This window comes from Bactrocera dorsalis, chromosome 5, assembly GCF_023373825.1.
Source record: "Bactrocera dorsalis isolate Fly_Bdor chromosome 5, ASM2337382v1, whole genome shotgun sequence".
NCBI classification, from domain to species: Eukaryota; Metazoa; Arthropoda; class Insecta; order Diptera; family Tephritidae; genus Bactrocera; species Bactrocera dorsalis.
Window position 1 is genome coordinate 32156459 of NC_064307.1, and position 70298 is coordinate 32226756.

General features: G+C 38.4%; 15 protein-coding genes across 15 annotated transcripts; 6 read left to right on the top strand and 9 right to left on the bottom strand.

Annotated features, from left to right (window-relative positions):
• Positions 1-2286: 2286 nt before the first annotated feature.
• On the bottom strand, positions 2287-2959 carry LOC125778756 (A-kinase anchor protein 14-like). The gene is made up of 2 exons (XM_049457934.1): positions 2821-2959; positions 2287-2755 (listed from the first exon to the last, which is right to left on the bottom strand). Exons 1-2 carry the CDS (start codon positions 2830-2832, stop codon positions 2363-2365), a joined length of 405 nt encoding a protein of 134 aa, XP_049313891.1. The 5' UTR covers positions 2833-2959; the 3' UTR covers positions 2287-2362.
• A 357-nt stretch (positions 2960-3316) lies between these two features.
• LOC125778755 (A-kinase anchor protein 14-like) lies at positions 3317-4028 on the top strand. Its single transcript, XM_049457933.1, has 2 exons — positions 3317-3476; positions 3543-4028. Exons 1-2 carry the CDS (start codon positions 3465-3467, stop codon positions 3945-3947), a joined length of 417 nt encoding a protein of 138 aa, XP_049313890.1. The 5' UTR covers positions 3317-3464; the 3' UTR covers positions 3948-4028.
• An 8043-nt stretch (positions 4029-12071) lies between these two features.
• LOC125778751 (A-kinase anchor protein 14-like) lies at positions 12072-12750 on the top strand. The gene is made up of 2 exons (XM_049457928.1): positions 12072-12200; positions 12274-12750. The coding sequence occupies exons 1-2, from the start codon at positions 12102-12104 to the stop codon at positions 12643-12645; spliced, it is 471 nt and encodes a 156-aa protein (XP_049313885.1). The 5' UTR covers positions 12072-12101; the 3' UTR covers positions 12646-12750.
• Positions 12751-14530: 1780 nt separating this feature from the next.
• On the bottom strand, positions 14531-15121 carry LOC125778714 (A-kinase anchor protein 14-like). Its single transcript, XM_049457809.1, has 2 exons — positions 15110-15121; positions 14531-15048 (listed from the first exon to the last, which is right to left on the bottom strand). The coding sequence occupies exons 1-2, from the start codon at positions 15119-15121 to the stop codon at positions 14644-14646; spliced, it is 417 nt and encodes a 138-aa protein (XP_049313766.1). The 3' UTR covers positions 14531-14643.
• A 2264-nt stretch (positions 15122-17385) lies between these two features.
• LOC125778752 (A-kinase anchor protein 14-like) lies at positions 17386-18011 on the top strand. The gene is made up of 2 exons (XM_049457929.1): positions 17386-17480; positions 17540-18011. The coding sequence occupies exons 1-2, from the start codon at positions 17469-17471 to the stop codon at positions 17969-17971; spliced, it is 444 nt and encodes a 147-aa protein (XP_049313886.1). The 5' UTR covers positions 17386-17468; the 3' UTR covers positions 17972-18011.
• Positions 18012-19646: 1635 nt separating this feature from the next.
• Positions 19647-20317, bottom strand: LOC105230939 (A-kinase anchor protein 14). The gene is made up of 2 exons (XM_011211987.3): positions 20254-20317; positions 19647-20180 (listed from the first exon to the last, which is right to left on the bottom strand). The coding sequence occupies exons 1-2, from the start codon at positions 20263-20265 to the stop codon at positions 19755-19757; spliced, it is 438 nt and encodes a 145-aa protein (XP_011210289.2). The 5' UTR covers positions 20266-20317; the 3' UTR covers positions 19647-19754.
• Positions 20318-23108: 2791 nt separating this feature from the next.
• On the bottom strand, positions 23109-23706 carry LOC105230972 (A-kinase anchor protein 14-like). The gene is made up of 2 exons (XM_011212036.4): positions 23634-23706; positions 23109-23571 (listed from the first exon to the last, which is right to left on the bottom strand). The coding sequence occupies exons 1-2, from the start codon at positions 23643-23645 to the stop codon at positions 23140-23142; spliced, it is 444 nt and encodes a 147-aa protein (XP_011210338.2). The 5' UTR covers positions 23646-23706; the 3' UTR covers positions 23109-23139.
• A 2649-nt stretch (positions 23707-26355) lies between these two features.
• LOC125778749 (A-kinase anchor protein 14-like) lies at positions 26356-27096 on the bottom strand. Its single transcript, XM_049457923.1, has 2 exons — positions 26847-27096; positions 26356-26787 (listed from the first exon to the last, which is right to left on the bottom strand). Exons 1-2 carry the CDS (start codon positions 27081-27083, stop codon positions 26356-26358), a joined length of 669 nt encoding a protein of 222 aa, XP_049313880.1. The 5' UTR covers positions 27084-27096.
• Positions 27097-28132: 1036 nt separating this feature from the next.
• LOC105230983 (A-kinase anchor protein 14-like) lies at positions 28133-28771 on the top strand. The gene is made up of 2 exons (XM_049457948.1): positions 28133-28259; positions 28321-28771. The coding sequence occupies exons 1-2, from the start codon at positions 28248-28250 to the stop codon at positions 28705-28707; spliced, it is 399 nt and encodes a 132-aa protein (XP_049313905.1). The 5' UTR covers positions 28133-28247; the 3' UTR covers positions 28708-28771.
• A 2080-nt stretch (positions 28772-30851) lies between these two features.
• On the bottom strand, positions 30852-31487 carry LOC125778754 (cuticle protein LPCP-23-like). The gene is made up of 2 exons (XM_049457932.1): positions 31378-31487; positions 30852-31315 (listed from the first exon to the last, which is right to left on the bottom strand). Exons 1-2 carry the CDS (start codon positions 31387-31389, stop codon positions 30899-30901), a joined length of 429 nt encoding a protein of 142 aa, XP_049313889.1. The 5' UTR covers positions 31390-31487; the 3' UTR covers positions 30852-30898.
• A 669-nt stretch (positions 31488-32156) lies between these two features.
• LOC105230991 (A-kinase anchor protein 14-like) lies at positions 32157-32871 on the top strand. Its single transcript, XM_011212058.3, has 2 exons — positions 32157-32238; positions 32310-32871. The coding sequence occupies exons 1-2, from the start codon at positions 32227-32229 to the stop codon at positions 32769-32771; spliced, it is 474 nt and encodes a 157-aa protein (XP_011210360.2). The 5' UTR covers positions 32157-32226; the 3' UTR covers positions 32772-32871.
• A 6292-nt stretch (positions 32872-39163) lies between these two features.
• Positions 39164-40121, bottom strand: LOC105230946 (uncharacterized). Its single transcript, XM_011212001.4, has 2 exons — positions 39906-40121; positions 39164-39799 (listed from the first exon to the last, which is right to left on the bottom strand). The coding sequence occupies exons 1-2, from the start codon at positions 39912-39914 to the stop codon at positions 39512-39514; spliced, it is 297 nt and encodes a 98-aa protein (XP_011210303.1). The 5' UTR covers positions 39915-40121; the 3' UTR covers positions 39164-39511.
• A 5819-nt stretch (positions 40122-45940) lies between these two features.
• On the top strand, positions 45941-46552 carry LOC109579933 (uncharacterized; the record flags this gene model as incomplete). Its single annotated transcript, XM_029553116.2, has 1 exon — positions 45941-46552. A coding segment is annotated over one exon (570 nt), but the record flags the coding sequence as incomplete, so codon positions are not given.
• Positions 46553-48115: 1563 nt separating this feature from the next.
• LOC105230955 (retinin) lies at positions 48116-49387 on the bottom strand. The gene is made up of 2 exons (XM_011212012.4): positions 49238-49387; positions 48116-49165 (listed from the first exon to the last, which is right to left on the bottom strand). The coding sequence occupies exons 1-2, from the start codon at positions 49247-49249 to the stop codon at positions 48314-48316; spliced, it is 864 nt and encodes a 287-aa protein (XP_011210314.1). The 5' UTR covers positions 49250-49387; the 3' UTR covers positions 48116-48313.
• A 4978-nt stretch (positions 49388-54365) lies between these two features.
• On the bottom strand, positions 54366-56153 carry LOC105230963 (uncharacterized). Its single transcript, XM_011212025.4, has 2 exons — positions 56060-56153; positions 54366-55092 (listed from the first exon to the last, which is right to left on the bottom strand). The coding sequence occupies exons 1-2, from the start codon at positions 56069-56071 to the stop codon at positions 54586-54588; spliced, it is 519 nt and encodes a 172-aa protein (XP_011210327.2). The 5' UTR covers positions 56072-56153; the 3' UTR covers positions 54366-54585.
• Between the last annotated feature and the right edge of the window lie 14145 nt (positions 56154-70298).

Genomic DNA, 70298 nt, shown 5'->3' on the forward strand with positions numbered 1-70298 from the left:
ATTCCTAAAGCCTAAAAGTATGCACACCGATCTACCGATCATGTGAATTAATGGATCAGATTTCATAACACAAACGTATCAGAAGGAAAAATAAAACCAACTGTGTTTGTCAATGCTGACAGTGATTACTATGCGTTATTAATAAAAGGAAGCAAACTGATTTTAAAATATAATACATTGCCGTTTAAAATACGATGACGGGTTGATAAGTAAAGGCTCCATTTCAAGGTTTCCTACTTATTTCAAGAAAATACTGAAACTTCAAATTTAATTTGGAATGTTTATTATCATTCGAAGATGAAGGTTATGATAAATTTCAGGTGAAGTATTCGTCATATATGATGTCAATGCCTTTAGCGGACTTTAAGGGCAACTTCTAGTCCTTTGAACTGCGAATTTCCTAGGTATTCAAGTTCCAGATAGTGCTAGGCAGAGGCATTAGCCGTGTTCCAGACGGATCGGAATTTTGGCAATAATTATGGAAGTAACAATCCCCTTCCCCGAAATGTTCGAACGAATCTTTGACATATGAACTCTGTGGATGGAACATTTTAGGACGTAGCCACGGCCCACATTTGAAAGAGATAATCTTCAAAAAATAAATGCCAAAAATTTTAAATTTTAAGTTTCTGTGTTTTTCCTTTAAAATAGTAGGGAACCTCGAAAAGCATCACCATCTATATGAGGTAATTTTAAGTAATAGTATCTGGCCAAATAGTTGAAATATTAATGCAGAAACTGAAATTAATGAAAATTATAAAAATAATCTAGAATTGAAAGGCGTAATCGAATTGTATGAATAAAGCTACTGAAGATTTAGCTGTTTTGACGGGCTTGGTCCTATAAGGAGACTAATACATTCGGACAAAAGAGAATATTATTAAATAATATCTGATTATTATAACAAATTTATACTAAAGTCGCACCTTGAATATATAAAAAAGACACCTTGACTTACGTATTTATTTTTTTTAGTCAAGGATTTTGGACAAACAATACCCACCTGGCTTTAGTAGTCCAAATCATTTCATTAACCAGTCGTTTGAGTATGTTTGTTTATATTGTATCTATTCTTGTAGCCGCAATGCGCCCTTAAATGACCTTATATAGTATTATAGCCCGCCACACATTCTTGTTCCAATCACCTTCTAATGGCAAAGTGGCCAAGGCTTTCTCTTATATGCAAATCATAAATATACCACTTTAATATACAGTTTCTATGTTATTACCAACCAGAAAACACAACATTGTACTAAATCGGCCGCACCCTTTTTCTTATATCTTATTTCTAACAAATGATAGCAGCAGCCATTTAACAGTTTGATTTATGCTGGGGCAAAGATATGTATATATTTAAGTCAAAAACCAGTTACGTTGTTATGTAAGGTTAGATGGCTGAACCCTCAGCGTGGCGGAAGAATCACATTAGCTATCGACGAAGCGCCCTGAACCTACTACAAATCGGTTAAGGTATTTTAGGACAATTTTTAAATCCCCTGGATGTCGAAGTGTATAAAATCCAAGGTGTTTTTGCCTACTTCTGGTAACAGCGGGACATTCGAGAAGAAAGTGTTGAGATGTTTCTATCTCATCTTCTTCCAAGAAACTGATGCAGCTGGCATCCGGTAAGATGTTCAGTCTTATTGCATAAATATCGATGGGACAGTATCCAGTTAAAACTCCTATAAGCATTAAAAGGGGAACCCTGCTAAGACCGATGAGCTTCTTAGACCTCTTCCGATTTACCCCAGGCCAGAAGGACCTTACGACTGCACAGCTCGTGGTAATTCACCAGCCTTTGCTGATCTGGTCTGAGGCCCAACGTTACAGTAGCAAAAAACTGGAAGCCAACGTAGCTCCTACCCGTTCCCATTCTGCAGTTATAGAGACTGAGGTACCTGTCGTAGCAAGCTCATCAGCCTTACAGTTTCCTGCAATATCGCTGTGACCAGACAACCAAACAAGCATAGTCCTAAAGTATCTTGATTTTCAACGAATAAATCGATTTCTAAAATAAATGAAGTGCGACTCTCAATTTCCCACTACAAAGAAAGAAGGGAGAAAAAATATACTTTAAGCTTCCCAATAATGGTTTCGTGAGTTCAAATCAAAACTGAAGGGAAGAGAGAAGTTCTCGGATGAAATATATATGTAGAAACAATATAGAAAAGTCCGAGTATCCGTACAAAAATTTCAAAAGAGCTGTTTCTATTCCACGACAGGATCTAAGAATGTCTACTTAGAAAACATTAACTGAGCCTAAAATTTTATGAAAAATGTTTTTGTTTATATCACATGTTTTTTTTTTTTTATTTTCGTTTTCGCAAAATATTCGACAATTAGTGTAGCAGTCCAAAATGTTCTAATGATGAAGAGTGTAAGCAAGTGGAGCCGAAACAATGCTCTTGACGACAGGAGCAGAATGAACCACAGGCACGGAGTGGACGACTGGTACGCTGTGTACACTGTGTACAACAGGAGCGGCGTGAACTACTGGAGCAGCATGGACTACAGGAGCAGCGTGGACTACTGGAACGACGGGTGCGGAGTGTACGGTTGTCTTGACAGCGTGGGCAAGTACTGGACTCACGACAGCTTTGCTATGAACTTGAGTGATGCTTTGGTGCGAAACGGCTGAAGGAGCACTGTGGACCACTGAGCCTACCTTAGCCAACACTGGCTCATGAACTACATGGTGGGTCTCGATGAGTCCAGCGCTGACGGTGGCCACGGCGAATACGCAAACGAGGGCGAACTATAAAAGAGTTTAATAAGTTTTTTAAAAATATTTTATTTTTTCGTATTTAATATTCTGCTTACGTATTTGAACATTTTGGAGTTTTTGAGTTTGGCTGATTAGTTGAGCTCGGAAATAGTGATGTGTGACTGATGTTGGATGCCGTTTTGGTGTTAACTTTTATACCAAAATGTTAGGAAATGAGCTGAATGAAGAACAAGTAAATGGAGTAATGAGAAAACGTCATTAAAGCTGCTTCGGTTGGGTCGGTGTGTATGTGTATGTATTTGTTCTCAACACAATGACGCGGCGTAACAGCTGATACTGAGTTCAAAAACTCATTCATCAAAGGCGTTAACCCATTTAAGCATTAAAAATACCGCCGCTAAGCGCATGTTATCAGCTGAATGTATGTATTTCTGTTGCTGCCGCTTGTAGTGATGACTTCTCTGCGCGTGTGTGTGTGTTGAAAATATTTTGTTTTGCATTAACCAACTTCTAGTTGACGCGTAAATTCCTCTAACCAAAAGAAATACGCAAAACATAATGAAGTAATGGGCTTTAGTTGACTGAGCCTCCCTTGGCTATAAAAATTCATCAGAAAAATACATCAACTACTTTACTTATTGCCGTAACACGCACCGTATAAAAGCAGGGCAGTGATGCACAATCAGCATCAGAAGTATTTTGTAGACTTACAGACAAACAACTCCTAAAATCAACAAAAATGTTCAAGCTTGTAAGTTTATATACTTCTATATATACTTTCTAAAATTTTATTAATTTATAACTCTTTCCTGCACAGAACGCCATCCTCGCTGCTGTCTGCCTTTTCGCCGTTGCTACATCCGTCAGTGCTGGACTCCTCGAGACCCACCATGTAGTGCATGAGCCAGTGTTGGCTAAGGTCGGCTCGGTGGTCCACAGTGCTCCTTCAGCCGTTTCCCACCAAAGCATCACTCAAGTTCATAGCAAAGCTGTCGTGAGTCCAGTACTTGCCCACGCTGTCAAGACAACCGTACACTCCGCACCCGTCGTTCCAGTAGTCCATGCCGCTCCCGTAGTTCATGCCGCACCTGTAGTTCATGCCGCTCCTGTTGTACATAGCGTACACAGCGTACCAGTCGTCCACTCCGTGCCTGTGGTTCATTCTGCTCCTGTCGTCAAGAGCATTGTTTCGGCTCCACTTGCTTACACTCTCCATCATTAGAACATTTTGGACTGCTACACTAATTGTCGAATATTTTGCGAAACCGAAAATAAAATAAAGTTGTGATATAAATTTAAATTTCCTTATTTATTTTGAAACTTAAAATTACTACATATTCAAACCAACTATTGGAGACGATGGCGTTACTAGCCTTGAGCTCATTTATAGTGAGATCAGGGTTGGTCAAGGAGGACCTAGCTATCAATAGCATCGAGTCTGTTTGTGATAAGGCTGGTTTGGGTACCAGACCATAGTGGAATCACAGGAAATTGTAAAACTGATGAACTAGCAAGTAAAGACAGCCTAGAACCGCTATAAGTAGAATGGGGGCAGGTCGGAGCTCCTGTATTCTCTAAGTTTCACGGGAGCTTGACCAGGGCCACCATCAGTACAGACCCAAGATCGATCGCAAGAGATCTAGTCTAGATCAGTAAGGCTAGACTCTCCCTAGTTATGAGGGTTTTAACAGACCAGCACCCTATTGGTGTCCATGCTATAAAGCTGGGAATTTTCGCCATCTGCAGAAGCAGTATGGAAGAAGAGGAGGTGAAAACAACTCAACACTTCGTTCTTGACTGCTCTGCGTTTGGAAGGTCAATGCTTAAACACTTAACACTAGCTTAAGGGCTTACATGGGTTTCCTCGGGTAAAAAACAGCCTTATTCAACTATATAAACAATGAAATATTTTATAGGAATTTTTTATTGTTACAAACATATAGTACACTATTAACAAAGAAAATCTGAAATTTAGAATTTGGACGAAGAAAACAAAAACACAAAAATTAAAAATTTCAGTGAAAATTTCGTAACTTTTTTTTTCAAATACATAGTTGTAATTGTCAAAAAAATCTTTCGTGTAAGTGTGAAATTTCATGAAGTTCGGTTGAGTAGTTCTCGAGAAATCTTGCCAACTGACTTCAAAAAAAGTAGTTTCGAGAAAAACGCGTTTAAAGACGGCGCACTTAGCCTAGCTAGCCTCGAGCGCACAAGTTCTCAAGGCTTTATCTCCGAAACTATTCTAGAGGTGTTGTAGAATTTAGGAAGACAATCACAAAATTCGATTTTTTGAAACCCGTTAACCCATGTAATCTTTTAAACAGGATTTCTTCTTCTCTATGGCTTCTTAAAGACTACATATAGCAGTCCACGTGCGATCAGCCATCTAACTAAACCTAACCTAGCTATTGGAATTGAATTGACACATTGTAACAGCATTTCACTTGAAAAAAAGTTTTTGATTATTAAAAAAGAAAGGAACACAAAAATAAGAGTTCCATTTGGAATTCTTCCTAGCACTTTACAAAAAGAAGATAAATCAGTGTTTTAAAAAAACCAGTGCACAATTGGTTCAAATGGATCGGAAAATTTCTGTTATGGTCATAGAAGTCAATATTGATAATGGTGCTGGGACAGCCCGTCCGATGAAGATATCCTCAGTGACGTTCTAGGAAGTCGTACAGCTCCAGCTGTAAAACAAAAATTTAGTAAACAATATTTATACTTTGACATATTCAGATAAAGATGAACAGAATTTGGCCGTGAAAGATGAATTGGCAGATACTTATGAAGCATTACCTACAATCTTTTATCCTTTAACTTAAGACGAAACTTTGTAAAGAAGAGGAGTTACTTTCCGATTATTGTTTTCAACTCTCTAAATGATTTGGAAGGTTTTGTTGAGAATGAAGTATGAAAGAGTGTACTTCAAACCAAGCTTACTAATTATTGTAAATAAAGTTTGAAAAAAATTATAGTCTCCATATAACGAAGTTTCAACATAGTGAAGTGATTTTTAGGTCCCGAGCGATGTCGAGGGAAGTTCGCATATAATATGGAAAGACAGAAACAAATTCTTGATTTAATTGATTTACCCATGTCCATATACGAGTATATTAGGGGCAGTCACTCAGTAATGGAGATATCGCTATGTTCTTGTATGGAAACTTTTTGATTTATGAATGTTATTATACTCGTAGCTTCCGTGAGCCAAACATTTTTTCTTGGTTTAGTCTTGGTTTTTCGTGGTTTAGTTAGTCAACGATATATCTCCGAATTTCTTTCTGTTCAGCATTCTTTCGTTCTTTTGTGATCTAGAACCTATTGTTTAACAATTGCATAGTTTATACACCATTTTTAAAGACTGGTCTAATCACAAAACAGATAGATTCACATGTACCGCCCTCTCAAAGAAATTATACAAACTTTAAGGCCTAAGTATACCCTAGTTAAAAAATGGGGGACTTATAGGGTATAAATCGATTTCTAGTTTACCTTGTTAAACATAATGCGTTGGGGTTCAATTATGAACAGTCAATTAAATGAGCGTTTTAAGCGCGCAAGCATTGACAATGGTCGAAACGAATCAAGCGGAAGTAAATAAACGGAAATCAAAATGAAATTATTTTATTGAAGTAATCAATTTAATATTTTTCCAACAAATGACAATATGAATCTAACGAGCAAGAAAATAAACGGCTAAAGCACTCAAAAACGCCAACTAATGCTAACAAGTTTTATTTGTTTCTAAGACCGTTTAGACCTTGGGCGACTAATGCTCAGCGCAATTGAAGAACAACGAGCTAGTTGGACAAAATTCAAAAAGTTTTTAACAATTTACTTGGTACACGGTATTGTACTTTGCTTGAATACACACACACATATATTTGTGGGAGTATACTTGCGTGTGTGTGTGTAGGTATGTCTGTTGGTAACACCCTAATATGAGCCAGCAATTTTTCATGCTCCATCAAGTAATCACACGGCTGTTATTGTTATCGTATTACCTTTGTGTAAGCCCTAAGTGGTTAGCCCTTCAATACAAGCATACACAAAATATAAACAAAAAATTGAATTATTGCAATTTGTAGGCGAATTAATTCTGTGAGATCAAAACAAATTATCAATATGAAGAAACTTACGAATTTCTACAAAAATTTAATGCGTAATTCGCCTACCAGTTTGTACATATGTATGTAAAATGTATATACTCGTATTTATCAGTTCATGCATAAAATATAACTTACCCCGACTAATTAGTTTCCAACTAGTCCTCAGAAGAACTTAAAATAATGATCACAACGAGCAAACCAAAGTGCGTTCCAAAGTAAACATGATTTAATTAAAGAAACAGAACAAATAGTTTTTTCGCATAAATCAATTTATTTTATTCAAAATATTTATGTAGTCTCCTACTGCTTCAATACAGCTTTTTGCGCGGTCCAAAAACATGTCGAACGAGTGTTTTAGCTCGTTGGCCGGTATGGCCGCCGCAAGCCTTTTGAATGGCCTCTACGTCTGCATAACGCTTTCCTTTCATGGCCAAATGCATTTTTCCGAAAAGGCAAAAGTCGCACGGTGCCATACCTGGTGAATGAGGGGAGTGGTTAACGATTAAAATGTGATTTTTGGTCAAATAATCGTCCTACGAATGTGGGTTCTGAGCAATTTTTGATCGTCCGTCGATTTGTGTGGAACAAACCGTGCACACACCTTTCGTAAGCCAAAATGTTCGATCAAAATGCGATAAATCGATGTTTTGGAGATGTTCAATTCCATTTGAATGATGATTTCGGTGGATTTTTGATGAATTCACACATACTTTCGATGGAATATCCGTTGATCACGGATTTTGATTGGCCCTCATGTTGTTTGTCGGTTATGTATGTCCTCACGACCACTTTGAAAACGTTGTAACCACTCGTGAACTCTGCAATGGGATAGGCAATCATCGCCATAAACTTGTTTCATCAATTGAAACGTTTCGGTAAAAGTTTTACCAATTTTAGAACAAAATTTAATGTTGGCTCTTTGTTCGAAGCTCATTTTCGCACCGATAACACAAACATACTGACACTTAAAACGCAATAACTTCACTTCCTATCAATGAAATGTCACTGGACAATCGATAAAGATAGCATATTCTAACGCACCAGTCGACATATAGATGGCGTCACCAGGGGGCGTTAGATTGAAAAAGCCCTGTTTACTTTGGAACACTCCTTGTATATAGTTTCTGGTTTTAGCTTTTCGATTTGCGATTCGAAGTCGTTCAATCTGCATCGACTAGAAGCATAGGTAGTCAGAGGTGCAAGGCCTGGGCTATGAGACAGGTGGTGGAACACTCTCCTGCCTCTAATTTCCAGATAATTTTTAAACCGTCTTGCAACAAATGGAGAGCGTTATCATGATGGGAATTTGTTGCCTTATATCTAGTCGCAACTTCAAAACGTTTACAGCAATAGTTCGCTTTAATTTGATGAGTTCTTATCGGTAACGTTCTCCATTAATAGTTTCACACTTTTTCAGAAGATCTTAATATAGCACGAAATTTTGAGCCCACCAAACACATAGTATTATCTTGGGGTCATGGATATTAAGTTTCACCTTTGATTTGGCTAGTTGATACATGCATGATTTTTGGCATTTAGGATTATCGTAATAGATCCATTATTTAACAGCAATCACAATTCGATACAAAAACTTTTTTGCCCAACGCTTAAGGTTCCTCATTTTCCCCCAAGGACTGCCTACGTCATCATGTTCATTACTTTTGGTTGTAGTTTTCGGTATGCTTTAATATACTTTAGTATGAAGACAAACTCCCTGCAAAAATACTATTTCAGACTATTATAATTTACTTATTGTTGTTAAGTTTCAAATGAATGACACGCACTTTCGGAATATTGGAACTTTCGAATAATAATCAATTATATAAAACAATATATTCATCTGATGAAGTAAAGACTAATTTTACGAGTCTTTCCTCTGTAACTAACATATGTATGTATCAGCCACACTCGTATTATTTTAAAAATAAAACTCCTCTTCGATCCGTAGAGGGCGATACGCTGATAATCGTTCTTCCAACTTTTTGAAACCATCAAATTAAGTATCAACTTTGGTTGATATATAGGTTTTTCGAAGTCGCTTTAGTCGATTACGCCTTATAATACTTGTTGCTGGTTGTGTTTACCTTTCTAAGGTAGATTCAGTAACTGCAATGCTTGGGTAGGCTTCACTTAGCTCTTTTACGACATAGTTCTCCCAGGAGAAAGAGAAATACGAAAAGTTCTGCATCGAAATAAATTTCTACTGGGTTTATAAATAAAAAAAACATGTTACATGCAAAAGCATATTTTATCAATTTTAAGCTGCATTTTGGTAAACTGCTTAAATTCCATGCCCTTCAGTCACGATCTGACTGCACTTAAGTGCGTGTAGAAGCAAAAAAAAACAGAAAAGAAAGAAAAAATATCATAATAAACAATTAAATGTTGCACCGCAAAACTTGCAGCCAAATCCAATTGAATGATTCACGGTCAACATTTAAAGTACAAATGAAAAATACATTTAAATAAAAGCAAGACAATTGAGCTCACTTCAAATTGAAGTATATAGAACCGGCCCACCAACTAACCGCAGCATCCAAAAGAAAAATACACATACATACATACATTCACACACGTTTACACAACTCACAGACTGGAGATGTTTTTGACGGCTTAGTGTTATAAGTATGTGTATATGTCCCTATGTCAAGGTTGCCCTAAAGCACTATATAACCTATAATTTTGACAACTGCAACCGACGCCAGCATCACCTCTGCAGCATGCAACATCAAACGGTAACAAAAACGATATTAATCTCTCTTTAGTGCTGTTGTTCTCTGTTTATTTTACTGTTTCTTTTATTGCATTAATTTTATTTCATTAATTTCGCATTTAAAGGAGTTTTATTTTCTTTAGTCTTGGCTTTTTGTTGTTGCTGACATTAAGTTAATTCGAATGACCTGATTATGTAAGCCATCAACTTTGTTTGCCAAAACGTTCATGCGTATATACTCGTACATCTTTAAACTGTATGATATATGGATATATGTACATATATGCGAATGCGTCTTTCTCTTCTTCCACCGCCCGAGACCATGGTCGTTGTGACTCACTGTGTTAGTTTGCGAAAATAGCTAAATTTGTCAGAGCAGCAATAATTGTCAGTTCAGACCAGGGAGTACTTATAAAGGGTGACCCATTTCGAGGTTCCCTACTTTTTTAATGAAAAATACAGAAACTATAAATTTAATAGAAAATATTTATTATAATTCGAAGGAGCATTCTTCGGCATTTATTTTTTGAATATTATCTCTTTTAAATGTTGGTCGTGGCTACGCCTTGGATGGTCCATTCGCTGAGTTCTCACCGTCATCATTTTTGAAGAAGTATGGAGCGATAATGTTTTTTATGGATGAAATGACAGGTCTTTAATCTTTTCAGGTTGATCTTCGTCCCAAATGCGGCAATTTTGCTTGTTAATATACCCATTGAGCCAAAAATGGGCCTCATCGATAAACAAAATTTGGCTCGAAAACGTCGGATCTTCTTGGAACTTTTCAAGAGCCTATAGAGCGAAGCGATGTCGCTTGGGAAAGTCGAGTTGCTTGCTTTTAATTTAAAATCACACAAAACATTATTAACTGAAAGGCCGACCCGTTCTAACTTGGAGAATAAATTTTGACATCGAAATACCTACAGTCAAAACAAATTGGAGTCAAATTAAGAAGCTTGCACCAAACCGAAATAAATGGCAGAGTCTTATTGTGGAGCCATAGTACACAGTATATTTATAATAAATAATATGAAACTGATTTCACGTGGTAAAACAAAAATGATTTTCTCAATGATATCTAATAATTAAGTATTTAAATAATTTGAATATGTTTAAGCAATATAAATTTCCTATGCCGCCAGTTCCAGTTAGAGCAAAAGATTACTACGCCAGCCTACAAGTAAATGAGTACAGATAAAGTAAATAAAATAATTTAAATTTTATACCAGTAAGTTAGTTACTTAGAGACTTAAATATGCTAGGGAAAAGTATAATTATTTTCCAAAAATATATAAACACGAGATCAGATATTTTCCTTTGTCGGAACAACCGATAGCAGACCACTTTAGTATAAATCTGCCATATAACTTTTTATCTACGAGAAATCTCTGAACATATTATTTAAATCGAACTACTATGACGAAAAGCTGTCATACAAACTGACTGATCAAAACGGAGATAACAATTTTTGTACCAATTTTGCTGTGGGAATGCAAAAATTTTTTTCTTAGTTTTAGGTAGCTCATGCAGCAAATAAATTGAGTTAGTAATCAGATGTCTGAACAAAACTTATCGTACCTTACTACTTACTAGGTGTGTACGTGCTGTAATTCTCATGTTCATAGCATGATGTTTTAATAGTATCGGGCTATCTATTATTATTATTATGATACTTATATTTAATGTGATAACATTATATAATATAAATCTATAGCTTTATATGAATTGTAATCACCTTCTTACCTAACATTTCCATAATCAACACTTTAAAAAGTACCACATTTGACAACAACTAAGTTTACATCATCATACAACTGATAATCCGAACAACAATGAAGATGATCACTTTAAAATCATCATAATATTTAACAGCTTTCCTCCGAAGATGATGCGAATAGGAATGGATTCGTATAATCATAACGTTAAATAGCGATACCTGCAGATAACATTTTAGCAGAAACTTGAAGCAAGGCTCCCGATACGGCTTTCATGTCTCATTTTGGTTTAATTTGTTAGAATGGGTCCTGCTCAAAATGCTCTTCATTACCATTTGTTATCATACACAAATGGCAATTCAATGTTTAATTCGTTTGAAAAGTATTATTTTTATAATATTGTGCGTATCAAAGTTAGATTGCCAATAAACAAACATGTAATTGAAAACAAAAAAGTCAAAACATTAAAATGTTTACTTCCCTTAAATGCATTTAATTAATAAAGCACCTGAATAGAATCATATTTACCATTTAACTCCATTAATAACTCTGAGAGCAAATGGTATAACGCCTCCCAACATACATAGACCTAGGTCAATTAGCTTCCCGTACGCATAAAGAGTAAAGTATGGAAACCGGTTAATTTTTAACCCACCTGTACTTTACCAGCCGACAAAACACATACGAGTACATAGCTGAGTGATAAGCATAGATTTGACGTTTCTACTCCATCGTATTCATTAGTTTTCTTATTGACGCAGTTTTCTCACATTACCAACAACAAATAAACTAAGATAACCAATTTGATTGATGTTGGGCTTGGTGCTAAGCGGCAAATGGTTTTGTATAAAAAGGCTGAGCAGATCCAACAAAATCGTCAGTTTCCATTTAACTGTCAACCAAGCAACCAAACAAAACTCAAAATGTTCAAATACGTAAGTAGACTGCAGCTCATCTATTTCATATTATCGAAATCTATTAACTGTCGTAATGTCTATGAAAATATAGGTCGCATTCTTCGCCCTCCTTGCTGTTGCTGCTGCCAAGCCTGGTCTGCTCGCTGAGACACACACAATCGTTCAACCAGCTGTGGTTGCTAAAACTGCCTATGTCGATACTAGCGCATCCTCGGCCATAACTCACCAGAGCCATGTGAATCTCGTCAGGAAGGTGCCAGTTGTTCCAGTCGTCCACGCCGCACCCGTCGTACATGCCGCCCCCGTCTTGAAGACCATCTCCGCTCCAGTAGTGCACGCTGCTCCTGTGGTCCACGCCGCTCCAATAGTGCATGCTGCCCCAGTTGTACACTCCGTCGTCCACACAGCCCCTCTTGTTAAAACTGTAGTCTCATCTCCTTTGACCTATAGCATCCACCATTAATAAAATAACCTGAATGTGATTTAAAAAATCGAACGGTTTTCAATTGTTAAAAAGTTATTAAAATAATATAAATAGGAATTTAAAAATATATCAATGATATTTCTCTAAAAATGTGGATTTCTATTATATTTTACTTATTGCTTTCAATCGTCAAAAATCAAGATGACCAGTTATGCTCTTCAGCAAAATATGTACTTTAGTTACTTACATCTTGCATTTATCATATTTAGGATATACAGATGTAATCTTGTAATGATCATATAGCTTCTGATTGAATTTGACTCAGATCTTTCCTTTTACGCTCCAACCGAATCGCTTATTATTTTTTCCAAGATTTTGTTTTCCAATAGAATCGTCCACTTTATCACGAATACAAGTACATGAGTGGCATGAGGCGTTCATGCGAGTCATCCATGTACTTCTCTTAATTACGATAACAACGAAAAAGTTAAGGAAACAGTACTGGGAAATCGAGATATTGGGATCAGAAAGATAGTAGAGAATCTCAACATATCTTATAGATTGACTCAACAGATTTTTGGTTACTTCTTTGGGTATGAATCGTATGAATCGTGTCAATGCCAACCGGAAGGCCTGCAAAAAGAGATGATTGAAAAAAAAGATGATTGACAACGTTACTGAGAGCCTTACATTCATCACACATCATTGCTCATGACGAGACCTACGCCTATATGACATCAAAATTGTTCAACAATCTCCAAAATTAGGCCGACACCGAATAAATCACGTCAAAGGCTGTCAAAAATCAAGGTCATACCTATTCTTTTTTTTGAATGCCGTGGAGTGGTTTACGGGGAATTCATTCCAGAAGGTCAAACGGTGGATAAGTTTGACCGATTTAAGCTATCTACTCGGTCAATTCGTCGATTAGATTAGTGAGCAGAAAATACTTGAATTTTTCAGCACTATAAGGCTCCGTCACATTCTACAATGGATGTGACTGATTTTGTGGCCGAATACGTAACGACAGCTATCGTTCAGTCACCGAAATCGCCAGACTTGGCTTCCACTGACTTTTTTCTGTTTTCGAAACTGAAAGATTCACTTCGGTGAATGCACCATGAATCAATTTAAGCCATTTGCTTAAGGCTTTAACCCTGCCGAGGCTTATGACAAGTGTATGGAAAATTGGATTCAGAGTTAGCAAGCTTACATAGACTCAGGTTTGTATTAAAATAGTGTATACTACATTTCCAAAAAAATGCTACAAAACTTTCTTAGTTATAGTTCGCTTCTTAAAATGAGAGTTTTCGAAGCTTCAAAACTACTACAGTATTTCTGTGCCAGCGGTTTTAAAATTCTCTGAATCCGCTTCACAGCCTGAATAAATTAAGGAGAGTTCGAATTCCGAAGAGTTCATCTAAAGCTAACTTTACTTGACGCCTAACACAATCAGGAGCCGAATATTATAAATTAAATTCCATTTTGGCAGAACTTATGGAATTCTATAAAATTGAGATCCGGGTTTGTTAGGAAATATAATTTATGAAGTTTACTGCTAATCAACATGATACATAGTTACGTGTTCTTTCCGATCGTAAAGGTTCAAAGAACAGAGTATTAAGGCTTTTATCCGTGGTTACCACAACCAAAGATTACTATTGTAATCGCATATGTAAGGTAAATATCTAGGCATCCTTATACCTCAGGTAAGGTTTCATTTTCAAAATGCCATTAAAAACAATCACATAAAACTTATGCCGTTATCGAAATTGGAAAGAAACAACATTTTATATTAATAAATCATTAGATCAATTTCCTGAACGAAAAGGTATAAGAACCTAAAGATTGCAGTTCTAAGCTTCGTCGTGTAATCTCCTTTTTTATGTGTCATCAGTCAAATGCCTCATCAGACGTCATCTTACGAAACAAGAATGCAGCGTAGATAAAAACTCCGTGGAAATAAAATTTAATATTGGATTTTATATTTATTTTAACAATCACAAGGTATACCACAATAAAAAGCAGTTAATAAATTTAGTGGTGAACAACGTGGGCAACGGGAGCAGCATGAACCACTGGCACCACAGGGGCAACAACCGACTTTACAACCGGAACATGATGAACTACCGGTGCAGAATAGGTCTTCACTACTGGAACTACGGGAGCAGCATGAACTACGGGGACGACTGGAGCAACAGTCTTGACTACTGGAACTACAGGAGCAGCGTAGGACTTCACAACTGGTGCAACATGAACCACAGGCGCCACGGCTTTCACGATAGGCGTAACAATGTGGGCGTTATTGTGCACTTGGGTGATGCTCTGGTGGGAGGTGGCAGATGGAACGGTGTGTACAACGGCACCAACTTTGGCCACAACGGGTTGAGCGATGAAACCGGGAGCAGCGGTGGCGATGGCGAAGAGAGCGGCGAAGGTAATCTGGAATGATTTTCAATATAATTTTAAATTTTATCGTAACTTAATCACTTCGTGCTCTTACGTATTTGTACATGTTGCAGCTGTTGTTTAGTTTGAGATATGGAATCTAACTGATAAATTACCATTGAATTCATGCGAAATTTATACTGTGCAAATCAGTATGAAATCCAAGAGAATAATACATAATTGGCAATGTGACATTGATTTGACACTTCAATAATTCACTAACCTGTTTAGGTCACTCGCATTTCTATTGTGACTAGGGGGCACTCATGCTAAAAGTGCTTGGTCAGTGCATACAAATATAAACACTTCATTAGTGATTTGTACTGTTTGACATACTACTGAATTACGGGTAAAAATGTGCACTGAAAATATTGTCAGAAAATTTAATTGAATAGTTTCTAACTACTGTTATTTACACTGCGCTGCCAAGAGAGCTTAAAGTTCCATAGCTCAACCTCCGAATTGCTGAGTATCTTCATAAATAATATTCCCTTTCTCGAGCCACATATCGACAGTTACCTAACAACCAAACCGAAAACAGTAGCTATTTGCGACTTATCAAACTTTAGAGAGCAGTGAATCGAACAAATCAGTTCTTCAAACAAACAAATTTCAGTAACCTCTTATAACGGGTGATTTTTTTGAGGTTAGGATTTTCATGCATTAGTATTTGACAGATCACGTGGGATTTCAGACATGGTGTCAAAGAGAAAGATGCTCAGTATGCTTTGACATTTCATCATGAATAGACTTACTAACGAGCAACGCTTGCAAATCATTGAATTTTATTACCAAAATCAGTGTTCGGTTCGAAATGTGTTTCGCGCGCGTGTTTTGTTCAGCGATGAGGCTCATTTCTGGTTGAATGGCTACGTAAATAAGCAAAATTGCCGCATTTGGGGTGAAGAGCAACCAGAAGCCGTTCAAGAACTGCCCATGCATCCCGAAAAATGCACTGTTTGGTGTGGTTTGTACGCTGGTGGAATCATTGGACCGTATTTTTTCAAAGATGCTGTTGGACGCAACGTTACGGTGAATGGCGATCGCTATCGTTCGATGCTAACAAACTTTTTGTTGCCAAAAATGGAAGAACTGAACTTGGTTGACATGTGGTTTCAACAAGATGGCGCTACATGCCACACAGCTCGCGATTCTATGGCCATTTTGAGGGAAAACTTCGGACAACAATTCATCTCAAGAAATGGGCCCGTAAGTTGGCCACCAAGATCATGCGATTTAACGCCTTTAGACTATTTTTGTGGGGCTACGTCAAGTCTAAAGTCTACAGAAATAAGCCAGCAACTATTCCAGCTTTGGAAGACAACATTTCCGAAGAAATTCGGGCTATTCCGGCCGAAATGCTCGAAAAAGTTGCCCAAAATTGGACTTTCCGAATGGACCACCTAAGACGCAGCCGCGGTCAACATTTAAATGAAATTATCTTCAAAAAGTAAATGTCATGAACCAATCTAACGTTTCAAATAAAGAACCGATGAGATTTTGCAAATTTTATGCGTTTTTTTTTTTTTAAAAAAGTTATCAAGCTCTTAAAAAATCACCCTTTAATACTCGCACTTTTTGGAGAAAAATACGTGTAGACCAGTGTAGATCAAATGAATCAATAATTTATAACTGTTATTGCAATGAATTGATATTTTAATATAATTCACAAAGGAATGAAATGAAGTGGCCAAAGACCCGAAAATTTGTTTTTAGAATTAAGTGTAATCGCAATGAACTTTATTTATTTTCCTCAACTGATACATTGATGCTATTTTTATAAAACGAGTACTATTTTTATTTCGATAACAACAAACTTGTGTTTAACACACAATTAACCTTGTATTTCTCAAAAAGTTTGGCATAAAAATTTTTCGAATTGCGGGCGTCTCAGGTTCGTCTAGAGCATGTTCTGCTTGATAATCCATCACTGTCAGCCAGTGTCTTCTTATTCTACGCTACGATATTTACTTCTCTTGCTTGTTTACTCTTTTTACTTATGGAAACTGCTGAGGCCGCGACTTGTTGCTAATACGCTTTGAAAAGGGTGTAGCGTCTGAAGCGCATGCGCTGACAATCACGCTGGATTATTGCTCGGAATAATGTTGCACAAAATAGCACAACGCAAAAACTGGTTGTTTGTGGTTGCTTAATGTTTGTCTAGTAAAAATATTCAAGTTCAATGCCGGCCATGCAAGCATTGATATTTGCAACAGATTTAAGCAAATATACCGTTGAAAATAATCAAAAACAAAAAAACAAGTGAAATAATATTTAGTAAGCTGGTTATTAATTTTTTTCATAATTTTGAGGTGCAAAAAATTACTTATAAATATGCTGCGAGAAACATAGAAAGATATCAGTTTCCAAAAAGTTTTCTTGCAGCAAACAGTTACAAGCACCAAACGAGCAAAATGTTCAAATATGTAAGATATAATTATTTGTGGACTAAGAAATGTGATAATAATCAATCTTTCCAACACAGATTACCTTCGCCGCTCTCTTCGCATTCGCCACCGCTGCTCCCGGTTTCATCGCTCAACCCGTTGTAGCCAAAGTTGGTGCCGTTGTACACACCGTTCCATCTGCCACCTCCCACCAAAGCATCACTCAAGTGCACAATAATGCCCATATTGTTACACCTCTCGTGAAAGCCGTGGCTCCAGTGGTTCATGTTGCTCCAGTTGTGAAGACCTACTCTGCACCTGTCGTTCCAGTAGTCAAAACTGTTGCTCCAGTCGTCCCCGTAGTTCATGCTGCTCCCGTAGTTCCAGTTATGAAGACTTACTCCACCCCGATGGTTCATCATGTTCCGGTTGTGAAGTCAGTTGTTGCCCCCGTGGTGCCAGTAGTTCATGCCGCACCTGTTGTGAAGACTGTTGTTGCAGCCCCTGTTGCTCACTTTGTTCATCACTAATTGTACTGTGATCTTAGAGTTGTTGAATAAATATATAAGATTTTAATCATGAATTCACTTAGAACTTTATAATTTCTTGAAATGTTAAATATTATACTCCAATAACTGGCAGTAATATAAGAGGGAGTAATATAATATAATTGAAATTTGGATGAAAGATTTTCTTTTCCATTACAACTATTTCAAAAACAAAAATCGGGAAATTTTAATTTTTTTTGTAAAAATGTCGCCCGAAAATCCAATTTTCAGTTTTTTTCCTTCGTTCAAGTTCTAAATTAAGATTTGAACTATTTTTTCACTTTAGATGATCCCATTAGTAGTTATCCTGCCATCGCGGGCGCATGTTTTTTCCGAGGAGTCACCGGAAATGGCGTCGCAATAGCCGAGTTCAATATATTTTTTTTCCAAAAATATCAGAATTTCTTTATTAGTAGTGTATGCTTGTAGCAATAAAAAATTCTTAAATTTTTGGAAAAAATACTGTTTTTTACCCGAGAAGACTCATGTAACCCCTTAAAGATGCGTGAAATAACTGAGACTGTGGGCATTTGTAAAACCGTGCGCTTATAGTTTGCATGAAATATTGAACCTGAGAGTTTTCGGCGCGATGGGACTCACGTTTACTCACTTCAGACAACAAGCACATTTTTGAGACCATAAAAGAAAAAGATATTTTGAAGGAAAACAAGAAAAATTTGGTTGTTTGGACTTTACAATAAGATATGTCGCGTATCAACCGTGGTTTCAGTGCATACTTATCTTGTTGCTCGCGTGGTTCACCATTAAACTTATTAATCGGTAAACCTTAAGACCAATAAAATGAACATAAAACACAGTACTAAACTTAACTTCAATGAATTATACTATATACTATATATGCACCGAGTTCTTATAAACTGAATTCTAAGTTTCTTTAGATATTAAGACATTCTTTGAATCTCGTTGATTATTTTTTGTGACTACACACAAATTGTAATACACACACTGTTCTGTAGAGAAAACATATATGTAGAAGTATACAGTATTCCTAACGTTTCCCAAACGGCAACTTGAAAGAAAATGTGAGACCCAAACTTAGAACCTGAAACGCCAAATTTCGTTTGATTGGGTGATTGTATAAAAGTTTTTCTTTAGCTTGGTCAGGAATTGTGGCCAAACATACTAGGTGTGAGGTAGTGTGTAGCTTACACCTATCCAATAGATCATCTTTGCTTTTACGGCTTTTAACATCCTCAGTTGGTTGGTGACTTTTAGGGATGTCGTGAAATGAGATGACATCTCTTGAACGCTTATGACTACTTCGTATGTCATGCATTGCATTTCAAGTGTCCAAAAATAGATCGGTTGTTTTTTGGTAATAATTACTTCTTTTTTTATGGGGAAACACATTCAATTTTTAAAATTTCGTTTTAAAACGTTGAGATAATTAACCGTTTTACAAAATTATCTATACTTCTTATAGTCTGTATGACATCTTTGAAAGGGAATCGAAAACTTATATGCTCATTTTATGATCCAATCACAGATACTTTTAATCACATAATCATCACACATACGATATTGGAATTATAGTATTGTTTCTAATAGATTCGTCAATATAAAATATGCCTTCTGAAGTAGAGAATCACCAAAGGTAAGAGGTATAAACCAATACACTCTGTACTATTAAAAATATGGAAATTTCGTTAGTATTTTTATAAAATCGTCTTTTTATTATTTAACTATTTTGTTAACATTTTTGTGCCATTGTATTTCTCATAACACTTTTAGTTTACATATTTTTCTAATGGTGAATGCTGTAGGCCAATGGAGATGAGACTACAGTTTTGACTAGAGGAGCTGAATGGACCACAGAGTGGACTACTGGAGCAGCATGGACGACAGGAGCTGAGTGAACCACAGGAACCGAGTGAACTACAGGAGCAGCGTGGACGACTGGAGCTGAGTGAACCACAGGGGCTGCATGCACGACTGGAGCGGAGATGGTCTTCAAGACGGGGGCTGCATGTACGACGGGTGCGGCGTGGACGACTGGTACAACTGGCACCTTCCGGACTAAGTTCACGTGGCTCTGGTGAGTTATGGCCGAGGATGCGCTAGTATCGACATAGGCAGTTTTAGCAACCACAGCTGGTTGGACGATGGTGTGTGTCTCAGCGAGCAGACCGGGCTTGGCAGCAGCAACAGCGAGGAGGGCGAAGAATGCGACCTATATTTTTATAGACATTACGACAGTTAATAGATTTTGATAACATGAAATAGATGAGGTACAGTCAACTTACGTATTTGAACATTTTGAGTTTTGATTGGTGCTTGGTTGACAGTTAAATGGAAACTGATTATTTTGTCGGATTCGCTTAGCCTTTTTATACAAAACCATTTGCCGCTTAGCACCAAGCCCAACATCAATCAAATTGGTTATCTTAGTTTATTTGTTGTTGGTAATGAGAGAAGAAAAGTGCACGATCAAAAGCTAATTCAATTGTGTGGAGTAATTGTAAATTAAAGAGCAACCGGTTTCTATATTTCGAACTTTATTTTTATACGCACACTTTGAATGAGTGGACAGCGGATGGAAATCTAACTGACCTATGTCTATGCATGTTGGCGTTGGATCATTCGTTATTATAAGTTCATGTCATATGTGTGTTGTATATTATTGCTCTCAACCTACTCAGAAGCCACACATTTTGCATTATCTCAAATAACCTAGATGAGGAAATGGCTATTTCAAGTGTAATCACCTCCAATTCCTAGATGCACAGCAGTATTCCTGAGGGCTGCTTAATAAGTGCAAAGTCTTTCCGTTTTTTTTGTGGGGGAATGATTTTATGAATATACAATTTGAAGTTACATCTCCTTATTATGATCCCCAGAGTATTTGTAGTAATTTGCCCACTAAAATAGGCAACAATACAGCATCGACTCATATTTCGGGTGAGTTTTTAATTTTTTTATAATATAAAAAAGTAGTTTCTAAATGAATGAAATTGTCCTCCCGCCCTTTCTAACTCACACCGCGAGTGATCCTTGAACAGAAGAAGAAAGTCATCCGCATAAGCTCAACACTTACAGAGTGGCTTGAGCTGCCCAAGCAGAGAGTCCATCATGAGATTCCGGATATATGAACACAGATGGAACCCTGCAGACAGCCACGAAACTCCTCCAGTCGGTGCATCACTCGATCCCAGCTTAGGTTGTCAAATGCCGCCTTGAAGCCAACATGTCCTTGACAACATTTTGAACAAAGAACCATACACCCTCTATACTGCGTCCTTTCCTGAGTCCATACTGCCTATTCGACCACATACTCCGCATTAGCTCCTGCAGACATAACTATTTCCAGCACTTTTCCAAGTACAGATACTGATGTCCCGATAAGAACGAGGTTCGCTCCTGATCTTATCAGGGGACTTCAGGAGAGGAACAGCCCTAGCCCTTTTTCACTCGCGTGGAAAGTATTCCTCCCAGAGGCACTTATTATAAATGGCCTCCAGGTGTTCCAGAATGAATTTCCACAAGCTTTTGCACATCCCTCCGCTCAAACCATTAATACCTGGGGACTACTCACACCTAACCAGGCCAAAGGCGTACTCCAACTCCTATCATCCAATGCTTAAGCTGTCTGTACCTCCACCCTGGGAAAGAATGCCCCTAGCAGAACCCCCGCCAGGGGGGATAACAGGGTGTCACCAACGCGAAGAGAGGTGATATTCTCTCCCTTACGACCTTAGTACAGAGCGAGATGGATAAGCACCCGAATGAATCCACACCACATAATCGAGTCATATTCCTGGCAACTGTGAAGCAGATGAACTAGCGAGAGCAGACTCCGCAGAGGAGAGAATATATAATACAAATATTCCTCTTGAAACTTGTATCAACATTGACATTTGATTGACAAACGTGTAAAAATGAAATGCGGTGGACAAAATGCCGACTCTTAAGATTCAAAAGAAATGACATAAGAACTCCAGTAGGAGTATTAACATGTCTTATGGAAAAACACGCAGAGACTTCACTTATTTGTTATGAAGAGCAAAGGTCCCATCAGGATCGAGAAGGACCTTTCCGAGCCGTCCGATATCAAACGAGGTTTCAAACAAGGCGGCTCCCTATCATGCGGCTTCTTCAGTCTAATCCTGGAAAAATAATTCGTGCTGTACCGTCTTTTACAATAGTGGACAGCTACTGGCGTACGTATCATTAGTCACAACAACCATGCAGCTAGAAGAATTAGCGAAGAAAATGGGTCTAGTAGTGAATGATGGCAAGGTGAAATATCCCCTATAATCAAACAAACAGTCATCGTACTCGCGACTTGGTTTCCACGTCAATGCTAAGAGTCATAACTTCGAAGTCGTAGATAATTTCGTCTATCTTGAAACTAGCAACAACAATGCTAGCCTCGAAATTCGACGCAGAATAACTCTTGCTTACATGTGCTACTTCGGACTGAGCAATTGAGAAGTAAAGTTCTCTCTCGACGAACTAAGACCAAACTCTACAAGTAACTCAGAGCAGAGGAATAGGAAGACCTCCATTGGAGACAAACTACGCAAATAAAATGAAGTTCGATCTCCATATATCAATTAGGTCGTGATTTTTTTATATTGAACCAATGGACTCATGACGCGTTTCTCAAAGAGGATTTGTCAGTCTCGCAGGCAGAAAAACATCACAGGAAGCCAAATCTGACTGTTCGAATGTTTCGTAATCGGTCAAAATCATGCTAAGTGATGACGGCGCATTCAGGTCGTTTGAGGCGAGTCTTGCATTGACGCGGTATTTTAGATATGAACATTGACCAAAATGTGCTGAGTACGTCCATAAGATATTCTGAGATGCTCTATAATCTCTTTGATGCTAACACAATGATTTTCAAGCACTGCTTTTTTAACATTTTGGGTGTTATATTCATTAACAGAGATTGGAAAACATATTTATCGATTCACTTTGCTCGTGCAACTCAAATGAACCAGTACGATTCACATTTGATCTTGAGTTAATGCTTGAATAATCAGGATTCTCTAGCCACTAAAAAAGTTCTAAATCCTGGTGGACCTTAAAAAAGTACCAAGTTTAGAAACAATTCTCTTTTGATTCTTCTAAAACTTCAATAACTTTTATTCGCTACTTTTTAACTCAATTCGTTTTTATATGTACAATTAATGGTGGACGAAGTGGGCAACAGGAGCAGCAAAAACCGATTTTACAACTGGAGTAGCGTGAACCACAGGCACCACGGGAGCAACTACAGACTTCACGACTGGGACATGATGAACCACCGGGGCGGCGTAAGTCTTTACTACAGGAACTACGGGAGCAGCATGAACTACGGGGACGACTGGAGCCACAGTTTTGACTACTGGAACTACAGGAGCAGAGTAGGTCTTCACAACTGGAGCAACATGAACCACAGGCGCCACGGCTTTCACAACAGGTGTTACAATGTGAGCGTTATTGTGCACTTGGGTGATGCTTTGGTGGGAGGTGGCAGATGGAACGGTGTGTACAATGGCACCTACTTTGGCTACAACGGGTTGAGCGATGAAACCAGGAGCAGCGGTGGCGATGGCGAAGAGGGTGGCGAAGGTAATCTAAAATGGGAGTATTATTGTACAATATATAGTATTTCTATTCAATAAATTAGTGGTCTTACGTATTTGAACATGTTGCTGTTGCTAATGTTGTGGTGCCTGTTGCTACTGTTTAAAGTGTGGAAATGGATTGGTGATATCTCAATAAATGTTTGTGTTATTTATAGTACCGAAAAGTAATCAGAGTTGTGTTTTAGGTAATCGCAGTTGACTGGAGCAATGAACTTGAACTTTAAATTTGCAAAACAAATTTGAAAAGTCAACAATATGCAATTACTTAAATGTCAACAAATGCAGACTAATGAAAAGAGCAGCGTTAAATACAAAACTGGTTCACTTCTTGTGTGTTTTATGTTTGAATTGAATTGATTGAATTGATTTAATTTTCATTCAGTAACTGACCAAGCAATACTCATTTCAGATTTATCGAAAACTTTTGGTTAATGATTTTTAACATAATCACAGTGCAGAAAGCCTTTTAAAATAATGACTTGACGAAAGTTTAAAACTCTAACGTCATTTCAAGAAGCTAATGCTAAGCATAATTACTCTCTTTTATTAGTATAACAACACTAGTTGGATAGATCATATTAATTGTTTTACTGCAGCCCACATAAATTTTTCTAACATTGAGTTGTTATTATTTCAGTATTTAGTGATATATTTTTTTAGGATAGAGTCATGTGTAGATCCTCGCAACATGTGTAGAAGTGCACGTAAGTGAGGAAAGTTCTCTGATCGCCATTCACGTGGAAGAGGCCAGAAACGATTCTTTTACATATGGCTCAAGCGGCTCACGACTTCCGGTCTTTGACCTAGCATCCTCTGGGTAGCCTAGCAGCATCCGTTTGAATATGAGCTAAAGTGAGAAGGTGAAACATCCCCTACATAGGGTTGTGCGCTGGGTTTGGGACCCGCCACGTAAAATACGCACCCAATGAAAAAGAGCAGCAAGCCATGATCGTTATCAAAAGGGGAATATCTTTTGATAACGACCATGGCAAATGAATTAAGGACTACGATTTTAGGGCATGCACCTGGAATGTCCGATTCCTTAATTGGGAAGGTGCCGCTGCCCAGCTGGTTGATATCCTCTTGAAAGTTCCCCAATCGATGACGATGGAGCAGACGTTCCATTGTTCGACCATGATGAAGTTCGAATAGCAATCACCCGTCTGAAGAACAACAGCAGCGGGGCCGATGGATTGTCGGCCGAGCTATTCAAACACGGCAGCAAAGAACTGATAAGAAGCATGCATCAGCTTCTTTGTAAAATATGGTCGGACGAATGCATGCCTAACGATTGGAATTGAAGTGGGCTATGCCCAATCCACAAAAAGGAGGACCCCACAATCTGCGACAACTGCCGTAAGATAAGCCTACCTAACATCGCGTATAAGGTCCTATCGAGCATATTGTGTGAAATATTAAAGCCTACCGTCAACAAACTGATTGGACCTTAACAGTGTGGCTCTGGACCTGGGAATTCAACAACTGACCACATATTCACCATGCGCCAAATCTTAGAAAATACCCATGAAATGAGAATCGATAAATACCACTTCTTCGTCGATTTGAAAAGTTGCCTTTTACACACGAAAAGGAGCTGCCTTTATGCCGCGATGTCTGAATTTGGTATCCCCGCAAAACTAATACGACTGTGTAAACAGACATTGAGCAGCACCAAAAGCTCCGTGAGGATCGTGGCTCGATTCGATGGTGCATTATCATCGTGTAAAATCCATGAATTGTTCTACAATTCCAGCCGTTTTCGACGGATGTTTTCATGCAAATGCCTCAATATGATTGTAGACTTTTTTGCATGTCAAACTCATAAGTCCATGCGCTTCATGAATGTGGGATCGGAATTCGCACGACCAAGCATGTGCAAAGAGACCTCTTTACGATAATCTTTAAAACAAAAATCAGCCTTATCGGGACGAGGCGAGCAAGAATGCGTTTCATACCGAAAATATCCACCAAAATCATTCAATGAACTCGCGATGTCGAACTCTCTTGCAATCTCTTTAAAACTTGCCTGGCGATTTTTAAGCACCACATCTTTCATTTTTTTAATATTTTCAGCAGTTGAAGAGGATCAAAGTCGTCCAAAACAAGGCATGTCTTCAACAAAATCTCGACCGTTTTTGAACGCTTTCTGCCACTCGTAGGCTTGAATTACCATAAGCCTTTTCTAACATTCGCAACTTTTTATTTTTATCTATTGCAAAAATCGCGAGCACTTCTGAGGTGTACCGACTTAAGCAGCTGCTGTAAACAAACTGGTTGACAGATCACACTCATATTTGGCGTAAAAATTAAGGACAATCCCACCAACTTAGCAAAATACAGTTTATTGAAATACCATTTACTGGGAAATTTAATTATAATTTTTCGCAGCCTTTTTGTCCCAATGTTTCATGCAAGAAGGCAGAAATTATATTGATTTGAAAACTTCCAAATGGAACTTAATAATATCAACCATTAGTTCGGTGAACCCAGGGCGTTTGGACAAAAAACTTTTTATTTTTACTATTCCACCGGCGCTTCTATATTATGTACCTCTACAACACTTAAGAATATGTCTAAGTTCGTTCCTAGTTTGTCACAATCAGGATGATAACCTGCAACATTCCATTTGTTTAATTATGTACTTCATTATTCTTATTACACCAAGTTAAATAAATATTTTATACATAATTCTGAAAAAATTATAAAAGACGAAGGGATTTCATAGATTAAAATCTTATATATTTATTCAACAACTCTAAGATCACAGTATTATTAGTGATGAACAAAGTGGGCGACAGGGGCTGAAAGAACTGTCTTCACAACAGGAGCGGCATGAACTACTGGCACCACTGGGGCAACAGCAGACTTCACCACTGGAACATGATGAACCACCGGGGCGGAGTAAGTCTTCACAACTGGAACTACGGGAGCAGCATGAACCACGGGGACGACTGGAGCCACAGTTTTGACTACTGGAACTACAGGAGCAGCGTAGGTCTTCACAACTGGAGCGACATGAACCACTGGAGCCACAGCTTTCACAACAGGTGTAACAATGTGAGCGTTATTGTGCACTTGAGTGATGCTTTGGTGGGAGGTGGCAGATGGAACGGTGTGTACAACGGCACCTACTTTGGCCACAACGGGTTGAGCGATGAAGCCGGGAGCAGCGGTGGCGAATGCGAAGAGAGCGGCGAAGGTAATCTGTGTTGGAAAGATTGATTATTATCACATTTCATAGTCCACAAATAATTATAACTTACATATTTGAACATTTTGCTCGTTTGGTGCTTGTGACTGTTTACTACAAGAAAACTGTGTGGAAACTGATATCTTTTACTGTTTCTCGCAGCATATTTATAAGAAATTTTTTGCACCTTCAAATTATGAAAAAATTTAACAAGCAGCTTACTAAATATAATTTCACTTGTTTTTTTATTATTTTCATCGGTATATTTGCTTAAGTTTGTTGCAAATATCAATGCTTGCATGGCCGGCATTGAACTTGAAAATTTTTACTAGACAAACATTAAGCAACCACAAACAACCAGTTTTTGCGTTGTGCTATTTAGTGCAACATTATTCTGAGCAATAATCCAGCGTGATTGGCAGCGCATGCGCGGCAGTTGCTACACCCTTTTCAAAGCCTATTAGCAACAAAACGCGGCTCAGTAGTGCCCATAAATAAAAAGAGTAAACAAACAAGAGAAGTGAATATCGGAGCTTAGAATAAGAAAACACTGACTGACAGTGATGGATTATCAAGCAGAACATGCTCTAGACGAACCTTAGACGCCCACAATTTGAGCAATTTTTATGCCAAACTTTTTGAGAAATACAAGGTTAATTGTGTGTTAAAATAAAGTTCGTTGTTATCGAAATAAAAATAGTATTCGGTTTTTAAAAATAGCATCAATACATCAGTATAGGCAAATCAATAAAGTTCATTGTGGTTCCACTTGGTTCGGAAAACAAATTTTCGGGTCTTTGGCCACTTCATTTCATTCGTTTGTGAATTTTATTAAAATATCAACTCATTGCAATAACAGTTATAAATTATTGACTCATTTGATCAACACTGGTCTACACGTATTTTCTTCAAAAGGTGCGTGTATTATAAGAGGTTACTTAAATTTGTTTGTTTGAAGAACTGATTTGTTCGATTCACTGCTCTCTAAAGTTTGACAAGTCGCAAACAGCTACTGCTTCCAGTTTGGTTGTTAGGTAACTGCCGAAATGTGGCTCGAGAAAGGGAAAATTATTTATGAAGATACTCAGCAATTCGGAGGTTGAGCTATGAAACTTTAAGCTCTCTTGGCAGTGCAGTGTAAATAACAGTAGTTAGAAACTATTCAACTAAATTTTCTGACAATATTTTCAGTGCACATTTTTACCCGTAATTCAGTAGTATGTCAAAGTGAAAAAATCGCTAATGAAGTGTTTATATTATGCACTGACCAAGCATTTTTAGTACGTTTGTCCTCCGATCGCATAAAATTGTTAGTGACCTAAACAGGTTGGTGAATTATTGTAGTGTCAAATCAATGTCACATTGGTGGTATTCTGGTGAATTTCGTACCCATTTGCACACTATAAAGTTCGCATGAATTTAATGGTAAATTATCAGTTAGATTCAATACCTCAAACTAAACAACAGCAGCAACATGTTCAAATACGTAAGAGCACGAAGTGATTAAGTTAGGATAAAGTGTAAAATTATATTAAAAATCATTCCAGATTACCTTCGCCGCTCTCTTCGCCATCGCCACCGCTGCGCCCGGTTTCATCGCTCAACCCGTTGTGGCCAAAGTGGGTGCTGTTGTACACACAGTTCCATCTGCCACTTCCCACCAGAGCATCACTCAATTGCACAATAATGCCCATATTGTTACACCTATCGTGAAAGCTGTGGCTCCAGTTGTGAAGACCTACTCTGCTCCTGTAGTTCCAGTAGTCAAAACTGTGGCTCCAGTCGTCCCCGTGGTTCATGCTGCTCCCGTAGTTCCAGTTGTGCAAACCTACTCCGCCCCGGTGGTTCATCATGTTCCAGTTGTGAAGTCAGTTGTTGCGCCCGTTGTACCAGTGGTTCATGCTGCTCCAGTCGCCCACATTGTTCACCATTAATACAACTGCATAATAGTTAATACCCGATATAAATTTTTGAATAAATATTGTTGAAAATTAAGAAACCCAAAACGAAACTTATTCTTAAGTATGATATGTTAAAAACTCATATCGACCTGATCTTTAAAAATAGAAAAATGAGTAGGTCGTTAGGATGCCATTCATTTCCAATTTGAAATTAAACTGTCAAATATAACAAATAGGAATTGATAGATTAGAAAAATATATCGGAAATAATTTGAACAAATAACTCGGTTATACTTGGTAAATTTAATACTAACGTTTTCTCGGTCTAAGCAGACCACAGCAGGATCCGCACTCAAGTCTTTGAAGTTGGCAATCAGCAGCCAAGTATTAAATAACTAAGATCTTGACCAAATAGCTTGAACGAAGCATTCCAATAAATTTTCAAATGTTAAAAAGCTTTCCTTAATGTATGTAAATATCTACTATTTTGTTCTTTTATAAATACCATGAACTTTTTGAGATGTGTCGATCTTGGTTAACGAGTCTTTGGCTCTGAGAAGGCTGGTATTGCATACGTCGAATGTGCGAAATCGAACTATTGATATGCTCACTAAATACCGTCCAAAAATTAAGCAGAAATTTGATATAACGGATCATAATAGGAAGGTAATATATTAAAATAAGCCTGGGTTAAGTTCAATGAATATATCTCACAAATCCATAAAGCCATATCCAGCAAACTTAGTCGAAAAACGTCACTTCAAAATTGTCTTTAAAATAAATTTGACAGTAACGATGGTACGGTAGATTTGCATGTGAGTTAGTGGAAAACTACATTTTATATTTTTACATAAAATATCTATGCAACTACTTCATCTAATTCAACCAAAAATGTTACTTTAACACCTTGAATATGAGCTAAATCAAAAATTTTTTAAAATTAGGTCAGGAACCACTGCCACCATACTGACAAGTCTCGCCTGATCTGGTTTGTATCACACTTCAACTTGATTTCCACCGTATATATCGGTCATATATGTAGATATCGTACGATATTAAGAAAACAAATTATATTGGACATACTGTAGGTTTGACCCGAAAATGATTGCATTTCCCATAAGTATATGTTGCATTCAAATAGTTCCTCCCATTTAGTATATTCTATGCTAAATTGCAAGATTATAAGAAAGACATGCTTCGGTCTGGACGACCTTCGACGTCTTCAACTGATTAAAATATTAAAAAAGTAAAGAATATGGTGCTTGAAAATAGGCAGGCAAATGACATCGCTCGCGAGTCCGTACGAGTGATTTTGGTGGATATTTTGGGTAACAAACGCGTTCTTGTTCTACTCGCCTCGATAAAGTTGAATTCTTTTCAAAAAGAGTTCCGTAAACAGGTCTCTTTGGACACCCTTGATCGTGCAAATTCCGATCCCACATTCACGGAGAACATTATAATTGCCAATGAGGCATGGGTTTATGAGTTTGATATGCAAACAAATCAACAATCATCAGAATGGAGGAAAAAACGAGCCGAAACCGGGCGCTCAAAAATCAAGATGATGCCATTGTTCTTTTTCGATATTCGTGGTTTGGTGCATCATGAATTTGAGAACATCCATCGAAAAGGGACAGAATTGGGGAAAAACAATTCATGGATTTTACACGATCACACCCTTGCATCAAGCCACGATTGTGACCGAATTTTAAGCCAAAAGGGCAATTAATACCATCGATCAACCACCACATTCACCAGATTTGGCGCAATATGATTTCTTCTTGTTTCCCAAACTGAAAGTGTTGCTCCGTGGGATCCGTTTTCAGTCGATCGAAGAGATAAAACAAAATTCGCTGAAGGACCTGAAGGCCATCCCAAAAAGTGCTTCTGAAAAGTGTTTCGAGGGCTGGAAAAATCGTTGGCATAAGTGTATTTTATCTGGTGGGGATTGCTTTGAAGGCGGAAAAAAATATTGATGAACATATAGGGTAGTAGTTAGTAGGGTCTGTTATAAAAAATAAGCTTCGTAGCATAATCGCCGACTGGATTGTAGAATTTCATGATTTTTGAAAAATTCCATATTGAGGGCATAAACCCAATAAGTTTTTTTTACCATTCGCTAACCTCATGCGTTTTCACCTAATTTCAATATGATGCATAAATTCTTAATCAAGATATTGCCTAGAGTCGTCATATTTATTATTTTAATATAATAACCTTATATCTAACCCCAAAGGTTTGAGGCAACTGATTTTACAACTGGAGCAGCATGAACCACTGGCACCACGGGTGCAACAACCGACTTCACAACTGGAACATGATGAACCACCGGGGCGGAGTAGGTCTTCACTACTGGAACTACGGGAGCAGCGTGAACTACAGGGACTACTGGAGCGACGGTCTTCACTACTGGAACCACAGGTGCAGAGTAGGTCTTCACAACTGGAGCAACATGAACCACTGGAGCCACAGCTTTCACAACAGGTGTAACAATGTGGGCGTTATTGTGCACTTGAGTGATGCTCTGGTGTGATGTGGCAGATGGAACGGTGTGTACAACGGCACCTACTTTGGCCACAACGGGTTGAGCGATGAAACCGGGAGCAGCGGTGGCGATGGCGAAGAGAGCGGCGAATGCGATCTAAAATTAAATTGTGTCATTATTGTACAATTTGTTTTAACTGGATCAGTTGATGGACTTACGTATTTGAACATGATGCTGCTGTTTTGGGTAGTGCTTATGGTGCTTTACAGTTTGAAATGTGGAAGCTAACTGATAAGTTGCCAATGAATTTGTGCGAAATTTATACTACAACACAATTAGGATCGATCACAGTAAAATTACAGAAATATGCGCTGTATTCGCATTGAACTTGAACTTAGATTTTGCACAAGACACCCGAATAGCATAAAAACAAAATCATTACTACAGAAATAACAAATTCAGTATTTTTTCAGTAGCAGCAAAGTCAAAATAAAGGTCAATTTAAATTTAGCTTGAATTATCTTTTCAGGAGTTATAAGTACGCATTTGAATTGAATATAAATGATTTTTATTTGCCTTAAAGGCAACAGGTTATTTAATTAGCGCCACCACATATCCATTCAACAGCCTGACATCAAGCACTACTCCACAATGGCTTAATGCAATAACACCGTTAATTAAGTACGCATAGTGGGACGGCATAGGTGTAATGACTTGGCAATTTTGCTTGACTTCCAATTGCATTTATTGCCAAGGACATATTATTGTTGTTAGTATGTTAGTAGCAAACAAGTTTCCTAAATTATTTATTTCATGCAAGTACTTGCAATAAGAATTACAACAATACTTGGGTACTTCTAATTGTTGATACCTCTAAGAAGAAAATCGCACTACTTTTTCTAAGGTCGAAATACTCTCATAATTATTTTCCCTTCGCAAATGTTACTCCTGCCAAATTGGCGTGCAGTAAACTATAAATTTTGTTCAAAACTTTTAAGTTAGCATCAGTCAGACTTTAAGTTTAAAGGAGTTCACTACAGCATCACAAGAACTGCAAACCTAGCAACATGTTCAAATACGTAAGTTTATTACATTGTAGCTACGCTCAATAAATGTACATTAAAACTAACATTTATACTCTTTAAAATAGATCACTTTTGTCGCACTCTTCGCCATCGCCACCGCTGCTCCCGGTTTCATCGCTCAACCCGTTGTGGCCAAAGTTGGTGCCGTTGTTCACACCGTTCCATCTGCCACCTCCCACCAGAGCATCATTCAAGTGCACAATAATGCCCACATTGTTACACCTGTTGTGAAGGCTGTGGCTCCAGTGGTTCATGTTGCTCCAGTTGTGAAGACCTACTCTGCACCTGTCATTCCAGTAGTGAAGACCGTCGCCCCAGTAGTCCCTGTAGTTCACGCTGCTCCTGTGGTTCCAGTAGTCAAGACTGTTGCTCCAGTCGTCCCAGTAGTGAAGACCTACTCCGCCCCGGTGGTTCATCATGTTCCAGTTGTGAAGTCGGTTGTTGCCCCCGTGGTGCCAGTGGTTCATGCTGCTCCAGTTGTAAAATCAGTTTTCTCAGCTCCTGTTGCTCACTTTGTTCATCATTAAATTCACGTTTTGTGTTCATTGATAACTTTTACACATTTTAAATAAATATTTAACATATTGTTGAAATTACTTTGAAACGATTTACATGGTGCGTTCCAAAGTAAACAGGACCTTAAAAAAACGGAATAAATGGTTTTTTTCGGCAAAATCAATTTATCTTATTAAAAATAGTCTCCCTCTGCTTCAATATAGCTTTTGCACGGTCCAAAATCATGTCCGCGGTATGGCCGCCAGTAATGGCCTCTACGTCTGCATAACGCTTTCCTTTCATGTGTAAATGCATTTTTCCGAAAAGGAAGAAGTCGCACGGTACCATATCAGGTGAATACGGGGAGTGGATAATGGTTAAAATGTGATTTTTGTCCAAATAATCGGTCACAGGCCTCGATCGATTTTTGGTCGTCAGTCACTTTGTGTGAAACAAACTGTGCACACACCTTTCGAATGTTCGGTCAAATGAAATTCCATGAATGATTTCGACTGATTTTTGATGAATTCACGCACAGTTTCGATGGAATTTCCGGTGATCACGGATTTTGATTGGCCCACATGTTGTTTGTCATTTATGTATGTCCTCACGACCACTTTGAAAACGTTGAAACCACTCGTGAACTCTGCTCATCGCCATTAACTTGTTTCATCAATTGAAACGTTTCGGTAAAAGTTTTACCAATTCTTAAACAAAATTTAATGTTGGCTCTTTGTTCGAAGCTCATTTTCGCACCGATAACACAAACATACTGACACTTAAAACGCAATAACTTTACTTAAAATCAATGAAATATCATGAAATTCTTATTGGACAATCGGTAAAGATAGCAGATTCTAACGCACCAGTTGACATATATGTGGATGGCGCCACCGGAGTCGCTAGATTCAAAAAATCCTGTTTACTTTAGAACGCACCTTGTACTGCAAAATAACTTTGAGTCATTAATTTCAGTATAATTTATTTCAAAGTTTACTTCATGAATGAAACAAAAACGCATTTTTATCGCTATTGTAAGCAAAAACTGAAACGTTATTTAGATTATGACAATAATTAATCGCCTCTTTTTAACAGTACCACTGTAGTGTATGAAATACATTCTATGTATTCTATTCAAGTAGTAAGGCCTTAGGAAACATTTCATACTCTCGCAAATTGCAAAGATCGAAGCTATAGAAATGCTTTAGGTATTTTCTAAACTGTTGCGAAAGAACTCTACTTTCATTGTTCGACGAATTTGTGAATGGATTACAATCAAAATTATATTTTATTAACTTACGTATGTACAGTATGAGTCGTAGACTTATTTAATTTCATTACTAAATCATGCATGACCGAAATATTAATATTATGATGAACATAGTAATCTCAAAGCTGGGCATTAAACTACAGTGTATTCAATATTAAGCGTTCCGCTAATTTTGCTAAGAAATTTTAAATATTAAAACATACATATGATATAAAGCCAACCGGTGGTTTGAAACTTTTATATATGTAATTCATATCAACGACTTTATATAAAATATAAGGGATCTAAGGACATTTAACCCGATTTCATTTTTTGTATTACGACATGCAGGCCCGTAAGCCAGCTTTTCATTTCGGAGGGGGCTGAAGTAAAAACATATATAAACTTTGAATTTTCCTGTTTATTAAAAAAAAACAATATAAATTCATATACGTATTACTTTAAATTATTTGGTAGTTGTAACTTAAATAAGTAATATTTTTCTTTTCTTCTTGTTTGCCATATCATTAATTACTTCATCTGGATCTATTTTAATATCCCAGTGCACTGCAATAACAGCAAGTGCACTCAGCCGCTCATTGCCCATCACACTGCGTGGTAAAGTTTTTATTATTTTTAAGGTTGAAGAAGTTCTTCGAAGGAAGCGGTCGTCACTGGAAGAGTTGGTAAAATTGTAAGCAGGTAGTGAATGTTTTTAAAATACGTTGCATCGCAATGTTGCAGTAATTTCAACACTTCTATGGTTGGATCTATTGTTGATAAACTGGCACACCACAATCGATACTCTGATTTTAATGCTGTCATTGATATTTGCTCCTCGAAGTAAATAGTTAAATTCTTTAATTCTTCGGCATTATCAATTGCAGCAAAACCTGGGAGTAGAATTTGAAATGACGAGAGTATATCATCATTCACTAATAAACGTTCTGTCATGTTTTGAATCAGAGCATCAACGCATGGAATAAATATTGTAACTCTGAAGAGGCTTTAAGGGTGTTGTGCAAGGTGGATTAGCACTAGTAGTTTGACGCGAAGTCACTCTAGCACTACAAGATCTATGTCAAAAAGATCTTTAGACATTTGTGATGCTGTTTGGAAAATATCGTTGAAAAAAACCATCCGCTGTTTCTCTTATCTGGTGCAGAGTTCTTATTAATTCTTTGGCTCGGTTCATTGCTGATACAAAATCCATAGATTTTTCTTGGAGTTGCACAGACAGTGGCAGCGTTAAGCTGAACAATTGCTCACAGACGAAATAGACTAAGCAAAAAATTGCTTTTCTCTACCGCTGCTAAGAAGGCTGATGCTTTAGACGAAATGGACCATGTCTTACTCGAAATTTTTTCCAAAACTTAGTACAATGAATTTGAAAAGCTCCACAAAGCTTATAATGCTTTCATGCCTTTCTATAAACCTTGTTTCACAAAGGCGAACAAGTTGTCTTTTTTGCTTCTGGTGCGTGCTTCTGTATAACGTCCTGGAAAGTTGTGTTTGCATTTGAATGGTTTCTAAATAAATTTGTTATTTCACTGACAATACCAAGGCAGTTTCGTATTAAAAGTAATGACATAGTATTAGAAAGCGCAAGGTCAATCGGTGACTAGCGCAATGAACATATCGTGCTTTTGGATACAGTTGTCTTATCCTGGTTTGCACTCCACTTAAATGCCCTGATATGTTTGCTGCTCCGTCATATCCCTGGCCAACCAAACTTCGCCATATCAAGATGGAGATCTGTACAACGCTTAAGTATGACTTTTGATAAGTTTCAGTCACGTCTAGTGTAGTTGAGACTGTTATAGGTTTGAGCTGGTTGTGTATAAGAGTTTCAAAAGATTCAGTCAATGATAAATCTTTTTTATTTGCGATTTATTTAAAAAATTTCCTTATTTCGGGGGGGGCTTCAGCCCTCTAGCCCCCCCCCTGGCTACGTGTCTGACGACATGTCATTAGTAGTAATAGAGGCTCCCTTAATTTTATTAAGAAGACTCACAGATTGACCCATCTATGTGGTATAAAGTCAAGCGGATGTTAGAAAATCCGTTTAATAACTAATGTGGACTAGGGGATGTATTGCCCTGATTTTATCTTTATGAATTTTGTTAAGATTTCTTATAAAGTCAACTAAAAGTTCAAAAATATTTACATACATAAGTACATATACGAGGTATAAGGGGACTAAGGGAAGCATCCACACGATTTTACCAATTTTGGACACAAGGTCATGGTCACAACCCGACAAATGAAACTGATATGTTCGATAGCAAATTAACCCTGGGTAAAAAATTTGGTATCTTGGTCGAAGACTTAGCGAGATTGATATAGGTTTATATACAGATAAATAATCAGTATGACGATCATAAAATCTACTCCGCTCACTCTTATTTGTTGTTTTCGTTATAAAATCTAAACTTTGACAGCTCTGCCTCACTCCAGAGTCATCTCCAGTCAAAACCAAAACACATATGTATACAATATCCTCGAATTTAGTAGTGTTGGCAAAGATAAGACTTAAATGGACTTTTACATCCAAATAAGCATATTTAAATGCGTAGTTTTGTTGCAGGGTGTATGTACATACTCATAAGTAAGCTGTGCTTTTTCGAGATCCACAACACCAAAAACGCGAAGCCAACTCAATACTCAGACATGAAATATCTTGTGGACATGAATGTGAGTAGTTAACATTACATTTACTACTTGAATTCCCCAACCGCTCACAAGCTAAATTCGTTACGTTTTTTTGGTGTTTCGTTATATTTGGAGAAACTTGTGGCTAACCAGTACACACTTCGGGTTTTGTATGCACAACCGGAGTAGTAAAGCAACAATGTTGCTGAGCAACACGCAACATTTGATATTCAAGTTCAATGCGAACATGTCTCATGCGATCATGTATATTACATAAGCCGACAGGTATGTCGCGGTAGACGCACAAGTGTACCATACAGTACTCTCCACATAATTGAGTTCTAAAATGAAATATTTCTTACGAATTCAATTAATCTGGTTTCGGTGTGAATTAGGCCAAGCTTTTATAAAACTATAGATCATTTTTAGAAATTCCTCAGTTTTTCAGATTTCCAAATAAAGCATTTTAAAACTTGAAGTTAATGATAAAAACCAATTGTAATTAATTTTACCGTTATTTTTTACAGAAACTTTGAAACCATTTGAAGTAAACATGAGAGGTGAGATTAGATAGATATATTAGATCTCTTGGCATGGCTTGGCATCACACTTAGACTGTTGTGTACATTCCTTAAATTCCGATTGGATAGTGTCAACTTAAAACTCCTACAACCTTTCAATGGTTCCTTGCTGAGAACGAAGAGTTTCCTAGACCGCTCACGATTTACTCTGCGTCAGAAGGATCTTTCGACTGCACAGCTGCTGGTAATTGACCAACGCTTGCTGAGCTGGTGTCTGACCCAGTAATCCAGTAGTAATCCACAAGAAGTAAGGTAGCTCCTACTCCGTTTCACTCCATCAGCCTCACAATTCCATGTAAACTTAATAACTCGACAAACTTTTTGGAAAAATGTGGCAATGACAAAGCCTTTACGAACTTTAAATATTATCACTTATTTCTTAAACAAAAATACATTCGTACTGGTAACTGAGCCAGGTAGAGTTCGATAGTGGAGTATAGAGCCATGTGTAGAAGTTCACGCAAGTAAGGAAAGTTATCTGAGCGCCATTCAATAGGGAGTGGCCAGAAACGATTCTTTTGCATATGGCTCAAGCAAGCTTTTCCGGTCTTAGACCAAACATACTCTTTGTAGACGAGACAAAGTCTCCTCCGCAGGGTTGTGCGCTGGGTTTGGCAACCGCCACGTAAAAAACAGTACCAATGAAAGCTAATCGACAGCCACGGATGAAGGACCTCCCTTTTAATGACGACCCTGGCAAACACATTAAGGATTAGGATTTAAGGGCATGCACGTGGAATATCTGGTCTCCTATTTGGAAAGGTGACGCTGACCAGCTGTTTAATGTCCGCGTGAGAGTAAATACTGGCATCACCGCCGTCCAAGAAGTGCGAAGGACGGGGCAAAGGCTGAGGCGAGTAGGTCCTTGTGGCATTTACTATAATGGCTATATAAAGAGCGCAAATTCGTTATGGGATTCGTGATGGAAGATAGACTCCGTCGCTGAGTACTGGTATTGTCTCCGGTGGATGAACGTCTAGCCATAATCTGTATCAAAGAAGAGCTCTTCAACGTATGGCTGATTTGCACCCATGCCCCGACGGAAGAGAAAAACGATGTAACCAAAGATGTCTTCAATGAGAAGCGCTTGGAGAGCTGCTCCCGCCACGATGTCAAAATCGTGCTCGGCGACTTTAACGCCAAGGTGTACAAAGAGGTATCTTTGGGACAAGAGTTGGTAAATTCAGCCTCCACAAGGAAACATCCCCAAATGGGTTGAGGCTGATCGACTTCACCGGTGCCCGAAATATAGTTATCTGTAATACCAGTTTCCAGCATACTAGGTGTATACGCCAATAGAGAAGATAAGTAATTTGCCGCATTAAAAAAGTACTTATGTTCCGTTACGAAAATAGATAATATCCATGTCCAAAAATATATCAATGATGGTTTCAACATAGCCAAAGCCTTACTTCTTTATCCTGCCAATGAAATTGGAATTAACACTTCTGTTGCCTTATCTTTTTCTTTTCTTTAATAAGACTCATCAATATTAAAGGTCTTGTCCTGGCGTAATAGTGGCCTCCACACTCTCTGAAAGGGACGGACACCAAGTTTTGTCACAGCTTCTTTTACTTGGTTACTCCTCCAGAGACACGGTCTATCTCTACGTCTTTTACCATCGATTCTCGCAATCGCCGCTGGTTAGTCCCACATTATCAGCCACAGCAGCATATACCAATAATACGTCTTTAAAAATATTATTGTATGGTGACCGCTATCAAATTGGCTTTAACTTAGTCAACTTTTGCCATACTCATTAGTTCCTACAGAGTTCCTACAGCTTACTTCTAGTACTAGCCAAGTAAAACGAGGCTGCTACATGTTCAAGGTTCTAACTTTTACCGACAACGCGTATAATAAAAGTAGATGGAATTGATAGTTCCGTAAGCACTTTGATTGCCTAATATTATTACTATTTTCATTTCTTTCGAAAAAAAACTTGTTTAGGCATAAATAATCTTTATTCCAGGTATTCACACATTTTTACCGCTTGAATAATTCAATAATAATCGTTTCGTAAACTACTAAAGCAATCCACATTCACTAATACTCAGTACACTTAGTTAATAATATCAACAATACAATTCATATACATATATATATATTTACAACTAACTACCAAGAATAGGAAATACAGCAAGCTATTGTTAAACGCCGAATTCTCGCGAACAACTCAGCTCATGCATATTGCACAAGCGAACACTTAAAAACCTTTAGATATAGATAGTTTATATACACCAGTTTGCATTAGTCATATATTCCAACCCACATACTGCGCATGCGCCCTTCACTCAGGCACATAGACGGGACTAATATCCAGCACCTCGTGCCGCTCGTCCAAACGTTCGTTTCGCGCCAACGTGCGATTCACATCCAACGGTTCCACATAGCCCAACGAACGGCCCATGGGCGCCAATACGAGATGCGCATGCGTTTGCGATGAACCCTGATAGGAGACCACAGAAGGCGCCGCGTCGATCACAATACCCGCCGCCGCAACACGCTCCACCGGCTGAGCCAGGCAATGGTAATGGAAAACCACGCAGCTGAGGAAAAGCGCGACAAATGTGGAAAACTGCAAGAAAAATCGTTCGTGTGCGTGTGTGTGAAAATGTGAATGGCAATTGCAACAGCAAAACAGATTGGCTAAACCCCGTTTACGGTTATACAGTTGTACTTACGTGCTTCATGTTTACGTGCTCGAACAATTCCAATTCTTCAAAACGCTCGATGCTTAGCGCGCACTGCTGAAATGACGCTTGACTAGGAAAGCGCAATGCCGCGGACAGACTGACTGGCTGACTGATCGCTGGCTTGATGGTACGCCAGCCGCTTGGCTCACAGACTGACTAACTTGGCTGAGCGCATGAGCGCGGTGAGTGGGTACTTAGCGAGCCGGGCGACGCTGCCATAAAGCATTGGTACGCTCCAGTACTCGAGTGAATGCGCTGAGCAAAGTATCGCTGCGGTTGCGGTAAAAACTTGATTTCATATGCCCACAAACATACGTACATATGTTAGTAAATACAAAAATAACATAGTAAATATATGGATGTATGTGACTAGATAAGTAGTGCTCTAGGGTATTTGTGTTTACCTTTGCCTTTTATTGGAATAGTCAATAACAAAAGTACAAAAAATAGCATTAACAATGCAATGGAAGCGTGTAAAATGAGGCAAGAAATAAGAAACGTCAATGGCGCGCACACTATGCGTAATTTTCGCGCCATTAGAGGAGTGGCAGACAATTGTCATACCCTCCACCCACTCTCTCAGTGTACAGTATGTTGCAGCTAACATTTAACATAAGCAGTTTAGGTCTTTCATGTAAGCAACGCTGCAGAAGCTTATCTTTTTTGGTTTTTTTGGTGACAGCTGGCAATCAAATGACTACATAGATCTCCATCGAGTTGGAAAGTGGGAAAAAATTGTTCTCACCGGGTCATACTTGTATAGGATATAAGCAGGTGTGACGGCTCTGGTGAAACCGAAGACGTAGACCCCAAAGCTGCTTAAATGCCACTTAAGACCGTTCAGATCACAAATAGGGTGCTAGTAGCGGTAGATGTTAGAAGAACGCCTCCGATATTAGAATACAATCAAAACAGGATGTACCACAAAATTATTTTAGGGTGGTGTGATAATGGACAGACGAAAATAAGTATATTTTAGCAAAAAGGAAATTGGGTAATATGGTCGGGGTTAACCCCTTAACCTTCGTTAAATGAATTCCCATTTTAGAAAGTATGCGTTGCTAATGATGAAACATCAGTGCATTACTAGATGGAATACAGTGAGTGGCCTGTGCGACTTAAGTAAATCAAACTAAACTATTTCCTCCGAAGGTTAGATTTCAATAGCTACTTCTGGGTAAGTAAGGTTTAGTATGGGAAGATGACACCTTCTATCAATACCGACGGATCCAAAATCTCTCGAAATCGAAATCTCGAAATCCCTCTCCCTCTATTCGACTACCAAACTCAGCATCTTCCTAACGGTAGTTCTAGGTGTAGAGAAGGTATCTGCTGTTCTATTGAACAACCTAACTGACCCTCTCGATAATTAATTCCCACGTAGTCAACAATTGCAGGAAGGCTTTAAGATCACTGGCAGGTCTACTCTACTTGTTTATAATTTGGGTTCGCGACCACAGAGACATATTCGGCAACGAATAACAAGTCGAGTTAGACCAGCTAAGAGCCTCTTTAGATGAATCTGAGGCGGGGTTAATATCATGCCCACTGAGAATGAAGAACAAGGGAGCGTTGTACTCGCATTGAACAAATATCTCCGTGCAGATAGTAATCTGTAATCAACTACAAGATAATAAAGCAGTTATCGTCCTAGTATGATAAGACTAGAACTAAGAATTTATTACATAAGCCCAGGAATAGTACTTACATATTTGCAGCTACTAACAGCTACGGGGCACAGACCTTTTGGAGAACCTGCGGGTTTAACCATATACCAATATTTGCCGCAGCTGCAAAATAAAAGGGAATAAAGGTACGGTTTTTCACTTTCTCTGCAAATGCCCAGCACTAATACAAACCAGGCACTGGATACTTGCAATGACAGTCTACAGAAAGCACATGGAACATGAGTACTTTCATTGGGAACATCTAAAGGTTTGAAAGAGAAAACAAAAAAGCATAATTTTAGAGGTCTTACGGTAGTGCATCAAAAATTACGCATTCAGCGCTAATTGAACCTAAAGTAGCACCATCCCTACCTACCTCGGCGAATGGCTAGCTATCAGCCAATTAAGACTGATTCAATCTAAAAGGAATTGGGAGGCAGGGACGGAAAAGTTTCAGAGTTTATACAAATTTTGAATGGTACTTAACTGGCACCAGAGCCAGAGTGGGCCATAAATATGGCCGATCGAGGTTAGACCTGCTCTTTGAAACGACAAAATAAATATTTTTTTTTTTCATTTTAAGGAGGCATTGAATAGTCTCTTATTTCAAAAATTTTATCTTCTGATTTCGATTTCCTATATATTATTTTCTATTATTTATATATTTAATTCAAAAATACAATTCCAGTAGTTTTCTATTGGAATAGTTTTAAAATCTACTGACACCTAGCTGATCTTGGCTCAAATCTCAAGAAAAAGAATTTTCAAATCTTTTTTCAGTATGCATACTTTGACTACACACTGTTTTCAACCCGGCTTTATTTCCATTTAAAATTATGATTATAGGGTATAGAAAAATTGTAGGAGAACCCCGGCAAATACCAATTGCAAGTGTAAACTACAAAATAGCGATCAAAAGGCAATAAATAAAAAAAAAAATTAACAAGCAAAGTTATTCAAATTGTTGGCGTTGTAGGTGTCAGCAAAGCGCTTGTAGTGTTGACTTTTTCTCTAGCTCAGGCTTTTAGGTTGCGTAAGAGGCTTTCGTGAAAGAAGTAAACGGAATAAAATAAACAGTATAATGTGATGATAAAAAATAGAAAAAAATAAAAAAAGCAACCAATAAGCTATTGAAGGTTGATTGAACACGGTATTTGTTGTGCGCATGAGCAGCAGCGCCCTAATACAAACATACAAAAGTATTAAGTTCGAAAAATATTAAATAACTACATTAAATGCTTAAATGGCCTGCAGCAAATGAGCAAAGCATCTTGTCAAGATATAACATAAGCGCGCACAGATGTATTTACCTACAATACATATTTTATATGTTATGTATACAATATATATATATGTATGTATATGTAAGTATATTTGTAACAGCATTCAAAACCGCCGAAAAGCAATTGCGTTCAAATTAGCTCAGTTAAAGTGTTGGCAATTGTAACCGCAGAGCAATGCAAGAAACACACTCCTTAATGTGCCCTGCAGGAAAAGCTGACGACACAGGATAGTGAGGCACATGGAAAAAAAAGACGTATTATATATTAGAAGAACATTACTCCGATAGTTCAGTTTGTGTGGCAGCTATATGCTATATTGGTTCGATCTGAACAATTATAAACTTCGTAGCAAACTTAATATACCATGTTCAGTGTATAACGATTTCGGTGAAATGACCGCCTGACTCGTGTAAATTCCAGCTGTGTGGTGGACCGTAAGTCAGCAAAAACGTGCCGAATACTCTCTTCCCAATCGTCTAGAGCTTATCTGCATAGACATATGACTATACATAACCCTACAAAAAATAGTCCAACTTGAAGGTTGCACCGCAGTCCTACCACGCAAGATCATGCCCTCACCAAATAGTTACCGTGAATAAATTGATTGTTTCTTTGGTTATTTGGCATATAGCATAGTCCTGTGGAAGCAAAAATCGTCCACAACAACATTCTTCAATTCAGGCACGAATAAGAATAATTAGTCATAGCTCTATAGCGTTCCCCATCGTCTGTGGAGATGAGCGGGTTAATTTACAAAGAGGCAGAACAACGTAAAAGTCGCGTATGCAGGAAATGTTCTAAGGATCATTCTGAAAAACTTTGCCTGAGAGAATTTGAGTCTAAAACTAGTTTCGAGCTGACGATTTTTAGGTGAAGTTTAATTTTTGGGGTTTCTGAGATATCCAATAAAATTCAAAATATGGAATCGATTTGAAATTCTATTCATAATTTGTCGAAATCGGCGAGATCGGACAGCCTCCTATTAAGCCAATTATGAAATTATTTTATTTTCACCTAAAAAATCACTGGCTCGAAACCGGGTGCAGACCCATATTCTCCTGGAAAAGTTGTTCAAAAAGTTTCGTAGAACATTTCCGGTATGTGCTATTTTATGGAAAAAAGACGAACCACTCTAATGAGCAGGATCGACTAAAGTAAACGTGGTGCGAAACCGATCCATGGTTGCTCGCAACTCTGTCGGGTGATTATGTCAACCGAATATTGGAAGCAGTGCCCGATGCATCGCGCGGACCGAAAAGAAACCTCACGGCGCCACCTAGCTCTTTCTTCAAGATAACACTTCCGTTCAAGCAACTTGTGATGGTACAAATAAAATTAGAGAACTAGTTCCGTACCATACCGTATTCGTTAAATTTGAGCCCTGCATACGATTCTCTAATTTCCAGGCTTCCAGTGGCTCGGTGGAAAGAGTGGACCCGTACAACAAATACATTGTTCTAAACGGAAATCATATTTAAAAATATAGCCCTATTTTTATTCAAAAAACATTATTTCATTGTTAGGCCATAGGCCTTTGAGCAGATTTAGTATAAAGGCTAGCTTTTTATTTATTAGCGTAGACACCGGTTAAGCGGTAATAGCCGAGTTTACAACAGCGCGCCAGTCGTTCTTTCTTGTAGCAGTTTGGCGCCAATTGGAGACTCCAAGTGTAGCCAGATCTTTCTCCACCCGGTCTTTCTGCTTCCTCCGGTGGGGACTGCGTCAAATACTTTCAGAGCTGAAGTGTTTTCATCCATTCGGACAACATGAACTAGCCAGCGCAGCCCCTGTCTCTTAATTCGCTGAACTATCTCAATGTCTTTGTAAAAGTTATAGATACGCTCATCGTTCCAACGAATGCGATATTCGCCGTGGCCTATGATCTAAAGACCATAAATCTTCTTGGAACCTTTCTCTTAAAAACTTGTAACGTTGACTCATCAGATGTTGTTATGGTCCATGCCACTGCACCCATATAGCAGGACGGGAATAATGACTGACTTATAGGGTTTGGTCTGTGTTCGTCGACAGAGGACTTTACTTCTCAATTGCCTACTCAGTCCGAAGTAACACCTGTTGGCAAGAGTTATTCTGCTTTGAATTTCGACATTGACATTCTGACATTGTTTTTTGTGTTATTACTGGTTCCAAAATAGGCGAAGTAGTCTACGACTTCGAAGTTATGTCTGTCAGCAGTGATTTTGGGGCCAATTCTCTAGTGCGACGACTGCTTGTTTGATGACAGGAAATATTTTAGTTTTAAGAAAGTAGAACTAACGGCACGGCTGTTGGGGCCAATATCATCGACGTACGCCGTGTACACTCTTATAGAAGATTGTACCTTATCTATTCAGCTCTGCAGCTCCAAATATTTTCTCCACCAGTAGATTGAAGAAGCCGCACGATAGGGAGTTGCCTTGTCTAAAACTTCGTTTAGTATCGAACGGCTCGGAGAGGTCCTTCCCGATCCTACTGTGGCTCTCTCTGACTTCAAACTTAAAAGAAGATATCTTAAAAAAAATCTTTCAAGTTTCCTACAAGGCGTTCTCTATGCATTAAAGAAACACGTCTGAAGAAACACATGAACATTTTCAACCAAATTATTGTAGGCTACTACTACGCCACTAATTAATCACCAAAAACTGTATTTACTAATATTCCATTTGTTTCGGTGAGATGCTGTGAGTGCAACTGACCTTAACCGTTGACAAAAACATAGTGCAGAAATGTGTTTTCCCACTAAGAGTGAAGACAGATGCCGTTAGTGTTTAAGCATATGCACAAGTTGAAAATGTGACTCAACATTTTCGAAACGCCAAACCGCATGAATATTTGCGGCTGTTGCACACGCGGGACTCCAGTTCAAGGCGCCAGGCAACGCAGACAGTCCCTACAAATGCGCTTGTCATTGCGACTGCAACGTATAAATTCAGTTCACGCTCAACAAAGCTGGTAATCTCATTTTGCGTAGCGCGTCAAACGCATTGTCTCCAGACAATAAGACGGTACACTGAAGAAAAATTCACATCAATATGGTAATGTCTAAAGTTGCAACCAAAAACTCTAAATATTGTATTTATATCTGCTTACTCTGCAGCAACAGCAACTTTTACTTGTCCTCATCGCCAGCTTTGCTACATGTCGGGCTGGCCTAGTGGCCTTGACACCAGAAGATTTCCAGCAAGCGGGTGACATTAAAATCGCCACCATTGTGCATAACGCACCCTCGGCTGTCTCGCACACCACATTCACACGTGTACATAACCATCGTGACAGCGGCCAGACCACGCAGCCACAACTCGCCAGCACTGTAGCCACACAAACGACGGAGGTGCATCAGCCGAAGCCGTCCGTTGCCAGCCAACCCGTCTACACGCCGCAACAGTTGAGTGTCTTCCCAACGACAATTATAAAGCATGAGTTGCCAAAAGCTCCGTTGCTAGACAGTGCTGCGGCTACAGCAGCTGCGGGCAACGGTGAAACACCAATCGTCAACTCATTGACACATACGCCGGCACATTTGGCCTATTCTGCACGGCCGGTGGTGTATCAGTCGCTTCCGGAAATAAAGCCGGTGCGAAAAATTAGTTTTGAGGAATCAGTACCTAGTCCAAGGAATAAGCAGTACTACAGTACCCAGTAGTATTGAGAACTGAAATAAAATAATGCTATAAATAAAATAGAACTCGTATACAAATAAGGCGGAGGACTTTTTAGTAAATTGGTTTAGAAAGAATTTAGAATTATGTGATCACTTGAAAAGAATTGTTTCGTAACTATAGATTGGGTTAGGTTAGGTGAGAAAGGCCTTCATTGCTTTATATAGTGGTAAAGTAGATATTGGGAAGCGGCGTGGTCTCTCACCAAAAGTTGTGCTTTGGCTTTCCGTAAGCGTAGTTAAGCCCATACGCCGTGGAACCTACTCCAGCGGCATTTTATATGTACGCAAACTTCCAAGAGATATCTGCGTGAGGCGGAGTTTCTGGAGAAGATCTGCGGTGAGCTTTTCGCTAATGGATCAAAGCTCAAAGGAAAGGTTTAAGGAGATGCTTTTGACGTGAGCTCTCAACTCTTGTTTCAGACTGCCAGACCACTATAGTGTCTTTCAAGCAGAAGTGGCGGCCACCAAGGAAAATGTACTTCTCGGCAGTGCTTTTAGGAAAGTATGTATTCACTCCCATAGCAGAGCTGCTATCCTGGCCTTGAGTTCACTGACTATGAGCACAAAACTAGTCAGGGAGTGCGTGACCTCACCACCAGTGGAGTTTCGGAAAAAAGACTTACATACACAAATTCCATCAGGATAGAAACGAGCAAGGGTTCTCTAGTCTTTGTGCTTTTGGGCGCGAAATCTATGTGCTACGCACGCATTCAGCAAACGTTGATCAACACCCAGCACTTGTGGGGTTGCTAAAACCTTATGGCCGAAAATGGAAGGTAAAAGGTTCATTAAACTGCTAACTCTTAACTGGACACTGATTTTGGAGGACTCAATTTGTCAGTGCTGCAATGAAGAAGATGCGGTCTAGACACTTTCTTCTCCACTGTCCACCTTTCGCCAGGTTAAGGTTGAAGCGTTTCGGTTGTCATACTTTTAAGGAACTCGGCGAATTGGCTCGAATTGATATTAGAAACCCCAATAAATTTGTCGCAGGCTATAGGTATTTTGTCGATATGCGACGGTTCTTTCATCCATACCTAGAAGTTCTAGGCATCACAACAGACAGAGGTCTCTTGGTGTCCATGTGGAATTTTTCGTGACCTCACGAGATCAGTCAATTTACCTAACCTTACCTTCGTAGTCATAGATGCATTTTAGTATACATTTGATCAGAAAATAATTAGAGCAGAGAGAGAAACCAGAAAATGTCCTCTTTTGACTCGTCGGACTATAGGGAAAAGAATTGCGTGAAGTTCACTGTAGTTTCTCGAGGCATCTCATGGGCTTCATCTAAGATTAGTGATATTGGTGATCTAAATAAGTTAGAGTAGATAGAGCTAATGAATGTTTATAATAAAAAAGAGAGTATTTCGTCAATCTCCAATCCATCATAAACGCTTACTCTTTTTTTTCAACTTTAGGATAAGTCAGAACTGTCGACATCAATTGTTGATAGCTATCAGTTCCTATTGTTGTTGTAGAGACATAATAATTTTTTGAAAACATCTGTGCCCGAAGATAAATCCAAATCCATTCCGGTAACGTAGACTGTCATGAGAAAAGGGGTTATTAATAAAACGATTTGAATAGAGTTTAATTTTGTTATTCCAAAAAATATGAACTTAACGAAAATGTTGAGGCCGAAAGGCATGTGCGAACTATAATTTTGAATTTTCAATTTTTAAATAAATTTCTTATAATATTATCAGCCTGGAACACAGTAAGCAGTTTCAAAAGATTTTAAAGTAAATAATAGCTAGATCAGCGATGAGAGCATCCATTGGCTCATTGTTTGTATTTGTAGTTGGCACTGCTGTTGGCGGTGTTTGCATTCGAGGTGACGCTAGCGCTGGCGCTTGCACTCGTCTTTGCATTACCCGAGCGGATGACAGTGGTTTCAGGTGCGAAGATGAGCGGGGTGTGATAGGCGCGCAACACTTGTGACGTGATTGTACGCACTGCGGGTGCCACAATGGGTGTGACCACACGCGCATGCTTGTGCACCACCGTCTGACTCTGATGCGACACGGCGGTTGGTATTTTCTGCACCACTTCACCCACCTTGGCAAGAGTCGGCTCGTGAATGGTTATTGTTTCCGGTGCGATAACAGTACGTAAGCCTGGCCGTGTCGAGATGGTAATAGGCAGCGAGAGGGTCTCCGCGGGCAAGATTTGATGTTGAATGGATGCTGTGGAGCTGCTGCCCGATGGTAATTTAACTGAAGACGATACACGTAAAGAGGAACGCGATGCCGATGCCGATGCAGAAGCCGAACCAGCAGAAGCGACAGCTTTTAGGCGTGCTAGGGAGGATGGAGCTGGTGCTATAGTACCTGATGATGGTGCAGAGTTGGCTAATGCTGTGACTGATGCGGGCGCAAGTGGTTCCTGTTGCTCTCCTGTTGCGGGGCCCGCCACGTCGTTTGTCTCCTCGTCTTCACCCGATGTGACGGCGTTCGATTGTAACTGTTGTTGTTGCGGCTGTTGTGGATATTGGCTTTTGGCTGTCAAGGATATTGTCTGGGACGGCTTAATGGCTGCGCCGCTGCCGATGCCGCTGCTGATGATGTTGTACAGACCGTCCGGCTCTGGTGAGGCAACACTGCACACAATGCAAGTGCTTAGTAGTAGTGGCAACTGCGGATGGAGATTTATGAGTTGGAATATGTGTATAAGGAAGAGCTCTTAAGTTATTTAATTAAGGCTCACCAATTTGAACATTGTTATGTCGCACAATCTTTCAAAATGTTTGCTTTAGAAAATACCAGTGTCTTACTGATGCTCCAGCATTGTTTTCAGGAAGCTTTTATACTCATTAAATGCCGTTGCAGCTGAATGATTCCACGTCAATCGTGCGCATAGTACGTCTTGGTATTGGGTTTCATATAAATTTATATATGCGCTGGAAGTGAAATAGAATAATGCTACATTTTCATCGCCTCAGTGGGCAGATGATTGAAGCTTTCAATGGTGGGTGAAATTACGTATCTATAACCTGTTTGTGTATTATGCCACTGACACAATAAGTGTGATATAATTTTTACAACAACATAACTTCCACGGTAATGCCATACCTGGTTGATTTCGCAAATTTTGTCATTCCGGCACAGTTTCTATTTATTGTTTGATCGCGAAACTAAGTCCTTTTTTACTTGTAAACCCATGTTCTGTTTAATACCAATGTGTTCATTATTCCAACCCTCATATCGATTTGAGAATCGGAACCGCCGATATCGGACCGCTAATGTACTCAACTTCAATTCCTTGCAATTATCCTTCAATTTTTTTAGTTTGAAACAGACAAGGCATATACATACTTTCAAGGAGAAAAATTGCGGGCTTGGTAATTATTAGGTTGTCAAATATCTCCCTCCCGCCTTTTTGTCTTTTGAATTTCGCGGCTAAGTATAAAGCGCTACAGAGCTCGTATCTGGCAACACTACACATCTTTGAAAGGTCTTGGTTTTTGGGGGATGGTACTCTAACACTTCGAACTGCGGAGGAATGGTTTCAATGATTCAGAGCGGGTGAAAACGACACCATGGATAAGCCAGACAGCGGAAGATCTGTAACGAGGAATACCGATTAAAACAATGAAAACATCGAATTAAACCGGACATCGTGACATCGCCCAGAAGATGGGAGTTAGTCAGCAAACCATTTTAAACCATCTGCAGAAGGCTGGATACACAAAAAGGCTTGATGTTTGGGTGCCGCATGATTTTACGCAAAAAAACCTTCTGGACCGAATCAACGCCTGCGATATGCGGCTGAAATGGAACGAACTCGACCCATTTTTGAAGCGGATGGTGACTGGCGACGAAAGATGGATCACATACGATAATATCCAACTAAAACGGTCGTGGTCGAAGGCCGGTGAATCGTCCCAAACAGTGGCCAAGCCGAATTGACGGACAGGAAGGTTTTGCTGTGTGTTTTGTGGGATTGGAACCATCCACTATTAGCTGCCCCCATATGGCCCGACTCTTAATTCTACCATATATTGCGAACAACTGGACCGCTTGAAGCAGGCGATCGACCAGAAGCATCCAGAATTGACCAACAGGAATGGTGCAGTGTTTTACGAGGACAACGCCAGACCACACACTTCGTTTATGACTCGTTAGAAGGTACTGGAGCTCCGATGGGAGGTTTTATCGCATCTACCATATAACCCGGACATAGCGCCAGCCGATTACCTTGAAATGATAGCTATTGAACCTCTTCTGATTGCTCTTCGTTCCAAATGCGGCAATTTTATTTGTTTACATACGCATTAAGCCAGAAATGGACCTCAACACTGAACAAAATTTGGCTCGCAAAGTCAGACCTTCTTGGAACTAGACCATATAGTAAATTGATGTCACTTGGGAAGGTCGAGCTCTTGCACAAAGTGTATTTTGTACGCTTTCAATTTAAGATTTCGACGAAAAATTCCCTGTGAACGTTACACTGAAAACCTTCAATTTTTACTCCTTACATTCACCTTTTCCAAAAATATGAAACATAAATACTTAACTGATTTTATATGTTTGTTGCAAAGGTATGGCCCTATAAGCAAAAATTCGAAATATTACTATTTATGCCGGCCGCTGGGTTAGTCAAACACCGCTGTATTGCTAAACAAGTGCACCCACAATTACAAGCCAAAATTAGTCCAATAGGGATTCTACGAACCACAACCTTAATGCGAAGATATGTATACGAGTATATGTACATACAATTATGCAGAAGAAATTTAGCATAACATTCATTAACTATTGATGAGGTATATTTAATACCTCTTTTATTGTATTTGTTATTGATGTCGCGACGTCCACATTGTTGTGACTGTCGTTATGTTCAAAGCCACAGCCACAGCCGTCTGCGCCTTTGTTTTTTGTTGCTCCCACAGCAACAGACAACACACTGCCTCTTCTAGAGATATGTATATATGTATGATTGGGCGACTTAGGCTCATAAGCTATATTTTTAGACATAATTTAGGATGCCACAAAAATATCACACATCCTCATACAGACATACGCACACACACTAAAATTCTTCATTACTTTGTGATGCGCAAAAATATTACGAAACATTTGTTATGACACATGGTAAAGTTAAAGGCAAAATGAAGATGAAAATATGTTCATGTAAATATGTCTATACGCTCACTTCAAGGCTTAAATTTTCTCAAGCGCATATCTAAATTTTACGTTTTACCTGTGTTTTCAATATGAAAAATGTGTCAGTGTTATGCAAAGGTATCGGTGTTAAATGATATCGCATCACAAATATTACGCGCTCACACTATCATATCATGGCAGATATGTGCGTAACCCTTCAGAGATACTCACGTTAAAGGGTAAATATTCAATTCTCATATAGTTTCATCTGAAAACTGTAGACCATTATGAAGCTTTCTTATTGCATCTAATATCTTATGAACAACCGAAGGGACACTTTGCCGACGGAATGGAAATTGTATAATATTTAACTACTTCGTTGCCATAATACAATATTTTCGAAAACTATTCAGTATTTGAAAATTAAATTTGTACTCGTATTCTTCGGAAAATTCGGCAATGCATACCAGCTGCCAAAGCAAAAGACGTCTTTAGACGAACCAGAGACGGGGTTAATATTACACCCGCTGGGAACGATCAAAGGAGAGCTTTATATGCAAGATAACAAAGAAACTATGACCCAAATATGACAAGAATGAAACCACGGAATTATTAAATACGTAGAGCCAGAAAGAGTATATTAAGGCCAAAATAACGAGTCACTGGGCCTTTGAAGAGCATGCGATAAAGTTGGAAAAGGTTTCTCTGTGAATGCTGAATGGTGTATGATGCTCAATTGAGTTCTGCAGCTCGAATTATTTTTTCCAAGCGTAGATTGAATAAGTCGCACGATAGGGAGTCGCCTTATCTGAAACCTCGTTTGGTATCGAACGGCTCGGAGAGGTGCTTCCCGATCCTGACGAAACTTTTGGTATTGGGTCGAATTGCCGACTCTGCTGGATGATTATAGTATGTTTCTCAAACCTACTCATACACTTTATAGTTTATATATTTGTGTCCTTCTGGAATTAGAAATTTCCTTAAACGTTTTATTCTCATTCTAAAATGTCTTAATTTGGTTTAATGTGAGAGCAGTATATTGAAAATTTTATTAGACTATTACAAAATAAACATAAATGACTATTTTGAGTACAAGTACATGCGTATATAGATGGGTTTTAGTTTAAACCGCCCACCAAACTTGCAATACCGTTGGGTTCCAGCTGTTACATAAATTCGTGGCATTTGAGTCCACTAAATTTAAACAATGTGATTTATAAGGATGTCTTCTTAATTGCACTCAAGCAGCACAAGCTGAAACATTTATTAAATCGATTGCATAACCACAATTCTCTCAATTTCAATGAGCATACCAGCCGCGCAACGATGACGTAAAAGGATATAAGAAATATTGCTTTACATAGACGCAAACAATATACAGTGCGTTCAAAAAATAACTAAGTATTTAAATACGGGTCCCATCTTGACAACCAGCAATAATTATTGGATAATGTTCCACCGGATAGACTACGAGTATGCCCAGCGCGCAGCGAAGAAAATATAGCAGACGTAGCTGAGAGTTTACAGGAAAACCGTGGAAAGGCGATTTTGGCGACTTCATGCATTTTCTTCGAGATCTTAAAGCCAATCGACCTTCCCAAGCGACATCGCTTCGAACTATGGGCTCTTGAAAGTTCCGAGAACATCCGACTTTTTTGAATCAAATTTTGTTCAGCGATGAGTCCCATTTCTGGCTCAATGGGTATGTAAACAAGCATAATTGTCGCACTTGGGACGATGGGCAACCTGAAGAGGTTCAAGAGCTCTACCCAGAAAAAACTACGGTTTGGTACGATTGTGGGCCGGTGGAATTATCCGTCCGTATTTCTTCAAACATGATACCCGTGAGAGCGTAACCGTCAATGGCGACCGTTATCGCGCCTTGATAGCCGACTATTTGATGCTTAAAATTTAAGCTCGTAATCTCGGCGACATTTGGTTTCAAAAAGACGGTGCCACTTCTCACGTATCGCATCCATCAACAGAATTATTTAGAGAACACTTATTGGAGCAGATAGGACTTATATAAAGTTCATGCGGACAATCCCGCTTCGATTCCTGCTTTGGAGCAAAACATCAAGCGTGTCATTCGCCAGTAACCAGTCGAAATGCTCAAACGAGTCATCGAAAATTGGACTCAACGGACGTATTATCTGAGACGTAGCCGCGGACAACATTCGAAAGAGATAAGCTTCAAAAAATAAATGCCAAAGAATGTTCGATCGCATTATAATAAACATTTCCCATTAATTTTGCAGTTCATTTGATTTTTCTTTAAACAAGTAAAGAACCTCCAAATAGATTACCATTTATCTCTTCAGAACTCCAGCATCAAACGGAGGAATACTGTCATCAAACTGAGCGGCTACTCCAACATACCTGAGAAGTATTGAATAAACGGGACTTGACCTTGAATAGCTGTTAACGAAAACGAAACAATTTTCTCTAATTACAACATATTTCCCAATAAACGTTGCCAATACTTTGGAAAATTAAAACGTTACTTTTTGAACGAACGGTAAATACTATATGTATAGATAAGTATTTAATTAAGTTTTATGGCCACAATATGCCGTTAGTGAACAGAACTGAGTCGACTGATTTCTATATTTAGAAGAATCCGACAAGAATGGCCTAAACTCCATAAAAGCCACTGCAAACATAAGCCATCATCCTCACTTGACATAATTTGTGTGAAGGTGTAGCCGATTACGAGAGCTTAATTATGCCGCAGGACCAAAATAGCAGACAAGGTGAGCGAAGCTGAATGCATAATGAGAAGGAACCACGTACATAGATAATTTACAAAACATTTGTATGCATTTTATTTACAGAATTCCGGATTTATTGTTTTTTTCCAAACGTACATTTATGGGTCGCAAGAGAGAATAGAGTGGAGAAAATTAAAAATATTCCTCAAATAAGCCGCACGTCAGCGTTGTTGCCAATTTATTTCTTAAATTCAGCAGTGGTATATACCAGCGGTTGGCCAAAAGCGGAGAATCCATAGGAGCGATAGACTGGTGCCGGGAATGGAGCAGCCGAAGCGAATGAGCGCACTTGTACTGGAGCGTTGGCGTGAACAAAAGCGGCAGCTGGACCTAAGCCGAATGGTATTGTGCGCAGCAGCGGTGTGTGTTGCAAAAGCGGTGCGGCAGCAGCAAAAGTTCGAAAAGCGGGTGTGGCAAATGAGCGGACGGCGGGTGTCACTAACGGTGTGATGCGTTGGGCTTTGCTATGCACAACGGTTGAACTCTGATGGGAAACAGCAGTGGGTACACTCTCGACCAATTCACCCACCTTCGCCAAGGCGGGTTCGTGCACTTCAACATGTGTGGGCTCAGCAACAAGCGCGGACTTGTAGAGCGGCAGCGCGGCTGCGAGTGGAGCTGCCGGTAGCACGGCTAAGTTATCGGGTGCTGCATTAGCCAGCGCACAAACGAAGAGGATGCTGAACTGTAATAAATAAAAATTACGGTTTTGTATAATTTATTTCTCTTTCTTTCGTGGATGATATTTTAATTCTAGCATAAGTTGAAATGTTTCAAGAATACTTAACAAAAATTAGGTTATTTTATTGGGTGCTGTCAACAAAACATTCACAGTTCAGGAAACCACATACTAAAAAGACCAGCGAGCACTAATCGTATGGTCTTGCTGAACCCATTCTAAAATTTTTATGATGAGTCGACGTTACGACTTTTCGAGAGAAAGTTTCTGCGAAAGATTTATGGTCCTTTGCGCCATGGCTACGGTGAATATCGCATTCGATGGAACGATGAGCTGTGCTAGATATACGACGACATTGACATAGTTCAGCTAATTAAGAGACAGAGGCTACGCTGGATAGATCATATCGTCCAAATGGATGAAAGCACTCCAGCTCTGAGTATTAGACGCAATACTAGCCATGGTAAGCAGAGGAAGAGGAAGAAATCCACTCCGTTGGAATCCCATGTGGAGAAGAATCTGGCTACACTTCAATTGGCGCCAAACAGCGAAAAGAAAGCACGAAGTTAACACTGGTTAGATCTCCTTAGAATGAATGTTGGGACAAGGCTACATGAACCTATGTCAACATCGAAAGAGTGCTGCCAGATTTTACTATGAACTCCAGAAAAGCTAATAACATTTTAGAAGACTAATCCAATACATTTTGGTTGATGATCCGAATATGAAACTATTACCAGGCTTATGCCCAAAAACACATAAAGTATCAAATAGTGATCAGAAAAAGATAGTCTGATCACACATTTCGAAAGAGCTGACAGAATTGTCAACCAATAACGATGTTCGACGTACACGGATTCTAAAGTATTCAAAATTGTATTCCTCCAATTCAGTTCGATTTTTCGAAAGTAATATTTTCAAAAAAAATCAGTCCTTAAAATTAATTCAATTCAATTTTATTTGTAGCACTCACCACTTTGAACATTTTTGCTGCTAAAAAACAAATTGGAATCTAAAATGTCGTGAACTAAGTTTCTTACAAGAAGCGTACACTTGCACTGATTACCTGGCACAAGTTTCTAGCGCTTTTATAGAACCCACTGATCCATGCAAAAACCAAAAAAGAAAGCAAAAAACTTAACTCCTAGAATTACGAGTATTTTAAGAATGAAACTCAAGTGGCATAAGAACAAGCTGAGCTGAAAACACTACAACGGAAGACAGGCCGCTAAGCTTCAAACACGCGCGCCATCAAGATAGCAAACAAATCCAAATGATCATATTTCAGCCACAACAATAAACTAACAAACGCTACAAACGAAAGAATCGCGCAGAAATCCTCTTAAGTAACGACATTGTCAGCTCCGAAGCTTTGTGTCGATGGGCGCGCAGTCCTTTTGGCCAAGTGAGCGGCCATGAGCTGAGATTTCACTTTCGCTGATGCAGTTAAGAGCATCAATGCCGATTCTACAATTACGAGTCGTAAACCAACACCTCCATTGACTTGTCCTAACGAATGCTTTGCGGTTGGTGGGTGTGTGCCTAGGTTCTATGCTCAAGTGTTGATAGTTAACACTGATTGGCAAGAGCGCAAGAGCAATTGTGTGTCACACTTCAATCGCTCGGCCCAAAGTCATTAGTTATTGTGGCAGTCGTATATCTCAGGTTAATACCTAAGGGCTTCCTTTGGAATGCACATATGGTCTATAGCAGCATCATCCCGTGTGATATGGCGTTGAGTGTGTTCCATGTAACGCCTACGCTTCAAATGATCACAATCACTACTCAGCGCAGACACAACGCTGAGTGTTGAATGCGCGTACGAAGCTAGCGTTGTTATAGGTTTTTGCTCTATTTGCAAACTATCGGCTTAAAGAAGTCCGCTCTAATCCTATTGAATCGATTTAACACATTATGGAAGGGCATTGACAGCTGAAGTAACACTTAGAGAAATGATTGCGACTGTAATTTTTATAAATTCATTCATTCATTGTATGATACCAATTTCAACAACATAAACCGTTGTTTTTCAGGATGACTTTTGAATCTCTTTAGGTTGCTCTTTGTTCCAAATCCGACAGTTTTGCTTATTTACAATTCCATTTAGCTAGAAATGGGCCTCATCACTCAACAAAATTTGATTCGAAAACGTCGGATCTTCTTGAAACTTTTCAAGAACTCATAGGGCGAAGCGATGTCGCTTGGGAAGGTCTAGCGTCTTCAGTTCTTGGACAAGCTGTATTTTATTCGCTTTTAATTTAGGAATTCGACGTAGTCATTCCATATGTCAGTTCGAGTTGCTGCGAACTGCGCCGAATCGACTCTCCACTGTCTTTGTGTACACTCTCAGCTACGTTGAAAAAGGCTATTGGAATATTGGATCACCCGTTATTTTCCCACCCCTCCGACAGTGTGAAAATAAATGATAACTCCTAAACCTTTCTATAAAAACCCATATATCAGGACCAGCTCTATCAATTTCAAGCAAATTCGGAAATTCGGTAACATTACCCTGACGTTCTTATATTACCGTGTCAAAATTGTCGAAATAAAATCACAAACTCGCCTACTTCCCTTATAAACCAACTTTAAATTGCATTTGATTCTTCCACTTTACAGTATACAAATCAAGCGCCTATGAAAATATCGAGATAAACTTTGTAAAAATACTGCTTTTAGGTTTGCCATTTCGAGTCTAAAAATTGTCAATATTTTCAAGCCCCTCGATGCTAACGATGTGGACCCAGTGCCTTTCCCTAATGAAGGCAGTGATGTGACAGCCACAGTCCACGTAGAAGTTGTCCAGGTGAACCTGCATCACGCGACATATCAGCTGTTACAATTCAGGAACCAAGGCCTCACAGAGGAGAGGTTAGGCGCAACCAGACAAAGACACACAAGGTATTCTGGTATTTCTCTAGTGAGAGACGCAGGAAATGCAAGAATCACAATTATTGCATGAGTGCATAGAACGACTGAACAACATAAATATTTTTCTGCAACGCCATAACTGAAGTGACTGACGATCTTTCCCGCCCTGCTGCTGCTTGTAGGATGGTGGAACCGGAACCCAAACCAAAGGAGCTACTCTGCAAAGAGGAGAGTGAAACATTTCGGCAACGATCTACAGGCATAGCAGCTGAGGAGCGGTGACAACCTCACAAAGGTTAAAAACATACAATTTCCTACTAGCCACCTACTGCGCACCTTTACATCTGTTCAAAATGTGTATAACCTCTTCTGCAGCCGAAGCATCTTATTTTAGACTGCATTGCTATCTATGTAGACCATTTCAAGGCTCTTGGAATAGGAATCACACTACCCACCACCTTGGAGTCGGACTTAATTTGACTTAGAACCTCAGCATAAGTAAGATTCCCATTTTTTTTAGTTCAGTATCACCTGCGGCTTTGTTTTCGACATTTTCGCAGTCTTTTAGTTAGCTTTCCTAGCGACTATGCTTCACGGTTTCTTCATTGAACTTGGTTTCCGAGGGCAGCAATTAGTCCCTTGTGTTGTCTGTGTGCCTAATTGAGACGTTGGTGGCGACTTTGCAGTGCCTTCAAAACTGTTGGTGCTGACGCCGTTGTTATAAGTGAACATTTAAACTGGACAGTCAGACTTGTTCACGGATTTTTGGCGAATTAATGCATGTCCATTTCGTTCGTTGTTGAGTCTGCTCATCTACTATTGGTTCATCAGTGCACTTTGTGCTGTTTCTTTTCGACTGCGTAATCGGGTGAAATGCCGACTCTCTAGCTTCGCTTACTACTTGTTTTTGCAATTGCGATATTTTGTCTATTATATTTCGCGTGTGTTGATTTATGTGTCTTTTTTCTGACCAAGCATGAGAGAGATTAACTCATGTATTAGCCCTCCTAGAGCGGAGGGTGCGTTTCTTCTTCGCTCAAAATTATCGTGGCTTCACTGTTAATAATGTTTTGGGTTAGTTGGTATAGCAACTTTAATGCTCTGTGTTATGGGCATTATAGTCTGTCGGTCAGGCGATCGGGGATTCTTGTTGCTCCAAGTGAATGGACCAAATTCTTTATTGTTACCAAAATTGGTATTTGCCGATTTGCATTTAGCTGACATTTCCTCAGCTATTCCTACAGCAATGATACTCGGAAAATCGTGACGATTAAATCCCTCGGCAATTTCTCTTGAAAAGTATGCAATTATTTTTTTAAAGGAGTTTAGCTATTCCAGAAAGATTTGAATCGGCTTCCTTTATAAAGAGCTTTCAGTTTAGTATTGTCCAGCGATGACATCTTGAAGACACAACTGTCACAAATCTTAATTTTAACATTTATAACGAGTGAATTAACTAATATTTACTCTCACACTTAAAATATTCTAAAAAAACTATTCCTCACTATCAAAAATACTGTCATAGCAACTACCTGAAGCTGGTTGTGCAATTATAATCCTAAGGGGTTTAGGACACTGGCTACAAAGTAAACAGCAAAAGGCTTTGGCCTTTGCCTTCACTCACAGCTGGGTGCCGCCGCACAATGAGCTCTCTCCAAAAAGACAAAAGGAGAGATTTAAAAATAATGCATCAACAATGTAAGAAGTGTACGTCAATCACAACAGTGTTGCCAATACAATGTCAATACACTCAATACTTGACGAACAACAGTTCATTAAGATCAATACTGTTTTTGTGCTTTTTTTGTGCATTTTTGCCTCATGCCACACATATAATATAATTTTTTTCGCACACATACTCGTAAACACATGCAAATACACGCGTCAATTTTACATATTTAAATATGCCTTTAGGCCTACGAAATTTCAAGGAAATTCAGTACTTGGTAACAGACGGTAAACAACACAATTTTATGGCCGCTGGTCAACTGCCACGAGGAGAGCAGGGTGACAGTACGAAACAATGCAAGCAGCAAGCACAACAACACACGGCACAGTGTCGTTGCACTCGCAAGTGTCAAGGATATCTCAAAAACAACACGAAGCATTATAATTGGCGCCCAGTGCCGTGCGGAGAGTGCATTTACAAAAGCGCTAGCGTTTTTGTTTACTGGAACCATAGCATACATATAGGCGCGTGCAAGGCTCTCTGTGTGTGTGTTTCTATATCAATTTCCACAGAGGTGAACGATATATTCGCAGAAGCATAATTTTCCATGCACACATATCGAGCGTTTAGCTGTTGTCCTTTCACCTGCAACATTCTGAGAATTTCAAATGGAAATTTAATAAACAATAGAATAAATTGACCTTTTGCCAGTATATTGGCGAGGGGTAATGAAAGCATATGCACAAAAAGCATTCACACTGGTCAACAGCAGGTCACACCGGTCGGTGTGGGGCGAAAGCAGTACTGGGATATCCATGGCTTTTGTGGCAGTGTACATGTCATTAGCCAACGCTGGTTGGAAACAAAAAACATTGCTCTGATTTGACTACACACTGATGAAGACTTTGATGCACACATGTATGGTATGAGTGTTATACAATTTATCTAGAGTGAATTTAAGGGAATTATGCTCCATAGACTTTGGTTGCAACGAAATTTTAAGACATTTTAAAACATTCTATTAATTTTTTACAAATTAGGCAGAAATCGAGAGTTTTTGCGAAAATTCTTGTAAATTCTCCGTGTGAAAGAAAATTGGCAACAGTGTAAATAAACTGAGAAACCTAATCATATAAAAATCTAAGTAAATAACCCTCTGAATGAATTTTTAAAATCCATTTCCGAAATTAAGTTATTGCAGTATGAAAATATATGAGACTAGCGCTGTAATATTTTTAAAATGTTGATATAAAAAAGAGAGAGAAAAAAGAGTTTTTTATTTATTATTATTTTAAGGGGTTAAAATAACAATTGTTTCCTCATATAAAAAATTAAATATTTTATTAGAATTTTTTATTAAATATTTTATTAGAATTTTTTATTGTTGCAAACACAAACTATTAGCAAAAAAATTCTGAAATTTTTGGAAAAAAATATTTTAAACTCGGCCATTGCGACGCCATTTCCGTGATCCCTAAAAAAAAGATGCGCCCGTGTTGAAAAGATAACTCCTTACAGGATCATCTAAAGTTAAAAAAAACATGTTTTAGTTAAAACCTTAACTTAGAACTCGGACGAAGAAAAAAACTGAAAATTGGATTTTTCGCAGATATTTTTCCAAAAAAAATTAAAATTTCGAAACATTTTTTTTCAAATGGTTGTAATCAAAAAAATCCTTTGCCCAAGTCTTTAAGAATTTTATCTCATAGATCTGTATAAAATTTCATAAAAATCGGCTGAGTAGTTTTTGAGAAAACTTGCCAACCGATTGCACGGGTTTCGAGAAAAATATGTTAAAAGAAGGCGCTTAGCTTAGCTAGCCACAAGATCTCAAGGCTGTGTCTCCGAAAATATTACTGGGATCAACTTGAAAACTTAAGACAATATTCTAAAGGTGTTGTAGAATTTAATAAGATAATAAAAACAATCAATTTTTGAATGCCGTAAGACCATGCAACCCCTTCAGAAAAACACCTGGCGTGACAGCCTAAAAGACAATTTTCGGGAAATAAATAAATTCAGAAAAGTTGTCAATTTTAAAGTTATATTTATACATATTTTAAGATTAAAAATTGTTTATAAAAATTTTTAATATTTTGCCAGTTAGACGGGATCTTCCACGGTGCCAAAAAACATATCTTCCACTGCGGCAGTAATTCCAACCTACTTCGTAGATGAAACCTGAAAACAAACCGAAGTTTAGTGGAGGCTGTTTTACCTTTTCTGAAAATTTACCATGGCAATGTGTCAGTAAACAAATATATCTAGGTTGCTGCTGAAATTCCCTGCCCTTTTCCAATCAATTTAGATCAACAATGGAAACCACTTAGGTTTCACTTTTTGCTTATATCAGTTTATTTATACGCCAAATTCAACCTTTTTTGAAACATTTTGCAGCCCATTCAAGTTTTTCATACCACTATAAAGTCATTTCATATATTCAATTCATATATTCTTGAGCGTGTAAAAACTGCGTTTATGTTAACATTAAGATAAACCAAACAGTGCATTCGACTTCACTTTAAATGCAACAGGAAGCGTCATTTTAATGCATTTGTAAATAAGAACGAATACTGTTGCCATGATTGTTCTGCTGCTTGACACGTTCCAACGCAATAACCGTCATACAGAAGCACAGAATATCAACATTGAATAACCTTCGCAATTGCTGTTATCATTTTGTAGATATATGTACAAGTATGTATGTAAGAAAATGACATTGGTGACATACAAGTATGTAAGTAATAAAGCCAAGCAACTCAGCAAGTGAAGCGTATTGTGCACAAAAGCTATTGTATATTTTATCGATACATATATTTCTCGTTCGATAGATATCCTAAAAATGTATTGAAGCATGTGGACCATTCGTTTAATGTTAGAATTAACTAAAAATATGCTTATATAGAAAAATAGTAAGACTTTAAAATTCGCGTGAAAAACCATTCGTTGAAATATTTGTTTTCTAGGTTGGTATGACCCTCAGTTTAGCTTGTCTTTCCTAAGTATATAAAGTGCAATCGGCAATTTTTAAGATGCGTGAAATTATTTCATAAAGAAGTTTTATTAAATTTTGTGTTCCGAATCAAATTTCTGTTGTCGAAACGTTCAGAATGCTTTAAAAAGCCTTTGGTGAAAATTGCTTGTGGCGAGCAAGTTTTTGACAATAAAGGAATAGGTGCTTGAGAATCGAAGATTAACAGTCAGAGATTTTACTGCCATCGTTGGCATATCAGAAGGATTAGTGGAAACCATTTTGAAAGATCAATGTTTCGATGATTGGAAAAAACGTTCACACAGGAGCATTGGGGGTCAAGAGGATTACTTTGATGGAGGCATTGAAAAAGGCTTATGATTTTTTACTCATAATAGTATAATACATTATAGGAAAATAAGAGCTATTGTGGAAGAAAAAAAAAAAATTATAACCTGGGCTGCACTGAAGCTATAATACCCTTCACAGGTTCATTTCTTATACCATAAATGGGTATAAAAAGATGTTAAACTAGATTGAACTTTGTTATGCTGGTCGGTATAAAGTTGCCTTGGCTAATAATTTATGTAGAAATTTCAAGAACTTAATTGAGATCGGTCTGTTGAAATGGCAGCCATTTCCTAAAGGGTTCCGATATCGACTGGTCCCAATAAAGTTTCACTCTTTTTCAAAAAGAGTACCGTAAACAGCTATCTTTGGACACGCTTGGTCGTGTGAACTCCGATCCCACCTTCATTGAGAGCATTGTGACAAGGGTTTAAGAGTTTGGCATGCAAACAAGTCAACAATCAGCGGAATGGAGGGAAAAAACAAGCCAAAACCTAGAAAACCACGTCAAAGTCGCTCAAAAATCAAGGTGATGTTCATAGTTTTTTCTCGATATTCGTAGTTTGATGCATCATGAATTTGTTCCAGAGAGATAGACGGTCAATGGGCAGTTCTATTTGGCCATATTGAGGCATTTGCCTGAGAACATGCGTCAAAAACGACCGGAATTATGGAAGAACAAGTCATGAATTTTAACCGATCTCCAATCAACCCGTATTAACAAGTTTTGGCTCCGAGTGATTTTTTCGTATTCTCTAAACTGAAATCGCCGCTCCGTCTAACCCATTTTCAGTCGATCGAAGAGATAAAACAAAATTCGCTGAAGGATCTGAAGGCCATCCCAAAAGTGCTTATAAAAAGTGTTTCGTGAGATGGAATCGTTAGCATAAGTACATTACATCTCGTGGGGATTACTTTGAAAGCGACAAAAGAAATATTGATGAATTTTTTTACAATTTCTGGGCACTTTTTTGTCAAATGAAATGACAGCAACAGAAACTACCATACCGATATTGGTCCCAAGTGAAATTTTCAACTTACGACCTTCAAATTAAACTTGGATTTTCAGAAAGCCCATAGTTTATTGGAACTACGTTTTTCGCTTATGAAATACTTTTATGTGAATTTAAAAATTACAAACCCATTTCGAACATCTCCGAAACGGCATTAAACTCGTAATTTTAAAGCCACTGGCAAACCGACAGCAAAACAAGTATATCATTGCAAGCAACACAAATGCTTGCAATTGACAGGTGAAAGAGACCAATGCACAAGCATTTCCAGTAGAAAGAAAGAAAGTAAGAAAATCTAACAAACAATAGCCCTTTATCTGCTAAGAATTAGGGATTCACCGCTACTAACAGTAAGTAGGTAACAATAGCCTTGGCTTACATTGGACTATGCAAAGCGCAGCATTCACAGCATTCAATGTCAGCAACACAATTCAAGGTGATTGCAAGTAAAGGCAAGCTTTAGGCCAAGCAAGAGGGGAGTTGAACACTGCATTTGTGTAACCAAGAATCGTTATTGACCGGCAAGCTAACTAAAAGGAAGGAAGTAGGATGGCAGATGGGGATGAATATGAATCGCTCACTACTTAACTCGAAGGAAAATATGAAAAGAGTGCGAAAGAACATCTTTGCTTGCGACAAATTGCGGATAAATCGCAAGTTCGAACCCTATAGTAGGAGCTTAACAAAGAGTACTTCAAGCAATTTGAGGAAAGTTAAGGAAATTGAAGGTAGTAAGGCCTGTAACGTTCAACGGAAAAGTATAAAATCGCTCGCCACTGCCTTCAGCTAACCTCCGTCTCTAGATTTCCTTTCGCTGATAGTACAAAACCGACGAGCCCACTCGTTTATTTCGTCATAATCAACAATTTTGTATTAATACTTTTGAAATGAGGTAACAATATTTATATTGTTTAGGCTTTATGTGTCTGTGTAAATTGTGGTCCATTCAAAGGAGACAAAACAAAGACGCACATCATCTATTGGCTGTGCGCGGCGGAGAGCAACACTCAAGTGGGCGAAGCAATGTTTGCCCGTTTTCCGATATTTTCCGTCACCAGAAGTTGAATGAAGACAGAACTGCGTAATATACATTTGTATATGCATGTACGTATGTATGTATGTATTGTGTGTTCAATTTGCATAGGATAGGCAGTTACTTAGAGCTGGAGGCGCGCTTGCGGTCAGTGGACGCAACTGTCAATGGAAATTACTCTTAAAGGCTCATTTACGCACAGGCACAGGCTTTTATAGATGCGTACATATTCAAGTACATATGTATGAGTGCATGCATGTATATGAGTGAGTTGCTTGCAGGACACGCTTTGCGGTTTCACTCATAGCAAAGTGTCAAAAAAATCGATGGAAAAGTTTTTCACAAGGCCGATATTTATTTATTTGCTAAGCAACGTAAACAAGAACTTTTTGCACTACAACAGGAAGTGTTGACTAGACAAATGTAAATGAGTGTGGGTGTGGTTGGCGGCTTCCAAAAATTGCGCCGCAAAATATGCAGCAAAAGTAGGTTACTCATTTCTGTTTATTCTAGTTATTTTTGGCCAACTTCAACTTGTTGATTTACTTATGCCAATTTACACACTGCACACATACACAAACATGTTTGCAGGTGTGTAGGGTGAAGCTTATTTTCTAAGCTTTTGCTGCAGAAGCGCAGTTGATGCGTGATGTGCGCGCCTAAAAGTTGACAACGCAATGTTGGTAAACAGTCAAGGCCTGCTGAAAGTCGACAATGGAAAGATTTGCTGTAAATGTGTTAATGGAAATAGTAAACAAAAACAGTTATTTACTTCTGCTGTTGAAATATACAAATATTGCACTGATTAAAGCTGTTTGGCAAAAGTTACTAGTTTTTGTGTTGCTTAAAGAATGTGAGTAATAAATAAAAAGCTTATAGGAAATTAACCACCTGATCAGAAGGAAAGAAGGGAACGGAGGTCGGATACAAGTTTTCCAGCGCTTAGTGCTCTCATGAGAGCCCAGTGTTCAGCGATTTTTTTCAGATTCTTTCTCCAACGAATCACTATAATTGTTGTCATTATGAAATATATATTTGGATGGGTTATCATTCAATTTCACGTATTCGTAAGAAGTTTCGAAAGGATTTGTCCTGTGCAATTTTGGGTGGCATAGCTTGAAACATTTGGTATATACCTAATAAAGTACTGGCAGACTCACATTTTTCAAAGTTTTGCAGGCCAAAGGTGTCCCTTCTTAATGCAAATCATTGCGCCAAATTGCAAGATTCCTCAGCGGATGAACAGTCGGATAAAAATTCACAGGGATTTCAACTCGCCTTGTCATCCTGATCACATATACATATATATATATAGTATAGTATATTATTCTTTTATCGGATAATATTCGACCAAATGGACCACGTAGCTAAAGCCGCGGAGAGGCATTCAGCGCGAGACCTTAAATCGAAAGCGTACAAAATACAGCTTATACAAGAACTAAAGCCGTTCAATGTTCCCGAGCGACATCGCTTCGCTCTATGGGCTCTTGAAAAGTTCCAGAAGATCCGACGTTTTCGAGCCAAATTTTGTTCAGCGATAAAGCCCACTGACTCAATGGATATGTAGACAAGCAAAATTGCCGCACTTGGGACGAAGATCAACCTTAAGAGATTCAAGAGCTGCCATTTCAGCCAGAAAAAACAACGGTTTGGTGTTGTTTGTGGACCGGTGGAACAATCGGTTCAGATTTCTTCAAAAATGATGCCGCTGAGAACGTAGCCGACTATTTGATGCCTGAAATTGAAGCTCGTGTCTCGGCGTCATTTGGTTTCAACAAGACGGCGCCACTTCCCACACATCGCATCAATCAATGTATTTATTGAGACAACACTTCGGTGAGCAGATAATTTCAGGTTTTGGGACGGTCGAGATCGTGTTAAGCTCTTTTCTGAGAGAATATATGAAGTCTAAAGTCTATGCGGACAATTCAACTTCGATTCAGTCCTTGGAGCAAAACCTCACACGTTTCATCAAATTTGATGCTTCTATGTTTATAGTAGGGAACCTCGCAATGCATCACATATCACTGTTTCGGTGGTCACGAATAGCACTATTGGCAAACTCATCAACTTACGTTTTCCCGGAATTTCTTTGCGGCCTGGAATCCAGTACATATACTGCCTCCTTGCTTCTAAAAACATTCTCTGATGTAATTCAATTTGAAATAATTGTCTTAATTACCGCCTGGCTATATAATGCAGTTCTCTATATTTTTTTCCTGCTTCATAAGCTACCTCAGCCGCTTTCCTGACCATAAAGACTTCCGCTTGGAAGATTCCGCAATATTGTGGAAGCTCGAAGGCGCGCCTGAGATCCAGCTCTGGGCAATAGATTCTGACCCCACTCCATTAGGCATTTTGATACGTCTGTATATATGTTATAGGTTCCGCTGACGAGTTACATGTTTTTACGCCATCCACCCTCTTTTAGTATGGCTTAAAACCTTCTCTGCCAAATACAGCGTGGGAGTATTTGCTCTATTTTACCCACCAACCCCCTGCTTATAGATTTTGCTGCAGAGCTTTCCACTGCTATGTCTATTTATGTTAGTTTGAGTAACCTTTCTGCTCATTATAAGAGAATCATCATCCAACTACTCTTTCCCTCTTGAACCCACACATTGAAGGCAAATATGGAAAAGTTTTAATAAAACTTTAAAGATTAAATTCTGTGTAGTATTACTCCTTGATGTTTAAAATATTTTGCGTATAATTTTTTTTTTTTTGTAGTATAATACCTATTTGTTGGATCTTTGCCTGCTGAGCCGACAAATTACAGCAATCATTTCACTATTGGGGCGTCTCTACAAACATACTGTTATGTCTAGTTAAAAAATTAGTATGTATATGGATGTGTTCAAGAAATGTATATATTTGTTTTATCTTGGCATTAAAATAATATTAGGATGCTCCTGTATTACCCAACATATAAAGTTAAATAAATAATAATAAAAAAAAACACAGATACTTCAAATTTAATGGGAAATGTTTATTATCATTTATATATCGATGATTCCACCAGCTCCCAAACCGCACCAAACTGCTGTTTTTTCTAGATTAATTGGCAGCGGTTGAATCTCTTCAGGTTGGTATTTGTCCCAAATGCGCGAATTTTTCTTGTTTACATACCAAAGGAGCCAGAAATGGACCTCATCGCTTAACAAAATTTGGCTCGAAAACGTCGGATCTTCTTTGAACTTTTCAAGAGCCCATAGAGCGAATCCATGTCGTTTGGGAAGATTGAACGGTTTCAGTTCTTATACAAGCTGCATCGTTTCTCTCCTGTCTTCGTGAACTCTCAGCCACGGCTGCTATACTTTCTTCACTATGTACTGTTCGTGATTTAACCGGTCCAGTACGCCAGACCGCTGCAGCACATCAACAACCGATGACAACATTGAGAAAGCGAAGAATCATAAGAAAAGTTGTGAGCATATTGATTGGCACATGCCATGCAAATTTTTCGGAAATTTTGGACTTGAACCATGACAACTAAGTTGATTTTCGATTTTTTTTTTTAATTTTGACCAAAAATCCCGTCGCATGAATATCTCAGGAATAGTTAAATGACGTCAACGACGATCCAGTTTTGCTTAAAAGGCTCTTAACTGGTGACGAATCATGATTTTGACATGCAAACCAAAGTCCAATCGTCTCAACGGAAAAGTCCAAGAGAGCCAAGGCCAAAAAAAAATGTTGAAAGAGCTGAAGTGCACATCATAACTGCTTTGAGGATGGGAAAAACGCTGGCGCGAGTGTATTATATCTGAGTAGATCTACTTTGAAGGGGATCAAATATAAATTAATTAATAAATGAATATTTTTTGAGAAAAATTTAATTTCAACTCCTTTTTTGAACGGTATAAGTACCAATGCGATGAAAAAAAAATGCCAAAATCATGCTCTGAGAGCTGTGATGCTACTAGGAATCACTTAAGCATATCGTTGTACTCGATTTAGTTGAATAAATCGATATATCCAATGTATGCGTAAAAAATTTATAATTTTTTAGTAAGAAAACTACCGGGTTTTTTCTAAGCAGAAAAAATTCAACGCGAGACTCAATCAGTTTCGACACTGGTATACGAGTAAGTGCAAAAATATGTGAACTTATGAATTGTGTGCCTGAAATCAAATCTTAATCCACTTAAACTTAAAAATATTCTACTATCTGGGTGGCCGCTGTAAACTAAGGGAAACTTCGCCTAAATGTTAACTCACCTTAATATTTATTTAGTCTCCCGGTACACATAAAAATTCATACATATATACACATACATGTATAAATTTTGTTTATATAAATATATATGTAGTTACATAGCCAATTCATCTGTAGACTGGCACTCATGAATGTTGCCAATCAAAGCGTCGAACAGTTGGAATCTAATCCACTTTGCGCTTGTTAGTCGAATTATCCAAATTGCTGTTAAAAAAGTACAAAAGGCAAATGAATTGCTATGATTGCACTTAATTGTGGTAATTTCCTTGAGTACTCGGAATAAAACAAGGAACTTTACTGGTAAGGTGTTTTCCGAGGTATCACTTAATATTCTTTTTATTGCAATGGTTAAAAACAAATCTTGAAGGCGGCTTCATAGTTTGTAAGGAGTTTGGAAACTTCTAAAACTGGTGCATTTATATACCTACATATACAAGTATTTATGTCTGTAGTTTAACAAAAATAACTTAAATGCCTTGTAGCCCATATTGATTAATCATCACCATTAATTTAATATACAAATTTGTGAGAAAATTTTCCGTTTGGCATACTTTTGCCTCATTTGGAGTCAAATGAAGAAGCACTTTTGATGGTAAATACTACTTCGGTCACAGCAGACAATTTAGAGATCAATCCACTACTGATGGATAAAGTTAGAGTTATTGAAGTGCTGCTGAAACTGTAAACTTAGAAAAATATTATTTGTACTAATGAAGTAAAATTCGAAATGCGCTGCGGATTTTTCGAAATAAAACTTATAGAGGAAGTAAATAAGATGGAGCATTCTCTTGGATATACTCGGCTAAAAAACCGAGTATATATTTGTGTAGCCTTCCGTGAAGCGCATCAAAACAAATAAATATGATGAATGTTTTGAAGTCGGATGGAAAGTCAATCGTATATCGTATCGCGTATATTGAGAATCGATGGTGATGGCATTTTTCTTGGCCATACTCAAATACTACTATGATCAACAATTAGTAAGACTCTTATTTTATCATTTAAATTCTATGTCATACCTCTAAAAGTAAGCCCCCTTGTGCCAAGGTTTTTTCCAATCCTTGAAACAGTTGCTAAAGTCAATTTTC

Coding starts and splice junctions, on each gene's coding strand:
- LOC125778751 (XM_049457928.1), top strand. CDS start 12,102: ATGGTTTTGTATAAAAAGGCTGAGCAGATCCAACAAAATCGTCAGTTT. Junction 12,201..12,273: donor AACTCAAAATGTTCAAATAC/GTAAGTAGACTG, acceptor ATGAAAATATAG/GTCGCATTCTTCGCCCTCCT.
- LOC125778749 (XM_049457923.1), bottom strand. CDS start 27,083: ATGCCGGCCATGCAAGCATTGATATTTGCAACAAACTTAAGCAAATAT. Junction 26,788..26,846: donor CGAGCAAAATGTTCAAATAT/GTAAGTTATAAT, acceptor TTTCCAACACAG/ATTACCTTCGCCGCTCTCTT.